At 45.4% G+C, this 72,089-nt stretch overlaps 1 protein-coding gene across 1 annotated transcript; it reads left to right on the top strand.

The window, feature by feature from the left end:
- Positions 1-40,128: 40,128 nt before the first annotated feature.
- Positions 40,129-68,264, top strand: LOC124019865 (semaphorin-3aa-like; the record flags this gene model as incomplete). Its single annotated transcript, XM_046335305.1, has 3 exons — positions 40,129-40,740; positions 64,013-64,173; positions 68,202-68,264. Coding segments are annotated over exons 1-3 (333 nt in total), but the record flags the coding sequence as incomplete, so codon positions are not given.
- Positions 68,265-72,089: the final 3,825 nt, after the last annotated feature.

The following is a 72,089-nucleotide window of genomic DNA, read 5'->3' as shown; positions in this document are numbered from 1 at the left end:
TCATTGTCCTCCAAGTCGGCACACAGCCTGAGGTAAACAGATTTCAGTAGATACTGAACTCGCACTGTACTATGATGTCCGTTAGTGCCCGTTTCCCTTGTCCTGTTCTTGTTATTGTGCCATTTATTTAGTTAGAATCCATCATTGACTGGATTTATTCGGCACATTTCCAGGAGCTCTAAGTTTAGCACATATTAAAGTGGTAAACTCACCTCAACCACCACCAATAAAACTTTGACCCCCCAAACCAAAAGCACAGGAAGCCCCGTCCCTTTGGTTATCCTACCTCCATCCATTTCAGATAATATTGTATTTAAAGGTGTGAAGCCAGCCAGGCAAGAGTGGATCTCTGACTGAGGTTTACACATAAGGCATAAGGCCCCACACAGGCGTCCGTAATTCACAGCTCCTGACTGATGCGTGATGTTTATTACAAAGACTGGGAGAGTGGAAAAGAGGCCCCGGGAGACAGATACCCATCTGTGTGATTGAAGGAGATATTAGTCATGACAGACCCCTTGGCTTTAAGGGGAGAACGGGAGACTAACTCACTTTCCTATTAAAAAAAGTTCCCAACTCGTCTCTCAAAGGTTACAGAGCGTAGCTGCTTGGCTTGCTGCTTGGACAGATAGCTAGTGGGAACAATTACAGCTAAGATAGGAGTTGGTCGGGAGGCGCCTTGATAAGATGGAGTACTGACCTCTTTCTATCGCAGAAGACAAGCTTCAGAGAGCCATATCCTCTCCACTGAGAGTTGATGTGTGGAGGAGAGGGGTGAGGAAGTTTGATAACTGTGAAAACGATTCGAGGGTGCTAAGTTGTCAACTGTTCATCAGCGCAGAGGAGGATTTGTAATGAGCTCAGGGTGTGTGTGTTGGGACTGATCTGCTATTATATCCTGTGTGTGTGTGTGTGTGTGTGTGTGTGTGTGTGTGTGTGTGTGTGTGTGTGTGTGTGTGTGTGTGTGTGTGTGTGTGTGTGTGTGTGTGTGTGTGTGTGTGTGTGTGTGTGTGTGTGTGTGTGTGTGTGTGTGTGTGTGTGTGTGTGTGCATGTGTCTGTGTATTTGTGTGTGTGTAGCCCCTGTCAACCATTAGAGTTGTATGTGTGTGTTTCGATTGGAGCTGCCATTCCGGTCCCCTTAGTTTTCCTTCACTGAGATCATGTCCCTGATGGCCTCTTTTAGCCCCTCAGCTGGTCCCTCCAACAGCCCCTCAGCAGGTCACTAAAACGGCCCCTCAGCTGGTCCCTCCAACAGCCCCTCAGCAGGTCACTAAAACGGCCCCTCAGCAGGTCCCTACAACAGCCACTCAGCAGGTCACTAAAACGGCCCCTCAGCCGGTCCCTACAACAGCCACTCAGCAGGTCACTAAAACGGCCCCTCAGCCGGTCCCTCCAACAGCCCCTCAGCAGGTCACTAAAATGGCCCCTCAGCAGGTCCCTACAACAGCCACTCAGCAGGCCCTCAGCAGGTCCCTACAACAGCCCCTCAGCAGGTCCCTCCGACAGCCCCTCAGCAGGTCCCTACAACAGCCCATCAGCAGCTCCCTACCACAGCCCCTCAGCAGGCCCCTACAACAGCCCCTCAGCAGGCCCCTACAACAGCCCCTCAGCAGGCCCCTACAACAGCCCCTCAGCAGGTCCCTACCACAGCCCGTCAGCAGGCCCCTACAACAGCCCCTCAGCAGGCCCCTACAAGTGCCCTCAGCAGGCCCCTACAACAGCCCCTCAGCAGGTCCCTACCACAGCCCGTCAGCAGGCCCCTACAACAGCCCCTCAGCAGGTCCCTACAACAGCCCATCAGCAGCTCCCTACCACAGCCCCTCAGCAGGCCCCTACAACAGCCCCTCAGCAGGCCCCTACAACAGCCCCTCAGCAGGTCCCTACCACAGCCCGTCAGCAGGCTCCTCCAACAGCCCATCAGCAGCTCCCTACAACAGCCCCTCAGCAGGTCCCTCCCTACAACAGCCCCTCAGCATATCCCTACAACAGCCCCTCAGCAGGTCCCTACAACAGCCCCTCAGCTGGTCCCTACAACAGCCTCTCAGCAGGTCCCTCCCTACAACAGCCCCTCAGCAGGTCCCTACAACAGCCCCTCAGCAGGTCCCCCCTACAACAGCCCCTCAGCAGGTCCCTCCCTACAACAGCCCCTCAGCAGGTCCCTCCCTACAACAGCCCCTCAGCTGGTCCCTACAACAGCCTCTCAGTAGGTCCCTCCCTACAACAGCCCCTCAGCAGGTCCCTCCCTACAACAGCCCCTCAGCAGGTCCCTACAACAGCCCCTCAGCAGGTCCCTCCCTACAACAGCCCCTCAGCAGGTCCCTCCCTACAACAGCCCCTCAGCAGGTCCCTACCACAGCCCGTCAGCAGGTTCCTTACAACAGCCCCTCAGCAGGTCCTTCCCTACAACAGCCCCTCAGCAGGTCCCTTCCTACAACAGCCCCTCAGCAGGTCCCTACAACAGCCCCTCAGCAGGTCCCTCCCTACAACAGCCCCTCAGCAGGTCCCTACAACAGCCTCTCAGCAGGTCCCTCCCTACAACAGCCCCTCAGCAGGTCCCTCCCTACAACAGCCCCTCAGCAGGTCCCTACAACAGCCCCTCAGCAGGTCCCCTACTACCCTACAACAGCCCCTCAGCAGGTCCCCCTACAACAGGCCCCAACAGCCCCTCAGCAGGTCCCTACAACGGCCCCTCAGCAGGTCCCTCCCTACAACAGCCCCTCAGTAGGTCCCTACAACGGCCCCTCAGCAGGTCCCTCCCTACAACAGCCCCTCAGCAGGTCCCTACAACGGCCCCTCAGCAGGTCCCTCCCTACAACAGCCCCTCAGCAGGTCCCTACAACGGCCCCCCAGCAGGTCCTTCAATCCCACAGCCCCTCAGCCGGTATAGAGGTCCTGGATGGCAGGAAGCTTGGCCCTGGTGATGTACTGGGCCGTACGCACTACCCTCTGTAGTACCTTGCAGTCGGAGTCCGAGCAGTTGCCATACCAGGCGGTGATGCAACCAGCGTCAATATAACTTTTTGGGGATCTGAGGACCCATCCCAAATCTTTTCAGTCGCCTGAGGGGGAATAGGCTTTGTTGGGCCCTCTTCACAACTGTCTTGTTGTATTTGGACCATGATCGTTTGTTGGTGATGTGGACACCAAGGAACTTGAAGCTCTCAACCTGCTCCACTACAGCCCCATCGATGAGAATGGGGGCGTGCTCGGTCCTCCTTTTCTTGTAGTCCACACTCATCTAATTTGTCTTGATCACGTTGAGGAATAGGTTGTTATCCTGGCACCACACTGCCAGGTCTTTGACCTCCTCGCTATAGGCTGTCTCATTGTTGTCGGTGATAAGGCCTGTTGTGTCAGCGGCAAACTTAATGATGGTGTTGGAGTCGTGCTTGGCCATGCAGTCGTGGGTAAACATAGAGTACAGGAGGGGACTGAGAACGCATTCCTGAGGGTCCCCTGTGTTGAGAATCAGCGTGGCAAATGTGTTGTTCCCTACCCTTACCACCTGGGGGTGGCCCGTCATTAAGTCCAGGATACAGTTGCAGAGGGAGGTGTTTAGTTCCAGGGCCCTTAGCTAGTGGGAAAGGGCAGTGTGGAGTGCAATAGAGATTGCATCACGTGTGGATCTGTTGGGGCGATATGCAAATTGGAGTGGGTCTAGGGTTTCTAGGATAATGTGTTGATTTGAGCCATGACCAGCCTTTCAAAGCACTTCATGGCTGCAGATGTGTGTGCTACAGGTCGGTAGTCATTTAGGCAGGTTACATTGGTGTTCTTGGTCACAGGGACTGTGGTGGCCTGCTTGAAGCATGTTGGTATTACAGACTCGGTCAGGGACAAGTTGAAAATGTCAGTGAAGACACTTCCCAGTTGGTCAGCGCATGCTGTGATCACACAGTCGTCCGGAACAGCTGATGCTCTCATGCATGCTTCAATGTTGCTTGCCTCGAAGCAAGCATAGAAGTCATTTAGCTTGTCTGGTAGGCTCGTGTCACTGGGCAGCTCGTGGCTGTGTTTCCCTTTGTAGACCATAATAGTTTGCAAGCCCTGCCACATCCGATGAGCTTCCCTCCCCCAATCCTAACTGCAACCATTAGTGAGGGAAATGCAAAACTGACCCAACGTCAACCTAAACCGATCAATACAGGCCATTAGAAGTCACCCAAACCTCACTTCCTGATTTATCAAATTTCCACTGTATCGGTCTATAAGAAAGACAGGGAGGAGATCTATGTAAAACAATAACTTTGCAGCGATAGTGTTTTAAGGGTCCTTGAGGGGAGGTCAGTGCCTTATTGTCTTTAGACTTTTTACCTATTGACCAACAGGAATGTTTGTAAAGATGCCTTAATGATTTCTAGATGTTTTGAAATGTGAAAAACGTCCAACATTGATGAATGGTGGTTTGGGTTGAACAACACGTCATATTGATGGATGGATTTGTTGTGTTCGGTAACATTGGTCGGTATTGACAGGAGAGATTGAGGGATTCTGTGTTAAATCATGTCTTCATTGATTGGTTTATGTAGATGAACCTATTGAGGGGGTCAGAACAAGCCTTCAGGGGATGGGATGTGTCTGTGTGAATGTCAGACAAGGTCAGCTCTGTCATTCTGCAACACGTTTGTGTGTGTGCGCGCGCGTGTGCATGTGTGTGTGTGCGCGTATATTTGTGCGTGTGTGTGTGTATGTGAATGTGTGTATGTGTTGGTGTACTCATGCTTGTGCTTTCCATCATTGACCATGTGTGTTCAGCAGGTATCAGAGGTTTTCACAACGTATGCATATCTTTGAATGAGTATCACTTGTAAATGAAATGGACTCATGGTCTTTATCCCCAACTCTCTGAGCTTCTATAGTTAGTGCCAGAGTCTCACAGTAATAAACTCAACATTGCTATTGCCCTCATTACCATGGCACCCATCCATGATAGGAAATATTTGTGGAGAGCATCATTCAAAGTTGCATACACTACAATTAAAATGTAAGTGAGCTCCAACCACTAAATCTCTCCACTAAAAACTGTGTTATTGTCTGTGTGTGCATATAAACTGTCAAAGATGTGGTAGACCTCACATATTCCAAATAAACATTTTCTGACATCTCTGCTGCAAAATTCTACCCAGTTGTGCTGGGATAATAAACTAGTCTGTGTGAGAGAGATAGATAGCGAAACAGAAAGAAAGAGAGAGGGAGAGGAGGGATGAGTGAGAAAGAAGGACAGAGAGAGGAATTTTCCATTAGCTGCTCTTTGGTGAAGACTTAAAGCAGTGAGGACGTTTCTCCTTGACTGTTGTTGACACCTTGAGATTACTCTCTGCACCGCCAGCACTCTGAACAGGAATGGACGCCTGAAATTCTGAAGAGAAATGGATGGACATGCCGTCTAACACTTCAAACCTGAATAACAACCTTTTCATATTTATAAAGCAGCCTTATCGACAAACTGCAACAAGTTTCACTGCAGTCGCTGTCCAACTCCAACATTGTATTATTTCACCCAAAATGTAAAGTTAAGTGCACATTTTAACCATATTTAGTTCGCTTCAACAGCCTCTGGCTAGTGTTAGCCTTATTGGACAATTCAACAGCCTCTGGCTAGCGTTAGCCTTATTAGACCATTCAACTGCCTCTGGCTAGCGTTAGCCTTATTAGCCCATTCAACTGCCTCTGGCTAGCGTTAGCCTTACTGGACCATTCAACAGCCTCTGGCTAGCGTTAGCCTTATTGGACCATTCAACAGCCTCTGGCTAGCGTTAGCCTTATTGGACCATTCAACAGCCTCTGGCTAGCGTTAGCCTTATTGGACAATTCAACAGCCTCTGGCTAGCGTTAGCCTTATTGGACCATTCAACTGCCTCTGGCTAGCGTTAGCCTTATTGGACCATTCAACAACCTCTGGCTAGCGTTAGCCTTATTGGACCATTCAACTGCCTCTGGCTAGCGTTAGCCTTATTGGACCATTCAACAGCCTCTGGCTAGCGTTAGCCTTATTGAACCATTCAACAGCCTCTGGCTAGCGTTAGCCTTATTGGACCATTCAACAGCCTCTGGCTAGCGTTAGCCTTATTGGACCATTCAACAGCCTCTGGCTAGCGTTATCCTTATTGGACCATTCAACTGCCTCTGGCTAACGTTAGCCTTACTGGACCATTTAACTGCCTCTGGCTAACGTTAGCCTTATTGGACCATTCAACAGCCTCTGGCTAACGTTAGCCTTATTGGACCATTCAACAGCCTCTGGTTAGCGTTAGCCTTATTGGACCATTCAACTGCCTCTGGCTAACGTTAGCCTTATTGGACCATTTAACAGCCTCTGGCTAGTGTTATCCTTATTGGACCATTCAACTGCCTCTGGCTAGCGTTATCCTTATTGGACCATTCAACTGCCTATGGCTAGTGTTAGCCATATTGGACCATTCAACTGCCTCTGGCTAGCATTAGCCTTATTGGACCATTCAAGGGCACTGCGTTCATCCACCTCTGGCCTGCTCGCCTCCCTACCACTGAGGAAGTACAGTTCCCGCTCAGCCCAGTCAAAACTGTTCGCTGCTCTGGCCCCCCAATGGTGGAACAAACTTCCTCACGATGCCAGGACAGCGGAGTCAATCACCACCTTCCGGAGACACCTGAAACCCCACCTCTTTAAGGAATACCTAGGATAGGATAAAGTAATCCTTCTCACCCCCCCCCCTTTAAAAGATTTAGTTGCACTATTGTAAAGTGGCTGTTCCACTGGATGTCATAAGGTGAATGCACCAATTTGTAAGTCGCTCTGGATAAGAGCGTCTGCTAAATGACTTAAATGTAAATGTAAATGTAAATTCAACTGCCTCTGGCTAGTGTTAGCCTTATTGGACCATTTAACTGCCTCTGGCTAGCGTTATCCTTATTGGACCATTCAACTGCCTATGGCTAGTGTTAGCAATATTGGACCATTCAACTGCCTCTGGCTAGCGTTAGCCTTATTGGACCATTCAACTGCCTCTGGCTAGCGTTATCCTTATTGAACCATTCAACTGCCTCTGGCTGGCGCTAGCCTAATTGGACCATTCAACTGCCTCTGGCTAGCGTTAGCCTTATTGGACCATTCAACTGCCTCTGGCTAGCGTTAGCCTTATTGGACCATTCAACTGCCTCTGGCTAGCGTTAGCCTTATTGGACCATTCAACTGCCTCTGGCTAGCGTTAGCCTTATTGGGCCATTCAACTGCCTCTGGCTAGCGTTATCCTTATTGGACCATTCAACTGCCTCTGGCTAGCGTTAGCCTTATTGGACCATTCAACTGCCTCTGGCTAGCGTTAGCCTTATTGGACCATTCAACTGCCTCTGGCTAGCGTTAGCCTTATTGGACCATTCAACTGCCTCTGGCTAGCGTTATCCTTATTGGACCATTCAACTGCCTCTGGCTAGCGTTAGCCTTATTGGACCATTCAACTGCCTCTGGCTAGCACTAGCATTATTGGACCATTAATGAATGGAAGGCATGCTCATTGCATGCTCTAAAACGTGTGACAATTGCACGTGTCAAAGTAACTCCAAAGCAAACCAATTGAGCCTCCTGGTGTCTCCTATCTCTTCCATTATCAGCGCTCTGAAATCAGAGAATAGTTTACATTTCCCCTCAAAATGGGGTCAGTAATTGTTCACAGATTAATCCCATTAAAGGGGCAATTAGCTTTTGAAACAATAACAAAGCATCCACCCGCCTTTATGTTGGTAAAGCGCTGAGGTATGGGCCTGGAGAAATGTAACCACTCTCAAATTCACGGACAGAGCTGTGGATGCAAGGACCGACCATCTAAGATATCAAAATGAAAGTTTAAAGTTTTGAGGCTACACAGTGTGTGTTTAGATTTACAATGCTTACCAACATTGGAGTAAAACAAGCTTATATTCTGGGTTCTGATGGGGTTATGACAGTTGAATGTGAATCAATGTGAATATATCATACATGTATAAGTCCAAAAATTGATATAGCAATTGCAGATTGGCCCTTTAAGTAACGTCTTATCGCTATAATGTGTCAGTGTTGTCACTGTGGGGCCATAATCTTATCTAGACATCACAGCTCAGTAGAACAGCGTCATTCGATACGGATGATGTCAACGCACACTCAGCATTCCGGCCCTGAAATCCGCCCGGCGATAGCCAGATAGCAGAGGTTAACTCGATCTCCGATGAATACACTTTGCTTTCCTGTTCACTAAAGCAGGGTCTCTGGCGGTTCCTAAAATATTGTGACAGTTGGTGTTTGTCAAATGACTGCAAGCCACCAGAGCAGCTTTCATCCCAATAGGGCTGCATTCACTAAAGATCCCATCTATTATATTCTGAGCTTCGTTTTGAGTTCGACTGGGTTTGACATTGTATAGGAGCCTCGAGATGGAGGTCAATCATGACCTGTCCTCCATGTGTGTGTAACCTTTTAATCTCTGAACATGTTACAGTACATTTTAGGACTGTGACGATACCACTACCGGAATATTTTTTCCATGACAAAAAGAAAACACAGAGCAGACCAAACCCTTTGGTCCGTTAATGATAATACAGTATTGTGTGATAGAGCTTTGTGGAGTTTAAAAGGTTCTCGCACTCAAAACCATGAAAAGGATTAACCCAAGGAGGCCGAGATGCAAAACGAATATACTTCATATAATCCGTGCTGAAAAGAATAAAACCATTTGAAGTGGCTTTAACACTAAAACGAAGAGCATGTTTCAGTCTTATGCCTTCAGGATATCGCTTGGAAAATAAATACATGTGACTGGATGACAACATAAGGATGTTTTTTCCAACATTAGGGATTTTTTCCTAAAGAGGTTAAATCCACTTCATGTTTTGTTTCCTTGCCACGATATTAACGAGTGTCGCAGTACTGGTATCGTCCTCACACCTGCGCTTGGCACTGCTGCTTTTAGGAGAAGAAACTAAAAGTGACGGCGGATCACATGTCTCTGTGGATGTCCAGCAGTACATTAAAACGAGGAGCAATTTCCTGAGGCCCAATTAGCAGAAAATTGGCCCTGTCTGTTTGAGCGACTCCCCTGAGGGAGGGAGAGAGAGACAGGAGGACAGGCAAAGAGAGAGGGAGATGCAGGAGGACAGGCAAAGAGAGAGGGAGATGCAGGAGGACAGGCAAAGAGAGAGGGAGAGGCAAGAGGACAGGCAAAGAGAGAGGGAGATGCAGGAGGACAGTCAAAGAGAGAGGAAGAGGCAGGACGACAGGCAAAGAGAGAGGGAGATGCAGGAGGACAGTCAAAGAGAGAGGGAGATGCAGGAGGACAGGCAAAGAGAGAGGAAGAGGCAGGAGGACAGGCAAAGAGAGAGGGAGATGCAGGAGGACAGGCAAAGAGAGAGGAAGAGGCAGGACGACAGGCAAAGAGAGAGGGAGATGCAGGAGGACAGTCAAAGAGAGAGGGAGATGCAGGAGGACAGTCAAAGAGAGAGGGAGAGGCAAGAGGACAGGCAAAGAGAGAGGGAGATGCAGGAGGACAGTCAAAGAGAGAGGGAGATGCAGGAGGACAGTCAAAGAGAGAGGAAGAGGCAGGATGACAGGCAAAGAGAGAGGGAGAGACAGTAGGACAGGCAAAGAGAGAGGGAGAGGCAGGAGGACAGGCAAAGAGAGAGGGAGAGACAGTAGGACAGGCAAAGAGAGAGGGAGAGACAGTAGGACATGCAAAGAGAGAGGGAGAGACAGTAGGACAGGCAAAGAGAGAGGAAGAGGCAGGACGACAGGCAAAGAGAGAGGGAGAGGCAGGAGGACAGGCAAAGAGAGAGGGAGAGACAGGAGGACAGGCAAAGAGAGAGGGAGAGGCAGGAGGACAGGCAAAGAGAGAGGGAGGGACAGGAGGACAGGCAAAGAGAGAGGGAGAGGCAGGAGGACAGGCAAAGAGAGAGGGAGAGGCAGGAGGACAGGCAACGAGAGAGGGAGATGCAGGAGGACAGGCAAAGAGAGAGGGAGAGGCAGGAGGACAGGCAGAAAGAACAGGAGAAGAAGGATGGAGAGATATAGGGAATTGTATGGTAGCCTATCCTTGGTTTAACACATTATGAATGGTCTGTGAGGGAGATGCAGCGTGCTAGCCTCAAGGAGAGCGTGAAGTAACTCTAGAAGCACACGACTGCCTTGTAACGTTACAATAACCATTCAATATGCTATTTGACATTAAATCCATATTGGTTTAACTTTTTCATTTCCTATACACCCATTCTTAAATCAAGTTCGATCAAGAGGACAGGCGATATACAGGTCATGCGATTGAGTGGGAACTCTGAGTCTTAATTCATATGTAATGGCAGACAGCTCTGGACAACCCAAAGATGTATGTCACTGTGTGTGGATGGGGGTCGATTCCTCATGGGACTTGATTATCACTCTACTTTTCCCCCCCGCTCCCCATCCCCTAACCCCACCCCAAATCAATCCCACCCAGTTACGCCTCAAGGGAGAGATTTGGCCATCGATGACATCGACGGGGTTGGAGCTGACACAGAACTCGGGAGTCTGGGTCAATGTCTGTAAAGGGCCTGGTTTGGATCGACCCGCCTCCCTGTCTGTCACTCAATGTTAACGGCGGGTCTGGATCAATGGCCAGCCGTGTCACAGAAAAATAACTCAACAACAGAGCCTGTTGACAGACAGACAGACAGACGGTAGCCATTGACAGAACCAGAGCTCTCTCTCGCTGTGTTAATTAAACAAACATTGGTCTGGTCTGACTACCTTCCTCTATGGGTCTATAGCTTACAGTGGGAGGTGGGGGCTCATTAATGAACCGCTAACTCAGACTTCCTCACATCCATTTCCTATAGCCCAACTTACAAAGAGGTAGCCCACAAAAACCCACTTTAGTCACCCCCTTTACCAAATACTGTTAAGGTACATGCATTGTACCCTTAACATGAACACTAACCCAACCCCTTTCCCTTGCCATGTGTTTTCCTTCAGCTTACCTGGGTTAAATAACTGATGTGTCCTGTAGAGAAGTCTTTTCAAGCCCGTGCGTAGTGGAGTGGGCACCCCGGTGGGTGATGGAGTAGTTTACTGACACAGTCAGAGACACACAGTTAGCTCCCCAGTCTGTCCAGCTTCACTGCTGTCTGTCTCACTGATAAGAGCCAGACCACTGTTATTCTTCCACTCGACTCTTTCATCCCATCCAAACATTCATCCATCTATCCACCGCTCTCTATTGTGACCGGCCCAAGGAAGGACAAACATGACTCACTGACCTCTGGCCATTTGACCGCTGTCCATTAGGACCCCTCTGAGCGTGATCCGCTGACCCCTCTTTCACCTGAAGTGGATGGGGTCAGCGGGCGGGAAATGTTTCAGCGTGGCTTCTGAGTTTCAACGCTTGCTCAGACTGTATGGCAGATTTCTTTGGCACACCCTCTTTCAGAGCCAAGTTTAATCAGTTCAAATTGAGCCGTTTGACAAAAGCAATTCTTTATGCCAAATGCCAAGCGAAACTGTGAATGAAAATAGAGTTTTTGTAGGACCTGGAACTGAGGTTGGCATTATATTGTCTGTTCATAACCACACAGTTGAGTCCGTATTCTCCCCAGGATTCAAACTGAGCTCTGTGTAAACCTCCATAACTCATTGGCTTCCATTTATTGTGAAGGATCACTTACTTACCCAACACCGTCCACACACTGTAACAATAGGTCTTATTCTCCTGGTGATTGAGGTGAAGGCTTTATATACTGCAGTCTGAGGCTACAGGGAAGGCAATTTCATGTCTCCTTCCTGCAGACCTGATTCAGACTCAGCGCTCCATTATCAAACCCTGGGTATTAGCCCTACAGGTAAGGTTTTTTTGGGGGGGGGTAGGAGAAGAGGGGGTCTGTAATATTATCCTCTGGGTGTATTGGGGGTAGTTGGAGGGGCTACTAGAGCTGATGTATGACTAGCTGTCTGACTGGCTGCAGCCCACAACATCAAAGGACAATGGAGTGTTTATGTGCGCTAGCTGCATGGGCCTGATTTGAAATTTAGTAATGCCTCCCTCTTCCCCCCTTTCCTCCCTCCCTCAACCCTTTGTCAGCGGGCCAACACTGAACTCCCAACGGGTTCTTCTGGAGACCACACTGATTTCCTCTCCTCTCGTCTCCATGCACTCGCACACGATGCGCAGAGGCTCTCTCTCTTTCTCAGTCTGTCTCGTGCTCTCTCTCTCTTTCTCTTTCTCGTATTCTCTGTCTGTCTGTCTGTCTGTCTGTCTGTCTGTCTGTCTGTCTGTCTGTCTGTCTGTCTGTCTGTCTGTCTGTCTGTCTGTCTGTCTGTCTGTCTGTCTGTCTGTCTGTCTGTCTGTCTGTCTGTCTGTCTGTCTGTCTGTCTGTCTGTCTGTCTGTCTGTCTGTCTGTCTGTCTGTCTGTCTGTCTGTCTGTCTGTCTGTCTGTCTGTGTCTGTCTGTCTGTCTGTGTCTGTCTGTGTCTGTGTCTGTGTCTGTGTCTGTGTCTGTGTCTGTGTCTGTGTCTGTGTCTGTGTCTGTCACTCACTCACTCACTCACTCACTCACTCACTCACTCACTCACTCACTCACTCACTCACTCACTCACTCACTCACTCACTCACTCACTCACTCACTCACTCACTCACTCACTCACTCACTCACTCACTCACTCACTCACTCACTCACTCACTCACTCTCTCCTTGTCAGGGCCTGTGGCCTCTCTGAAACGTGGTGTTTGTGTTTCCCGGTGGGCGATAGGCAGACATTCATCCCCCCAGCAGGGCCCTTACAGAGCCCCCATATCCCCCGAAGCCATTTACACAGTGAAAAGGTTAATTGCTTAAAACACCACCGCTGTTATTTCAACTGATTCTGTAAGCATTGCATTTGATATTAAGCGGACAGAGATTATTGGGCAATAACAAAGTATGTGCCAAGGGATTCTGAGCAGGTATTATGAGAGAAAGCAGGATGTGCAATAACCATGGTGGAACCCTGACTTTGCAGAGCATTAATGCCAGTATTGATGGATGTTTGAGGGACAACCACCAAGGCATTGCTGCTATAGTACCTCACAGCCACCGAATAGGAAAGTAGAACTACCACTGAAACAATTAAAGGGGTTAGAATAAGTATTTTTTTCTCTGTCTCAGGAAACTTGTTGAATGGCATTTTGAGTGCGTGCCTTGTCTTCACCTGTGAGTGATGACTCTGTGGGGACTAGGCTGGACAGCCCTGTTGTCACTTATCTCCCTGGTGGCTCCAGCCCTGTGGAGGTAGGATTGGCTAGCTCCTAGCAGATCCACGCCATTAGCATCACAGCTCTGAATGACTGCTCTGCAGCTGTGGGTCAGTCAGCGTGTCGTATTCTAGACTGAGAGGCCCAGACACATAGAGGCCAGGGGAAAGGAAGTCTGAGGGGAGACTGAGGGAAAAACAGGGGTTAGAAATTAGAGAGGGAGAAACAGCGGTTGGAAATGAGAGGTGGAGAAATAGGATGAAAGAGGCCAGGGGAAAGAAAGACCAATAGTCCCAAACAGAGTGGAGTAGGGGAATATGGCCTCTGTATGCGATGGAACCACTTCTAGCCCTGTAGATAGTATCTGAAGTATAGTGTCCCCCACATCCTGCAGGCTCTTAAAAACACATGCTGTTTATGGGGGTTGATATGGGGCATTGTCTATCACAATCCACTAAGACAAAAGTCTGTATGTTAAAAATGGAGGTGGTTGGGTTGGTGGTGTTTGTGTGAGTGTATGTGTGTGTGTTTGTGTGTGTGTGTGTGTGGGGGGGGGGGGGGGGGGGATACAGATTGTATATTCTCAAACACATTAGGTGTAAGTGACATAGATGGGCTGGGGGGGTCAGCATTGTCAAACACATTATGCAGAAGAGGTCCCTCACATACTCCAACACATTATGGTGATTGAGACCAAGGAGGGAGACATTTTTAAACACACTCTGTTTGGGGAGTAGTGGCATATTCAAACACGTTATGTTGAGGGGAGAGTCAAAAACATTACAATGTCAAGAGCGAGGGGGGATATAACATTTCTAAACACATTATGTTGAAAGAGAGGATGGGGGATGGGAGAGAGAGAGAGAGAGAGAGAGAGAGAGAGAGAGAGAGAGAGAGAGAGAGAGAGAGAGAGAGAGAGAGAGAGAGAGAGAGAGAGAGAGAGAGAGAGAGAGAGAGAGAGAGAGAATCCAAGAAAATTCACAACAATAACAAATGGTTTGATGAAGAATGCAAAAACCTAAGAAAGAAATTGAGAAACCTGTCCAACCAAAAGCATAGAGACCCAGAAAACCTGAGTCTATGCCTTCACTATGGTGAATCACTAAAACAAAGCAGAAATACACTACGGAAAAATAAGGAACAACACTTCAGAAATCATCCATAGACTTGGACCACTTTTGGGAAAACACTAAACAAACAACAACACGAAGAGTTATCTATCCAAAACTGAACTGTATGGGTAAACCACTTCTCCAATCCTTTTGGCCCTACAACAAAGAAGTAACTGTAAAAATATATACATGATCAAATACAAATCTTAGAATCAACTATTAACACCTTCCAGAACCCACTGGATTATTGAATTACATTGAATGAACTACAGGACAAAATACAAACCTTCCAACCCAAAAAGGCCTGTGGTGTTGATGGTATCCTCAATGAAAGTATCAAATATACAGACCACACATTCCAATTGGCTATACTTAAACTATTTAACAACCACCCTTGGCTCTGACATCTTCCCCAGTATTTGGGTCCAAGGACTGATCACCCCAATCCACAAAAGTGGAGACAAATTTGACCCCAGTAAATACCGTGGGATATGCGTCAACAGCAACCTTGGGAAAATCCTCTGCATTATCATTAATCACAGCAGACTCGTACATTTCCTCAGTGAAAATAATATTCTGAGCAAATGTCAAATTGTCTTTTTACCAAATTACCGTACGACAGATCACGTATTCACCCTGCACACCTGAATTGACAAACAAACCAAAACAAATGCAAAGTCTTCTCATGCTTTGTTGATTTCAAAAAAGCTTTAGACTCAATTTGGCATGAGGGTCTGCTATACAAATGGATGGAAAGTGGTGTTGGGGGAAAAACATACGACATTATAAAATCCATGTACAGCTTAAGCTCCCCCTCTTCAACATATATATATCAAAGAATTGGTGAGGGCACTAGAACAGTCTGCAGCATCTACTAGAATCTGAAGTCAAATGTATACTGTTTGCTGATGATCTGGTGCTTCTGTCCCCAAACAAGAAGGGCCTACAGCAGCACCTAGATCTTCTGCAAAGATTCTGTCAGACCTGGACCTCTAGCAACACAAATACAAATTCCACCTAGACACCGGTGCCCCAGAACACAAAAAAACTCTACATACCTCGGCCTAAATGTCAGCGCCACAGGTAACTTCCACAAAGCTGTGAACGGTCTGAGGGACAAGGCAAGAAGGGCATTCTATGCCATCAAAGGAACATACAATTCAACATACCAATTAGGATCGGGCTAAAAATACTTGAATCAGTTATATAACCCATTGCCCTTTATGGTTGTGAGGTCTGTGGTCCGCTCACCAACCAAGAATTCACAAAATGGGACAAACACCAAATTGAGACTTTGCATGCAGAATTCTGCAAAAATATCCCCCGTGTACAATGTAAAACGCCAAATAATGCATGCAGAGCAGAATTAGGCCATACCCATTAATTATCAAAATCCAGAAAAGAGCCGTTAAATTCTACAACCACCTAAAAGGAAGCAATTCCCAAACCTTCATAACTTAGCCATCACCTACAGAGAGATGAACCTGAAGAAGAGTCCCCTAAACAAGCTGGTCCTGGGGCTCTGTTCACAAACACAACCAGACCCCACAGAGCCCCAGGACAGCAACACAATTAGACCCAACCAAATCATGAGAAAACAAAAAAGATAATTACTTGACACATTGGAAAGAATGAACAAACAAACAGAGCAAACTAGAATGCTATTTGGCCCTAAACAGAGAGCACACAGTGGCAGAATACCTGACCCAAACTTAAGGAAAGCTTTGAATATGTACAGACTCACTGGGCATAGCCTTGCTATTGAGAAAGGCCGTCGTAGGCAGACCTACCTCTCAAGAGAAGACAGGCTATGTACTCACTGCCCACAAAACAAGGTGGAAACTGAGCTGCACCTCCTGACCTCCTGCCAAATATATGACCATATTAGTGACACATATTTCCTTCAGATTACACAGACCCACAAAGAATTTGAAAACAAACCCACATTTTATCAACTCCCATATCTTCTGGGTGAAATACCAGCAGCAGCAAGATCTGTGACCTGTTGCCACAAGAAAAGGGAAACCAGTGAAGAACAAACACCATTGTAAATACAACCTATATTTATGTTTATGCACTTTCCCTTTTGTACTTTAACTATTTGCACATAATATGATATTTGAAATGTCTTTATTATTTTAGAAACCTTTGTGAGTGTAATGTATACTGTTTATTTGTATTGTTTTTATGTACTTTAACATATCCTTTCCATGCTAATAAAGTCCTTAAATTGAATTGAGAGATGGAGATAGAGAGATATTCTGTTTTACATAACTGAGGTGTGTTCTCTGTCTACTAGCTGAGTGCTGACTGAGTTCTGACATCAACTCGCCTTGGATAAACAAACAAGATAATTAACTCTAGTGATATGTCTCAATGGTTCCAGATACTCCTTGGTGCACACTCAGACACTGCCTAATGTGTTTGTGTGAACTCTTCTAATACTCCTTTTGACCACAATAACATAATTAGACAAGAATCCCTCCATATCTGCTCTAATAAAATGTCCATACCCCATAGATGAATCCAGTCATGCCAGACTAGCTGTAGAAGTCCAAGATCCAGTATGTTGGCAAAGCCTTGGCTCTCCTCAGAATTCCTTTGGACTCGGCCCACATGTGAAGCAGCGGGGTACCTCATCCACATCTCTGGCATTTCTCGGCACAAAGCAACAAAACACCTTGGGACGAAGTAAACAAGAGCGCGCTCCTCTCTTGGGACGCCACTCGATGAGATTTTTTCAATTAGCCAGGTTGACTTTGCATGGCTAATTAAGTCCTCATCCTTGACGAGCTGTCTGACTTCTCCTCCAAGCCTCTTATGGGAGCTTAGTGCCTCAGTGTGGGCTCCGGCCAGACGGATTGTGTCCAGCTGGAATGGGATTAACGCACCGGGGGCCCGAGGGGCTCTGAGCTCAGGAGTTCCATCTTTTGTTTGGGTCTGGAGTGTCGGGGGCTGGATCAAGGTAATCCCCCTTCTTCAGAAGCGCTCCCCTGGGTCGAAATGGTTAGCTGACCAGTCCTGGTCACCGCCGACTCTGCTACCAGCCCCTGTGGTAGGGACAGGTAGGGAAGGGAGACCCCGATGATGAGATCTCACCTGACCCTGACAGTCATGAACTGATGTTTTGGCCGGTAAACCGCTGATCGTTTCTGTAAATATATACATATTATATATATTAATTCCTTCCCTTTGTGGCCAACCGGCTAATCTGATGCATTATGGGATCAATGGAGTTGGCAAGATACAGGGCTGTTTTCCATACTGTGGAAGAGAGTGTTACCTCAAAGCATTCAAACACATTGCCTCTAAGCATACACTTAAACAACTTATGCTAGTTAAACATGCCTCATGTTGGCAATTATGAATGTCATTAGTAGCTGCCGGAGATTAATGTTAATTACATGATGTTGATCACCCACATAATATACACACCTGTAGCATGCAGGTGTTTTATACAGGCAGGTCACCCCTGATACAAGTCAGTATTCAAAGTCCATCCATGTCTGAGGACGCCAGGAGATGACGTGGAAACCGGCCACTAGGGGCAACAGTGAGCGCTGTTACCTTCGAGTAAGTGTCTGCCTCTGATTTCAAAGGTTGCCCGTTTGAATCCACCAATACAAAGTTGTTTTTTACATTTTTGTTTTAAGCCTATCCCAAACATGAACCCTTACCTTAACCATTTGATGTTTATGCCTAAACTTAACCTTAAACTAGTTGAAATGTTACGTTTGGAAAACATGGGTGAACGTCTAATTCTGACGTGAGACTGAGAGCTTGTAGGTTTTATGAACCATGGCCGAGAGCCGCACCATGTTGTGTTGACATGTACAACATCATCCTTCCATTCAGTGTGAATAATGGCAGTGATTGTACAAGGTAAGAGATGTGGAGGCCAAGGGCGTGCCTTGTTTTGTGCTGTAGGTTTACACTGACATTTTTCCTGCTGACAATTGTTGTTTTAACATGATCCCCTCCTGTACCAGACAAATCAATCTGATGATGTTTCATCAATGTAGAAAACTGATTGGATTTGCAACAAGTCATCAACATGGGATACTTTTTTTCACCCAACTTTTAACCAAAATCCAATGGTGACATTTTTGGTTGAATTTACGTTAGTTGACAAGTCAACCAAATGTAAATGAAAACTAGACGTTGAACTGACGTATGTGCCCAGTGGGGAGATTATAGATAGAGAGAGATGGCATGTGTTGTGCTACTCTGTGTAAAGTGGAATCATTTCCCCATAGTGCACCTGTGCGAATGAGTCAGAGGGCGTTCTGAGGCAATACCAACAGGCTGTCTTTCACCACAGTGTGACAGAAGCACAGAGCTTAGGGGTGAAATCCACCAAAAACATTGCTGCGCTAACGGGCTAATCCCTCCCGAACATCTGAGGGAAACGAGAGGGCACTGCTTCACCCATCATCCAACAACAATCAACCCAGAACAAAAACACAGAGCGAGAGATGCGACTATTGTCAACCCCCAATCAGTAAAAAACAGGATGTTGGGATGGTTTTGGGGCCTGGGGTTATATCTCTGAACTAACATTGTCCCAGGCACTGCTCTAATGTTATCAGAGTGGTGGCCACATGTGTGTGAGCCTCACAAAAAGGTTTTCTTTCTCTCTTTTGTTTGTGTTTCCTTTTTGCTTTACAAACAGACAGCTAGTAAGTGAAAAGTTGGCCCGGATGCAGCATTGTCAGTGAGATGAGTCGATGAATAGAACGCATGCTTCAGAGGTTCAAAAAAAAGTTGGACGAAACCGAGGGGGACCTTTCACATCCCACAATGCTAATGCTGTGGTGGCGTGAGGCTTCATTCACCACGGCAGGTGACTAGTGTGGTTTTCCACACCGTTAGTATCACACATCTTCAAAGGTATGATTAATGTGCTTGCACGTATTATGAAGTATCTGCTTGATTCATTTTATCCATCGGTATCTATTCCATTACCAGCGCCTACTGTATCCATCTAATAGAAAACCTCCCAGAAAACCTTCCAGCAGCCTGCCACTCAAATCTCCACATCTGAAGAACTGGAATGTCAGTATTGTACAGTATCTTGTTGGTTCTTTCTGGCTGACACAATAAGGGCTGTTCTGAGTACAGCGCGAGCGGCACAGCGTGTGTGGAGCAGATGAACGGTCCGTCTCTTCAGCTGACAGGCCCAGTTCACACCAGCAGGACCAGAGGCTGTTTTCAAAGCTGCCGTGCGTCAGTTCCCTCAAACGTCTGGCTGACAGCGAGAGAGAGAAAAGGAGAAAAGGAACTCGGACTCGGAGAGGAATGGGATTGATCCTCTGCCATGAAGCTCAGCTGGGGACGACTATGCATTTGGCCGCAGTGTCGATTTTCTAACAAGCCCCCACCACCCCACCCCAACTCCCCATTCCACTATTACAGTTTCTGAAAGCCCTAATCATTTCTGGACTTGTGCTGATAACAAAATATCACTTTACGTTCTGGGCTTCGCAAACCGACATGGCTGAGGAAATGTTATGTTTCCAAAGTGGTAAATTATTGGGATGGAGGATTATCCTATTAGATGGGTATCAGTTACTGTCAGCTTGTCAGGACTTTGTCATAAAAGGCCTCTGTTTGTCATCTTAACTCGTAGAAAAACTGTTTGAATGTGACCACAGCCACCACAGATCTGGTTGCCCTGTAAATTGAATGTGTTGGTTTTTGTCTGGTGTCTCCTCCAGCTATAGGGCTGTTGAATCTGGGTCTTTGTGTTGCTAAAAAAACTGAGCCGCAGAAACACTCCCGACTACCAATTGGATATCACAAAATTGTGGAGAAAAAGGGGTAAAACCCTCCGAAAGAGGCCCCAGATGGACTGAATTATAGTCCAAAAACAGAAGACACAAACGACATACCATCTTATTTAATTGAACAAGGTCTCGGGATCAGTGAAACAGACACATGCCAGGGACATTTATTTTAAATTCAGAATGCTCTCTCTCCTTTCTATCTCTCTTTCCACCCCTCTCTCTCTCTCTGGTTAGCGTGCACATTTCCCAGAGTCAGCATCAATGTCATCCCCCTTGTGATCCCTGGGCCCACCTTTTTGTACACGAAGAACCTCTTTCAAGACATTTATTATAGGACAATAAAGACTAATGGGGTGTTTCATTTGGTATAATGAAACCTAATCACTCGGAGGATAGTGCTTTGAATCCATCTGTCCAATATATTTTATGGTCAGATACCAGTAGTGTGAGCGGTTCCCAGTTCCCGGTCAGTTGGAGTTGAGGGGGGGAAATCCCTGATGTCGTATAGGAATGAAGTCTGGGAAGCAGATAGCGAAGAGTTGTAGGAACCAGGAAGTTCTTCTGTATTGGTCACCTGGGAATGAGAAGACTTCTGACAGCTTATAGAAAGTTCTGTAATAGAGAATGGCGTACCCTCTGGGAGTTGTTGGGAAATCTCAAATCGGGAAAAAAATGATGAATTACTATGGATATTTGATTAAATTGTCAGTCTTGTTCTCTGATCCTTGAACAAAGTTTAACATGTGAAAAAGTATTATCATATTTTGTGAATTAACAAGAAAGCATATTGGGGCATCAATTTGACATTGATAAAATACAGCATCCATACAGTCAGCTTATGAACAAGTACAGAGTTTGTACCCAAAACATCTGTCAACAAACATTTGTTTGTTGAGCAGGTGTTTGGAGCGTAATTGGTCACCTAGGATGTCTTAATGGACCTGGCTCTGATGGAGTCGCTAAGTTGCACCGCCTTGCATTTCATCCCTCATGTCTGTCAATAACACTTGATTTACAAGGTGTCTGAGGGACATCAAATGTGAAACATCAATTTGCGGGAGTGTGATCGCTCCGGGGAGAGAGAGGCGATGGCAGGAGCCATCAGTCATTAGCATGCAGAGATGTCCTTCAGTCATCTCCTGCGGCAACTGATGCATGCAGAGTCATTTCCACCATTACTCTAATTGACAGTGACTCCGTCTGGACTATTGTGAAGTTGTTTATCTAACCTGGCTGGAGACTCATTTCTGTATGTATGTATGTGTGGTCTGTGGGTCTGTTGGTCTGTGTTTGTGTAGGTGTGTATGTGCATTGGTATGGCTGTGTATGAGTTAGTGTACTGTATTCATCTGCATGAGTGTACACATATTACAGTGCATATATGAGCACATGTAAGTGCACACCAACAGTTTAAACACCCCCAAGAGACCTTCCCAGAATTCCGTGCAGAATTCCGTGCAGGGCTTTAAAGCGTCAGTACAGGTGGGACCCATCGCTCACTGGCAGCCTGTCACAAGTCTCTATTTACACAGATGGTTCATATTCACACAGGTTCCTCTAGGACCGAGGACTGCAGTAAAACTGGGTGGATATGAGGCAAAATATGAGTGATGACTGGAGAATACATCTCTGTGGTCACAGTGTTGTTTTGAAGTAGCCAAGTGACCTGACCTGGATCGCATAACAAAGCATAAAACAGACTAGAGTAGACCTGAGCCACTTCAATAGCCAGACATACTGCAGACTTGAGTGACCCAAGGTCCTGTGAGCTGTTTGGGGTACTGGTAAAAGGTGAGACCTCTCCCAGACACTTGCACTGATAATATTGTGCTAATGGCTCTGGGAACGACCTAGAACAATAAATAAAATAAGTTGATTATGTTGTTGCAATGAATATCCCTGAAATTAGCCCCTTTTTATCTGAGGAAAAGGGGAGTTAACTAATGGAAGGTGACGGAAGATTCTGCCACCCCTGGGCTAGGTTACTCAGCCCTCTACTACCGGCACTGGCCTGACTGGTTATTCTTCTCTTGATAAAACACAGCAATGTTTTCTCTCTGGGAATGGAAGTGTGGGCCTGTATCCCACAGCTGGGCCAAATCACCACGACAAAGTGCGGTGCTGTTGAGTCACCCGAATGCCACCATGCATCTGTGACTCTGTGAGGAGACGTTCAACATCCACAGGAAACAAGCCACCATTTTACTCAGAGATTTCTCAGGATGGAAACAAGTATGTAATGATGGAGAGCGAGAGCAACCCTACAGATGTGAGATGATGCACGATGAGTCAGACCTGCAATATCTGAATGCATCTAGTGACATGCTTATTTTTCTCACAGGGACACATTCTCAAGGTCAAAGTTGACACACTAATGCATTGTGACAGCCAGCAGACAGACTTAAGCTCAGGTATGTTTTCCCCATGTGTTCTATTAAAATGGTGGGATAACTAGATAACAAGTACAGCTTCCTTCCACGCCTGGGATTTGAACCTTTTTGGACTTTTGTCTAAAAATCCCCATTCCTAAATCTCTGTCTGTCTGTCTGTCTGTCTGTCTGTCTGTCTGTCTGTCTGTCTGTCTGTCTGTCTGTCTGTCTGTCTGTCTGTCTGTCTGTCTGTCTGTCTGTCTGTCTGTCTGTCTGTCTGTCTGTCTGTCTGTCTGTCTGTCTGTCTGTCTGTCTGTCTGTCTGTCTGTCTGTCTGTCTGTCTGTCCGTCTGTCTCTCTCTCTCTCTCTCTCTCTCTCTCTCTCTACAGAGTTGTAATGATGTGCAAATAGTTAATGTATGAAAGGAAAAATAAATAAACATAAATATAGGTTGTATTTGCAATGGTGTTTGTTCTTCACTGGTCAAAAATCTTGCTGCTGTGATGTCACACTGTGGTATTTCACCCAGTAGATATGGGAGTTTATCAAAATTGGATTTGTTTTCGAACTCTGTGGGTCTGTGTAATCTGAGGGAAATATGTGTCTGATATGTTCATACATTTGTCAGGAGGTTAGGAAGTGCAGCTCAGTTTCCACCTCATTTTGTGGGCAGTGTGCACATAGCCTGTCTTCTCTTGAGAGTCATATTCTTGGAAAAATCTCTGAGCCATATTAAATATGACTCCTCTGCCGGAGTGGTAATGCGAGCGCCGGCGGTTAGTTTTATATGTTTCACAAGCATGTAAATATTTAATAGAATGGTAGGATGGAGTGCTGTGTCATTCTGTCTGCCCCGGTCTACCCAGAGACAAGCCCCAAGAGAGACACACAGACACTGTCACCATGACAAGTGGAATTTATGACGCGCAAGACCGATGATTGATAGACACCACTTATTCTTAACCGTATTTCCCAGAGTGCTCCAGGTCAAGTGGCTCGGATCGTATGACCACAAAGCATACAAGGCATGTTTACCTCAAATGCATGTCGCCTCATGTTGGTGTTCATTTAGATGTGTTAGTTGTCAGCCTGTTAACGTAATTCCAACATACAACATTCTTTGCGTTTCAATGATCTGTCTGTTTCATTGACTTGTCTGGTTCATTGGGGATGCCGTATTCCGTTTTGGGCACAGCGGCTGGACAGAGAAATAGGCTCAAACAGCTGTAGCAATAAGATAACGCTCACAACCCGATGAAGATGATGTTGGCTGATGTGTTATTTCTTGTTTGTTTCTCCAAATCTAAACTAAAGATCACTTGTGAGTGTTGCATCCCCAGTTAAAGGAAGCAGGGTTATTTTTAGTTATTGCAAAGAGAAACTCAACAGTATATAAACAGTATAAAGCATTAACATCACAAAGACGGTTTATTTCCAACATGACAGCAGATCAAACACAGCCGTTTCCAAGCTGAGTCCATCTGCACCCACTCTAAGGTAGCACACTTGAATACCCTGACCAACAACCAATGAGGGCCTGCCAATGTAGCCATGTGCATCCAATCAGATACATATTTCTAATATTATGCACTGAACATACCATTTTAACCAGGTGTGCATAATAACATGCTGCTTATCTCTCAAACCCTACAGTGAGTGTGGTAAACATTGTCCTACTCCTACCATTGAATTCCTTGGTTACAATTGAGTGTTTTGGCCCCCCAAAATAGTGATAGACTTTGAGAAAGTAGGCATTCCTTGTGCTAGCTTCTAACATGGCTGGTGCCAGCGGGTGGTTTCACCTCAAAACAAGGTCCCTGTAATGGTATCAGTGGCATCATTAACCCTGGTGCAAATACTCCCGCTTGATTTGATTAGGTTACATTTTAATTTCAGCAGCCAAGCAGAGAAGTTAATGCTCTTTGGAGAATCTCTGAGGTCCTATTCACCTTGACCAGCCAGGGAGGGAGGGGGATTTCTGCAAGCCTAAGCTGCCTGATTAGGTTACATAGGGGAATAATGAGCGTTCTTCTGTTGTCTCAGCTCATCCCCGAGTTAAACCGGCCGCCGCTGAGTTCACCGATGCTGCTTTGACATTTTACATATACATGAGATTTAAAGGGAACCTCCGGGTCATGGATTAGTTCCCCCCTTCGGAACCCCCCTCTTGGACCTTTCCGCATCGATAAAGCTTTTCTGGGCAAAACAATAGCAGGGGTCTTGTTGTCTTTCATCCTGGAGTTGAGCTCGCTCAGTCCTTCAAGTGTCCCCGGTTCCACTAAACTAAATCTGTATACTTTTGAACGGTGCTTTTGAAAGTTCAGGGTAGAAGAAGCTAGTTTGATGTATTTAGCAATATTAAAGTGTATTAGTATGATGTAGCTTATGATTAGGAATTCATATGCTTATGCTCAGCGTCCCTTTTTCAGGAAAATCTCCATGGCCTTGCTTATCTTTTATGTGAAACTAGTAATGGAGCAATAATCACAAAGTTTAAACTGACTCTGTTTAACTGCTTCACTCAAGGGAGAAAACCAATCCGTATGGAACACTCATACTCAAAATCCACAGCTTCCCCCTCCTCAGAATACGTAAACCTATTACAATGCTCAATATATAGTTCAATTTTATGAATGACTGAATTTTATGTCTCTTTTTTCACTCAAACATCCTCCTTTCTTGTAAATCATTTTCCTGAACCTCCCATATCCCATCAACGGGAGGATGGAGCAACGTACACATCAGTGGGAGTCTTCTGTCAAGGAGATGGATGGAAACATCTCACTGATAAATAAATACTCATTCTCTCTCTCTCTTGCTCGCAACGAGGCACCACTTCCCACAACAACCCACTGTGGTTCCTCTCCCATGGTGCAATGTGGCTACACTTTTTGATTGTTTATTTTCACAGTCATTTGTATGTACTTTCTCCGAGTGGATGTGGAAAATGTTTGCGTGCGCGAGTGCGTGCGGCCATCCATCAATGTGTGTGTAGGTGGAAGAGCCGCTGAAAGACATTACCCAACCTCTGTCACTCACGCGATGGGGGGTGCGACCCAATTGTAAAACGAAGGTCGACCTTTGACCTGTTGAGCACTGATGAAATGAGAGGGAAACTCCCATTTCCCTCCGCAGAGGTTGGGCGGCCATTCCGGTTCAGAAGGAGCATTAGTAATGAGCTCTGGAGTGGCTTTTTAATGAAACCAAGTGAAACCACCGCCCTGTCTGAAGGGGAAGATTAAGGAAGGGAGGAAAAAGAGCATGGTGCTGCTGAAACAGGTGGCAACACTTGACCTGGACGGTATAAGTGGATGGACATGGCTTTCTTTCAAGGTTGGAATCTGCTGTGTCCTTCATGTATTAGTTTGAGTGGACCTGTCTGTCCGGCCACCTAACAGTTGGTATGTCCTTCAGTGCTTCCATCCGTCCTGACAAATGTGGTTTCCTTTCTATGTTGGAATCAACTGTGTCCTTCATGTCAGAGAGGACCTGGCTTTCTGGCCCCCGGTATTCTGTATGTGTCCTTCATGTCAGAGAGGACCTGGCTTTCTGGCCCCCGGTATTCTGTATGTGTCCTTCATGTCAGAGAGGACCTGTCTTTCTGGCCCCCGGTATTCTGTATGTGTCCTTCATGTCAGAGAGGACCTGTCTGGCCTGTATGTGTCCTTCATGTCAGAGAGGACCTGGCTTTCTGGCCCCCGGTATTCTGTATGTGTCCTTCATGTCAGAGAGGACCTGGCTTTCTGTATGTGTCCTTCATGTCAGAGAGGACCTGGCTTTCTGGCCCCCGGTATTCTGTATGTGTCCTTCATGTCAGAGAGGACCTGTATTCTGTATGTGTCTCTGGAGAGGACCCCCCCGGTATTCTGTATGTGTCCTTCATGTCAGAGAGGACCTGGCTCTCTCTGGCCCCCGGTATTCTGTATGTGTCCTTCATGTCAGAGAGGACCTGGCTGTATGTGTCCTTCATGTCAGAGAGGACTGTCTTTCTGCTATTCTGGCCTTCATGTCAGAGAGGACCTGGTATTCTGTATGTGTCCTTCATGTCAGAGAGGACCTGTCTTTCTGGCCCCCGGTATTCTGTATGTGTCCTTCATGTCAGAGAGGACCTGTCCTCTCTGGCCTTCATGTCAGAGAGGACCTGGGCCCCGGTATTCTGTATGTGTCCTTCATGTCAGAGAGGACCTGTCTCTCTGGCCCCCGGTATTCTGTATGTGTCCTTCATGTCAGAGAGGACCTGTCTCTCTGGCCCCCGGTATTCTGTATGTGTCCTTCATGTCAGAGAGGACCTGTCTCTCTGGCCCCCGGTATTCTGTATGTGTCCTTCATGTCAGAGAGGACCTGTCTCTCTGGCCCCCGGTATTCTGTATGTGTCCTTCATGTCAGAGAGGACCTGTCTCTCTGGCCCCAGAGAGGACCTGGTATTCTGTATGTGTCCTTCATGTCAGAGAGGACCTGTCTCTGGCCCCGGTATTCTGGTGTCCTTCATGTCAGAGAGGACCTGGTATTCTGTATGTGTCCTTCATGTCAGAGAGGACCTGTCTCTCTGGCCCCAGAGAGGACCTGGTATTCTGTATGTGTCCTTCATGTCAGAGAGGACCTGTCTCTCTGGCCCCCGGTATTCTGTATGTGTCCTTCATGTCAGAGAGGACCTGTCTCTCTGGCCCCAGTATTCTGTATGTGTCCTTCATGTCAGAGAGGACCTGTCTCTCTGGCCCCGGTATTCTGTATGTGTCCTTCATGTCAGAGAGGACCTGTCTCTCTGGCCCCCGGTATTCTTCATGTATGTGTCCTTCCTTCATGTCAGAGAGGACCTGTCTCTCTGGCCCCCGGTATTCTGTATGTGTCCTTCATGTCAGAGAGGACCTGTCTCTCTGGCCCCCCCCGGTATTCTGTATGTATGTCAGAGAGGACCTGTATTTCTGTATGTCCTTCATTCCATTCCATCTGTCCATCCTCCATACAGATGTTGTAGTCAGTACTCTGTTAAAGTTATCACAACACTGCTCCGTGTCTGGAGTTTGATAACGTTATGAGCCCCAGGTTGACAGTTTCACGCAGTAGCTGGGGACGTTGTTTCAGGGACCATTTCCTGTGATATATTCCTGTGTTTAGACTGACTCCGAAAGACGCCAGTTCACTATACACGGTATTGCTTACGTTTATAATGAGCTGAGCAGATATTGTCCTTGTAGACTAAAACATTGACTAATGTTTGATTGTGAATTATGTTTTGACATCCGGGACCTTTTGGGACATCTGCCTTGCAGTGCATCGTGGTTCTTCGGTAAGCCCTAAGTGTCCTTTCCCGGTGTCTCTCTGGCTCCCGGTATTCTAAAGTACTCGACCGTGTGGTCTCGACCATGTGGTCTCGACCGTGTGGATTATCATCTAACTCTATAGGTTGGACTTACCAACCGTTTTATTAAGCATGCATTAAGCAGTCATTGTCTCACCAATTGTCCTCTCATATTGTATGTCTTTCATTGTGTCATATTGTATAGCAGGAACTCTAATCCTGTGGGTATCATCATGTCTGCCTGAACATGCCAAATAAAAGGGAGCTGCATGGCCTTGGTTTCCACTCTACCATCACACAGAGGGAAGTGAGCAAGGTTGATCTGTCATAACACCAGCCAACCACCCCAGCTACTGTTACCAACCACCCTTTCCCCTACGCACGCACACACACATGCACACACCATCACACACACACACACACACACACACACACACACACACACACACACACACACACACACACACACACACACACACACACACACACACACACACACACACACACACACACACACACACACACACACACACACACACACACACACACACACACACACTGTGATACTGACAGTTATCAGCTGACTCGTGTCATTTGAGAGGGGGGTGTAGTGAGACCTCCAGTGACCTGAGTGGGAGTCGGACGGAAACAGGAAGTGCAACCCCTGGAACAGGAAGGGAGCGATGGTCACACCATGTGGAACCTTGAACCACAGACGTCACTTATCGGCATGGTTATTAGTAATACTGTATAGGGAGAGACCATAGAGAATGATAGAGGCCTCTAGTGGCCAAAATGCTGTATTAGTATGGGCGGCGCCATTGAAGGCTTCAAACATTTTAATGTAGTCAACTTGATGGGACTTCTAACTTAATTGGCTGATCCCTCAGAGTGACCTTGTTGGAGTCATTTCCAACTTGGTCATCAGGAGGGATCAGCCAATAGTGAAGAAGAAAACGACTTCAAAATGGCCTCAACGGCGCCGCCCATGCTGTCACAGAAGCTATAATGGCACAGATACAAAGATGAATCTTCTATCCATCTCTATGGGAGAGCCATTGCGTCATCAGGAAGTTGGGGTCACAAACTCCCAGTTAGGATGTGAGTGGTGCAGTTAGTACTCTGCTAGGGTGTAGGAGGTAGGGTGTAGGGTGTGACTGGTGGGTCATATCCTAGGTCTTGCTCTGTGGAAGGGCTGGTGGAGGGTCATACACACACTCACAAGCTCATGGTCATCCATGGGCTCATGTCACATGCATACACACCCACAGCAACAAATGCACACACACACACACACACACACTAGGGCTAAATATTTTCCTGGTATTTTACAAACGTTCCATCCTGAGAATAAGCCCCTTTTCTCCCGGGTAACCTGGTATATAAGTAGGTGTATGTCTAGATTTGTTTAGAGCTCTGATCTAAAATTCAAGCCTGATGCTACCTGAGCCTGATGAGCCCTACATTAAATACATGTTATGAGCCCTACATTAAATACATGTTATGAGCCCTACATTAAATACATGTTATGAACCCTACATTAAATACATGTTATGAGCCCATTAAATACATGTTACATTAAATACATGTTATGAGCCCTACATTAAATACATGTTATGAGCCCTACATTAAATACATGTTATGAGCCCTACATTAAATACATGTTACCCTACATTAAATACATTTATGAGCCCTACATTAAATACATGTTATGAGCCCTACATTAAATACATGTTATGAGCCCTACATTAAAGACGTTTAATGAGCCCTACATTAAATACATGTTATGAGCCCTACATTAAATACATGTTATGAGCCCTACATTAAATACATGTTATGAGCCCTACATTAAATACATGTTATGAGCCCTACATTAAATACATGTTATGAGCCCTACATTAAATACATGTTATGAGCCCTACATTAAATACATTTTATGAACCCTACATTAAATACATGTTATGAGCCCTAAATACATGTTATGAGCCCTACATTAAATACATGTTATGAGCCCTACATTAAATACATGTTATGAGCCCTACATTAAATACATTTTATGAGCCCTACATTAAATACATGTTATGAGCCCTACATTAAATACATGTTATGAGCCCTACATTAAATACATGTTATGAGCCCTACAAATAAAGACGTTTAATGAGCCCTACATTAAATACATGTTAATGAGCCCTACATTAAATACATGTTATGAGCCCTACATTAAAGACATGTTATGAGCCCTACATTAAAGAAGTTTAATGAGCCCTTCATTAAATACATGTTATGAGCCCTGAGCCATGTTATGAGCCCTACATTAAAGACGTTTAATGAGCCCTTTAAAGAAGTTTAATGAGCCCAATCCCAAAAAAGCCCAAATGATTTTATCGTTATTAAATACATACTGTATATGGTATAGGCTACCGCACATTACTCATGACAGAAAACATAAAAGCCCATAGATATAGCTAAGTATATGCTCTCTTGGGTAAATGAATGAAACTAGCTCCAGTAGGTGAATCTTTTTCAGTGTGACCTGTATTACTGTACTGTATTATACTGTATTATAGTGTATTATACTGTATTATACTGTATTATACTGTATTATAGTGTATTATATGGCCTGGAATTACACACGTCGTTCAAACCATGATAAAGCAAGGAGAGAACATGTCATTCTGGTGCTGCACATGCGGCTTAAAAAGTTACAAGTATAGACTAGCGAATTTCATTTTAATTTGGAAATATAATAGGGCCTATTTGTATTATTAGTAGGCTGACGCATACAGTGTGTGCATACAGTGTGTGCATACAGTGTGTGCATACAGGGCATTCGGAAAGTATTCAGACCCATTGAATTTGTCCACATTTTGTTACATTACTGTCTTGTTCTAAAATGAATTAAATAAATAGAAAATCATCATAAATCTACACACAGTACCCCATAATGACAAAGCGAAAACAGGTTTTTAGAAATGTTTGCAAATTTATAACAAATAAAAAACAAAAATACCTTATTTACATAAGTATTCAGACCCTTTGCTACGAGAGTCGAAATTGAGCTCAGGTGCATCCTGTTTCCATTGATCACCATTGAGATGTTTCTACAACTTGATTGGAGTCCACCTGTGGTAAATTCAGTTGATTGGACATGACTTGGAAAGGCACACACATGTCTATATAAGGTCAGAAAGTTGACAGTGCATGTCAGAGCAAAAACCATGTCATGAGGTCGAAGGAATTGTCCATAGAGCTCCAAGACAGAATTGTGTCGAGGCACGGGTCTGGGGAAGGGTACCAAAACAATGGATGAGGGGAAATAAGAACGTGGTCCATTTTAGCACTTTATATATCTTTCATAATATTTCCCCTAATGTTATTAGCCTACCTCCACTTTCTCACTAGAGTTGCTCCAGTCCTTCCTCACTTTCAACAGTTAAATGAAATACGTTTTGTTGTCCTTATCTTCATCATTCTAATGACATCGTTGAATAATATAGGACTAGAATTAGATGCAGAAGGCTTTCACTTCTCCTCACAAAGACTGAATGGTTATGGTTCTGATTAAATACCTGCTATAGCCGACCACCACCGCTCATTCTCTCTTCTTTCAAACTACCGGGGAGTTCTATTGGCTGCTGTATTTAACATTCAGCTAACAAGAGCTTGCGTTATGTCCAGCAAGCTATTATTTTCTAGCTTTTCCTGCACGAGACTCCAAGAGCCTAGGGGCCTTTTTTCAGGAGAGAGACCAGCTGAGCACAGGTGTGTGTGTATTGTGCAAGAGACAGAGGCTATAAGTTAGACGCTTATTATGCATTATCAATTATCAAGCTACAATAAATATATATATATAAAAAGTAAGGTGACCCCCAAAAGCCAGATGTAGATGTCATTCAGTCTTTATATTACTGTACCATACATAGACTATGCTGCAGGAAATGTAGGCCTACCTGTACCAAGAACAAAAGTTACCATGATGAGATGATAGGTCTTCATGCATTTTGAACTGGGCTCCATATTGTGATGGGCTGTCCCCATAGGATCCATCCCTGTATTACTGTACCTCCACACCGGGGTATAGGATCCATCCCTGTATTACTGTACCTCCACACCGGGGTATAGGATCCATCCCTGTATTACTGTACCTCCACACCGGGGTATAGGATCCATCCCTGTATTACTGTACCTCCACACCGGGGTATAGGATCCATCCCTGTATTACTGTACCTCCACACCGGGGTATAGGATCCATCCCTGTATTACTGTACCTCCACACCGGGGTATAGGATCCATCCCTGTATTACTGTACCTCCACACCGGGGTCCATCCCTGTATTACTGGATCCATCCCTGTATTACTGTACCTCCACACCGGGTATAGGATCCATCCCTGTATTACTGTACCTCCACACCGGGGTATAGGATCCATCCCTGTATTACTGTACCTCCACACCGGGTATAGGATCCATCCCTGTATTACTGTACCTCCACACCGGGTATAGGATCCATCCCTGTATTACTGTACCTCCACACCGGGTATAGGATCCATCCCTGTATTACTGTACCTCCACACCGGGGTATAGGATCCATCCCTGTATTACTGTACCTCCACACCGGGGTATAGGATCCATCCCTGTATTACTGTACCTCCACACCGGGGTATAGGATCCATCCCTGTATTACTGTACCTCCACACCGGGGTATAGGATCCATCCCTGTATTACTGTACCTCCACACCGGGGTATAGGATCCATCCCTGTATTACTGTACCTCCACACCGGGGTATAGGATCCATCCCTGTATTACTGTACCTCCACACCGGGGTATAGGGTCCATCCCTGTATTACTGTACCTCCACACCGGGGTATAGGGTCCATCCCTGTATTACCCTGTACCTCCACACCGGGGTATAGGGTCCATCCCTGTATTACTGTACCTCCACACCGGGGTATAGGGTCCATCCCTGTATTACTGTACCTCCACACCGGGGTATAGGATCCATCCCTGTATTACTGTACCTCCACACCGGGGTATAGGGTCCATCCCTGTATTACTGTACCTCCACACCGGGGTATAGGGTCCATCCCTGTATTACTGTACCTCCACACCGGGGTATAGGATCCATCCCTGTATTACTGTACCTCCACACCGGGGTATAGGATCCATCCCTGTATTACTGTACCTCCACACCGGGGTATAGGGTCCATCCCTGTATTACTGTACCTCCATCCCTGTATTACTGTACCTCCACACCGGGGTATAGGATCCATCCCTGTATTACTGTACCTCCACACCGGGGTATAGGGTCCATCCCTGTATTACTGTACCTCCACACCGGGGTATAGGGTCCATCCCTGTATTACTGTACCTCCACACCGGGGTATAGGATCCATCCCTGTATTACTGTACCTCCACACCGGGGTACCATCCCTGTACCTCCACACCGGGGTATAGGATCCATCCCTGTATTACTGTACCTCCACACCGGGGTATAGGATCCATCCCTGTATTACTGTACCTCCACACCGGGGTATAGGATCCATCCCTGTATTACTGTACCTCCACACCGGGGTATAGGATCCATCCCTGTATTACTGTACCTCCACACCGGGGTATAGGGTCCATCCCTGTATTACTGTACCTCCACACCTCCACACCGGGGTATAGGATCCATCCCTGTATTACTGTACCTCCACACCGGGGTCCATCCCTGTAGGATCCATCCCTGTATTACTGTACCTCCACACCGGGGTATAGGGTCCATCCCTGTATTACTGTACCTCCACACCGGGGTATAGGATCCATCCCTGTATTACTGTACCTCCACACCGGGGTATAGGATCCATCCCTGTATTACTGTACCTCCACACCGGGGTATAGGGTCCATCCCTGTATTACTGTACCTCCACACCGGGGTATAGGATCCATCCCTGTATTACTGTACCTCCACACCGGGGTATAGGATCCATCCCTGTATTACTGTACCTCCACACCGGGGTATAGGGTCCATCCCTGTATTACTGTACCTCCACACCGGGGTATAGGATCCATACTGTACCTCCACACCGGGGTATAGGGTCCATCCCTGTATTACTGTACCTCCACACCGGGGTATAGGATCCATCCCTGTATTACTGTACCTCCACACCGGGGTATAGGGTCCATCCCTGTATTACTGTACCTCCACACCGGGGTATAGGGTCCATCCCTGTATTACTGTACCTCCACACCGGGGTATAGGATCCATCCCTGTATTACTGTACCTCCACACCGGGGTATAGGGTCCATCCCTGTATTACTGTACCTCCACACCGGGGTATAGGATCCATCCCTGTATTACTGTACCTCCACACCGGGTCCATCCCTGTAGGATCCATCCCTGTATTACTGTACCTCCACACCGGGGTATAGGGTCCATCCCTGTATTACTGTACCTCCACACCGGGGTATAGGGTCCATCCCTGTATTACTGTACCTCCACACCGGGTATAGGATCCATCCCTGTATTACTGTACCTCCACACCGGGGTATAGGGTCCATCCCTGTATTACTGTACCTCCACACCGGGGTATAGGGTCCATCCCTGTATTACTGTACCTCCACACCGGGGTATAGGATCCATCCCTGTATTACTGTACCTCCACACCGGGGTATAGGATCCATCCCTGTATTACTGTACCTCCACACCGGGGTATAGGATCCATCCCTGTATTACTGTACCTCCACACCGGGGTATAGGGTCCATCCCTGTATTACTGTACCTCCACACCGGGGTATAGGATCCATCCCTGTATTACTCCCTACCTCCATCCCTGTATTACTGTACCTCCACACCGGGGTATAGGATCCATCCCTGTATTACTGTACCTCCACACCGGGGTATAGGGTCCATCCCTGTATTACTGTACCTCCACACCGGGGTATAGGATCCATCCCTGTATTACTGTACCTCCACACCGGGGTATAGGATCCATCCCTGTATTACTGTACCTCCACACCGGGGTATAGGGTCCATCCCTGTATTACTGTACCTCCACACCGGGGTATAGGGTCCATCCCTGTATTACTGTACCTCCACACCGGGGTATAGGATCCATCCCTGTATTACTGTACCTCCATCCATCCCTGTATTACTGTACCTCCACACCGGGGTATAGGGTCCATCCCTGTATTACTGTACCTCCACACCGGGGTATAGGATCCATCCCTGTATTACTGTACCTCCACACCGGGGTATAGGATCCATCCCTGTATTACTGTACCTCCACACCGGGGTATAGGATCCATCCCTGTATTACTGTACCACACCGGGGTATAGGGTCCATCCACACCACACCGGGTATAGGGTCCATCCCTGTATTACTGTACCTCCACACCGGGGTATAGGATCCATCCCTGTATTACTGTACCTCCACACCGGGGTATAGGATCCATCCCTGTATTACTGTACCTCCACACCGGGGTATAGGGTCCATCCCTGTATTACTGTACACACACCGGGGTATAGGATCCATCCCTGTATTACTGTACCTCCACACCGGGGTATAGGATCCATCCCTGTATTACTGTACCTCCACACCGGGGTATAGGATCCATCCCTGTATTACTGTACCTCCACACCGGGGTATAGGATCCATCCCTGTATTACTGTACCTCCACACCGGGGTATAGGGTCCATCCATCCTGTATTACTGTACCTCCACACCGGTATAGGATCCATCCCTGTATAGGGTCCATCCCTGTATTACTGTACCATCCACACCGGGGTATAGGATCCATCCCTGTATTACTGTACCTCCACACCGGGGTATAGGATCCATCCCTGTATTACTGTACCTCCACACCGGGGTATAGGGTCCATCCCTGTATTACTGTACCTCCACACCGGGGTATAGGATCCATCCCTGTATTACTGTACCTCCACACCGGGGTATAGGGTCCATCCCTGTATTACTGTACCTCCACACTGTATTACTGTACCTCCACACCGGGGTATAGGGTCCATCCCTGTATTACTGTACCTCCACACCGGGTATAGGATCCATCCCTGTATTACTGTACCTCCACACCGGGGTATAGGGTCCATCCCTGTATTACTGTACCTCCACACCGGGGTATAGGGTCCATCCCTGTATTACTGTACCTCCACACCGGGGTATAGGATCCATCCCTGTATTACTGTACCTCCACACCGGGGTATAGGGTCCATCCCTGTATTACTGTACCTCCACACCGGGGGGTTAGGGTCCATCCCTGTATTACTGTACCTCCACACCGGGGTATAGGATCCATCCCTGTATTACTGTACCTCCACACCGGGGTATAGGGTCCATCCCTGTATTACTGTACCTCCACACCGGGGTATAGGATCCATCCCTGTATTACTGTACCTCCACACCGGGGTATAGGATCCATCCCTGTATTACTGTACCTCCACACCGGGGTATAGGGTCCATCCCTGTATTACTGTACCTCCACACCGGGGTATCCCTGTATTAGGGTCCATCCCTGTATTACTGTACCTCCACACCGGGGTATAGGATCCATCCCTGTATTACTGTACCTCCACACCGGGGTATAGGGTCCATCCCTGTATTACTGTACCTCCACACCGGGGTATAGGGTCCATCCCTGTATTACTGTACCTCCACACCGGGGTCCATCCCTGGATCCATCCATCCCTGTATTACTGTACCTCCACACCGGGGTATAGGGTCCATCCCTGTATTACTGTACCTCCACACCGGGGTATAGGATCCATCCCTGTATTACTGTACCTCCACACCGGGGTATAGGGTCCATCCCTGTATTACTGTACCTCCACACCGGGGTATAGGATCCATCCCTGTATTACTGTACCTCCACACCGGGGTATAGGATCCATCCCTGTATTACTGTACCTCCACACTGGGGTATAGGATCCATCCCTGTATTACTGTACCTCCACACGGGGTATAGGATCCATCCCTGTATTTCTGTACCTCCACACCGGGGTATAGGATCCATCCCTGTATTACTGTACCTCCACACCGGGGTATAGGGTCCATCCCTGTATTACTGTACCTCCACACCGGGGTATAGGATCCATCCCTGTATTACTGTACCTCCACACCGGGGTATAGGATCCATCCCTGTATTACTGTACCTCCACACCGGGGTATAGGATCCATCCCTGTATTACTGTACCTCCACACCGGGGTATAGGGTCCATCCCTGTATTACTGTACCTCCACACCGGGGTATAGGGTCCATCCCTGTATTACTGTACCTCCACACCGGGGTATCCCTGTAGGGTCCATCCCTGTATTACTGTACCTCCACACCGGGGTATAGGATCCATCCCTGTATTACTGTACCTCCACACTGGGGTATAGGGTCCATCCCTGTATTACTGTACCTCCACACCGGGGTATAGGATCCATCCCTGTATTACTGTACCTCCACACCGGGGTATAGGGTCCATCCCTGTATTACTGTACCTCCACACCGGGGTATAGGATCCATCCCTGTATTACTGTACCTCCACACTGGGGTATAGGATCCATCCCTGTATTACTGTACCTCCACACCGGGGTATAGGATCCATCCCTGTATTACTGTACCTCCACACCGGGGTATAGGATCCATCCCTGTATTTCTGTACCTCCACACCGGGGTATAGGATCCATCCCTGTATTACTGTACCTCCACACCGGGGTATAGGGTCCATCCCTGTATTACTGTACCTCCACACCGGGGTATAGGATCCATCCCTGTATTACTGTACCTCCACACCGGGGTATAGGATCCATCCCTGTATTACTGTACCTCCACACCGGGGTATAGGGTCCATCCCTGTATTTCTGTACCTCCACACCGGGGTATAGGATCCATCCCTGTATTACTGTACCTCCACACCGGGGTATAGGATCCATCCCTGTATTACTGTACCTCCACACCGGGGTATAGGGTCCATCCCTGTATTTCTGTACCTCCACACCGGGGTATAGGATCCATCCCTGTATTACAGTACCTCCACACCGGGGTATAGGGTCCATCCCTGTATTACTGTACCTCCACACCGGGGTATAGGATCCATCCCTGTATTTCTGTACCTCCACACAGGGGTATAGGATCCATCCCTGTATTACTGTACCTCCACACCGGGGTATAGGATCCATCCCTGTATTTCTGTACCTCCACACCGGGGTATAGGATCCATCCCTGTATTACTGTACCTCCACACCGGGGTATAGGATCCATCCCTGTATTACTGTACCTCCACACCGGGGTATAGGATCCATCCCTGTATTACTGTACCTCCACACCGGGGTATAGGATCCATCCCTGTATTACTGTACCTCCACACCGGGGTATAGGATCCATCCCTGTATTTCTGTACCTCCACTCCGGGGTATAGGGTGTCTCTCTTCTATTCTTACCTGGCAGGTTCTGAAAGCTTCTGGAAGCTCCTTGTCAATGACTGCTCATTATGCGGTCAACAACATGTCACGATTTATTAAGACGTCCTTACTCAGCAGCACAGCGCTCCCTTCCTGCCCAAGGCATCACAAATAGATTGGTGGCGATGGGCCCTGTTGCTGCTGCCGGCAGCATCTCCTAAAGGGTGGGCTGTCTAGGCGTGTTGCGGCATATCTCGCCTCCCTGCTCCCAGTGGGGATTAATACAGGTATTTAATACAGGTATTAATCCCCACAATAGATCAGATACACAGAGAGAGAGAGAGAGAGAGAGAGAGAGAGAGAGAGAGAGAGAGAGAGAGAGAGAGAGAGAGAGAGAGAGAGAGAGAGAGAGATCCTTTCATGTCTATCTGCACATTCTTTGTTGTGGGTAAACATCTAAAAAGCCTGTTTAGACTAAAGGGGTGATGATGTATGAGGGAGTGGGAGTGCACATATACACATACACACTCGGGTACAAGTACGTACGTACACACGCACGCACGCACGCACACACACACACACACACACACACACACACACACACACACACACACACACACACACACACACACACACACACACACACACACACACACACACACACACACACACACACACACACACACACACACACACACACACAGACAGACAGACAGACAGACAGACAGACAGACAGACAGACAGACAGACAGACAGACAGACAGACAGACAGACAGACAGACAGACAGACAGACAGACAGACAGACAGACAGACAGACAGACAGACAGACAGACAGACAGACAGACAGACAGACAGACAGACAGACAGACAGACAGACACTTGGGAACACATACGTGCACACACATTCTGTGGAGTTGTTAAGAGGGAAAAAGCATTGTTGGGAGTGTTGAGAATATGATGGTGCACAGGCACGGACAGAAACACCAGTACACACACACACACACACACACACACACCCTCCCCCCACACACTATAGTCATGCAGTATCTACTGCCAGGTTGTGTTTTTGTTCTGTGACTGTTGCAGTGGTGTTGAGGTGTGTGAGCTGACACATAAATGCTTGTGTTTATCACAGCTTTTATCACCGTCACCTCAGTGCTGTTAGCTGCCTGCCGTCACAAACCATGAGAAGAAACAGAGGGGGTCACACCTGCAGGGGCAGAGGGGTGGAGAGTTGGGGAAGGGGAATGCCACAGACCCAGACCAGGTTTACTATAGAATGACTTTAGCAGTGACAGGATCTCTCACATACCTGCTTTACTAGAAAGCCATGTTTTCACATTTCCTTATGGGCCAGGTTTCTCGTCTGAGACATTCAATCAAACCCGTTTTTCCTGGTTTGTTGGAAAAGTCAAAAAACAAACGTCATTCTTTATTTGCTGTGAAATTGATGTGTTTTGGACTCCTGCTCGCCATAGAAGGGCAGCACAACAAACATGTATTCACTGAAGCATGCCTTTCCAGGAACAATATACATGTTTAACTAATCCTGAATGCCAGCTCACTGCTTTTCATTGGATAGGGCGTTAGATAAATGCATATTATATGGTGTTCATTTTGAAACCAGGTTTGACCAGAGATTACCTGCTGAGTTGCATGCTATGCAGTTTGTCTGTAACTGCATGGGGTAGAGAAGAGGGTAAGCATGTGTGAGTCTGTTAATGTGTCACACCTCTAGAGTAAGGGTGCTGGGGCTGACCAGGGACTGCAGAAGGAAAGAAAAACAGAAGAGAGAGAATAGAGGAAGACGGAACCATGTGCACAGGATTCTCTTCTATTTCACAGTACTTCAACGTTGCTCAGTTCACTCCCTCCCCCCTCTCTCTCATACACACTCCCCCTCTCTCTCGCTCAGCTGCTCTCCCTCCCCTCCTGTGGATGGTGTAGCTCTCTCTCTCTCTCCTCTCTGTCTGGCGGAGCCGTGGACAGGATTGGAGGCTAGTAGTGAGTGACTGCGGAGAGAGAGAGAGACTGAAGAGAAGAGAGGAGAGCAGAGCAGAAGAGAGATCTATATTAGCAGTATCTCTGCTGGATACCTCTTCAATATTTCAATCAGAATTCTTCCTCAACCAGCTCGAGCCTCACACTTCCCACCGGACCCCCATCACCCTACCCTTACCAGGGGGACATATGAACAGCACAGAGGGTTTACCACCCCGGACCTCCACACAGGGAGCCATGTAATACCCCCTTGCGCTGCTGAATTTCCCCAAATCGGTGCTCTGAATCGGGATTGAAACCAAGGATTGTATCCCCCCTGCCAGAAACCCCCTCCTGGGTTTGTGGATCTTCTCTAGCTGCAAGAGGAGGAAGGGAAGGGAGGGACTGCTAGGTCTCTGCATACCTGGCTGGGAGACACTCTTCTCTGGGGAAGTGTGGGGTGTGTGCCCCCCTTGGGCTGGAGGCCAGCGCTCCAGCACCATGGATTACCTACCTGGGATTGTACTGTTGCTGCTGTTCTGCGGGGCGGTGGTGCCGGGGCAGGGGGAGCCCAAGCACAGCGTCCCCAGGTTAAAGCTCTCCTACAGGGGTAAGTGTGAATGTTCTCTCTGCCCCCTGCCTCCCTGGTTCTTTCTCTGGTTCTGCTACAGCCGCCAGCATGGCTCCAGGAGAAATTATGTGTGCTGTCTGAGTTACTCATCCTCTTTGTGTGCACTCTCTCCTTTCTTTATTTCTTTCTTTCTTTCTTTGCCTCTCACTCTTCGGTGTATCTTCCCCTCTGTCTGCTCCTCTATCTACGTATCTCAACAATTTATCTTTAATTGTTCAATTCTCTCAATCTTTTCTCTCTCTCTCTCTCTCTCTCTCTCTCTCTCTCTCTCTCTCTCTCTCTCTCTCTCTCTCTCTCTCTCTCTCTCTCTCTCTCTCTCTCTCTCTCTCTCTCTCTCTCTCTCTCTCTCTCTCTCTCTCTCTCTCTCCCTCTCTATCTCTCTTTCTCTCTCTCTCTCTTTCTCTCTCGCTCTCTCGCTCTCTCTCTCTCTCTCCTGCTTCCCCTCTCTTTATTTCTCTCTCTCCCACTTAGAATAATGATTTCTCCTTAGCCTTAGATTGTATTCTCCTTACGGTCAGATTGTTTCCATATGCGGACAGGGGACTTGGTTAAATGTATGTATTGGCCCTCGCATTCATTTTCCCCGTCCACTGTCCCCTTCAGAACTACCGCTGCACTGCCGTGAAACACATAAATACACACACACACACACACACACACACACACACACACACACACACACACACACACACACACACACACACACACACACACACACACACACACACACACACACACACACACACACACACACACACACACACACACACACACACACACACACACACACACACACACACACACACACACACACACACACACACACACACACACACACACACACACACACACACACACACACACACACACACACACAATACACAATGTACGCATAGACACGAACGGACATGCAAATTCTGTACACACACACTTTACGGGGTTAATCCGGTCTCCCTAGTTCTCAGTAACCCCAAAATCGATTTACCAGCTATTCTCCAAAGTCAACAAGTACTTCTGCTTCTGCTTAGGAGAAGGTCTGCATGCACACACACACATCGTACTGTTTTACCAGATATACTGCATATGGAAAAGATATGCCCTGGATTCAGAGGGTTGTTCAGGGCACAGCGCTACAGAATATTCATGACCGGCATGATGTCTCTATGATATAGAATAAGGTCCGCTATGGACTCCACCCAGGTGAGTGTATCACTCATCACTCACACATCTGGCTGGGTACCGTTCATACGGTGCTCCTGTGAGCTTTTGTCGGGCGAGTCAACATGTTATTCTGCCTTCCCTCTGTGTTATTTTGAGGTAGAAGACTGTGGAGAGACCTCAGAGCCGGCTCTCTCCTTTCTCTCTCACACCTAGACTAAATCAAGCTCTTTGTAATGGCAGACCTTTCATCTCGGGGCTAAAATAAACCACAGACATTTTTGGCATATTTTGGGACGTTTCGTTTAATGTCGGTCGTCTGAGAGGCGAGCTGTTGCGGTTCCTTGTCCAAAACATGACCAAAAGTACATGGCTAGAGAGCTGTGTGGTATCTCCATTTTCTCTCTCTCTCTCTCTCTCTCTCTCTCAGTTTCTCTCTCAGTTTCTCTCTCTCTCTCTCTCTCTCTCTCTCTCTCTCTCTCTCTCTCTCTCTCTCTCTCTCTCTCTCTCTCTCTCTCTCTCTCTCTCTCTTCATCTCCTTTAAAAAAATATACATTCCTAAAATTTACAAATATGGGCAATTTGTCCTTTTTTCAGGCTGGGAATAAGGTTAGGTTGTTGAGGAAAAGAGTGCTTCTGGTTTAGAGGGGTGTTACTGCTTTGAAATGAGTGTCACGTTAATTTTATTCCAATGAGAGAAGTTTAGATTTAACTTGTGCACAGCAAGGCCTGTATGAACTTGACATAACATTATTTTTAATCAGAGAATAAATCACATTTATCAGCAGTTTTCTTAATCAAAGTATACATTTAGCAGACGCTCTTATACAAAGCGACATACCGGCACACTTAGGGTTAAGTGCCTTGCACAAGGGCACATCAATATATGGTTCACTTAGTTGGCTCTGGGATTCAAACCAGTGACTTTTCAGTTACTGGCCCAACACTCAACCACTGGGCTACCGTTATATGGCTCTACCGGATGTATACATGCTCTTATTAGTGGAGTGTCCTGTAACACCCTGCTCTGTCTCTAGGGGGCACTATGTTGAAGATGTTTCTCTGTGCAGTCAAGGGTCAAGTAGTGTGCTGTAAAAACCGCCGTAAAACTCAGCTCCACCTGCACCGCCACCGCGTCACATCCTTCCGAGGTAACAATCTACACCAGGAATAGCCCAGAGGCATCATGGGAAAATGTGTTTCTCTTCATTAAAACGGTTCCCAAGATTAAGCCATCTGTCAGTTGACTAGAACAGCAATACTGGTCTTCTGTGATCTGCCTCACTTGTTTTTCTGACAGGACGCCATGTTGCTGTCTGACAAGGGGGGAAAGATGTGTCATTGATGAAAGGTGTCATTAGGTGATACGAAGCTGAACTGCATTGTATACAGTGGGTGATTGAAATGTGTAGTCAGACCAACCAAAGCACATCAAAGCTGTCGCTCTGTCTGTCTTTAACGTTCTTGCTGCAGCTTGGTGTGTGTGACGACTCAACACCATCCCTCCAGTGATTTCCTCTTCAGACTGAAAGTGGCATGTGTGTATTCAGCCGGGGTGGGATGTGTCAGATCTGACACAGACACAGATAATTAGACACCTGGCTGAATGTGATGACGAGTGTGTGTGCGTGTCTGTGTGTGTGCGTGAGTGTGTTTGTGCGCAGTGTGTTTGTGAGCAGTGTGTGCGTGTGCTCTTGTGTATGCTCATACTCATGAGTGAGTGTGTGTGTGTGTGTGTGTGTGTGTGTGTGTGTGTGTGTGTGTGTGTGTGTGTGTGTGTGTGTGTGTGTGTGTGTGTGTGTGTGTGTGTGTGTGTGTGTGTGTGTGTGTGTGTGTGTGTGTGTGTGTGTACATGTGTTTGTCTCAGAGGTAGAGGGGCCCACAGGTGTTGGATGGCTCTCTTGATGCCTGTCGACTGAAACCTTTCTGTTCACACCCACACGTTGGCTAATGGAGAGAGGGAGAGAGGGAAGAGGGAGAGAGGGAAGAGGGGGAGAGGGAAGAGGGGGAGAGGGAGAGAGGGAAGAGGGAGAGAGGGAAGAGGGGGAGAGGGAGAGAGGGAGAGAGGGAAGAGGGGGAGAGCGAAGAGGGGAAGGAGGAGATGAGAGAGGGAGGGAAGCGTTGCTTTAATGAAGGGTGCTGGCAGACTTACAGTAGACTAGGCGGGAGAGAGACTGGTTGTTAAGTGTTGTACCATTCATTCTCTCTCCCTCTGTGAATCTGGCATAGCAATTAAGTCAAATAAACGACGAGGAGGAATTCTCCAGTGAAGGACAGTCAAACGAGCACAGAGTAAACATTTTCCCAGGAGAAGGATCATCCAGCGAGAGGAGAGCTCTTTCCCCAAGGAGGGACATTCAGACAAGTGCAGGACAGCAGTTTGTGTCCCCGGGAAGGACAGTCAAACAAATGCGGAATGAGCAGTTTGTGCAGGAAAATAAGAACAGAAAAACTAAAGCACATTGAGTGACCTTTCTCCTGTGAAGGCTGGCGAAGCGAGTCCAGAGTGAATGATTTCCCTGTGGGGTCAGTCAGGGAGACATTCCCAGTGAAGGATCTGTCCTCAGAAGACCAGAGTAATGATCAGAGTTAATTATTTTCTTCTTTCCCGCAAGTAACTGGAGTTAAGTCTATGTTAAGGTAATCGTTTATAGTTTATTAAATAACGTCGCTTAGATTGTCGATAGACCGCAACTAGTCCCAAGCATTGAATGGATCATGAGACAAAGCAAGTCAAAGTTAGCCAAATATGAATTCTAATGCTCAATGTCATTGAATGGATTATGCTCTAACGCAGATCAAGGTATAGGTTATTACAGCATTGTCTTTCACACAGCAGTGCAACCTGGACATACTGTACTGTATTACGGTCATCCCAGTAGTATTCAACCTGGGAAACACTGACCCCTGCAGGTTACAACAAGCACACACAAGTTTCATGTTTTATTAGTCATAGACTACATGACCAAAAGTAAGTGGACATGCTCGTCAAACATCTCATTCCAAAATCATGGGCATTAATATGGAATTGGTCCTCTCCCCTCCACTCTCCTGGGAAGGCTTTCTACTAGCTGTTGGAACAATGCTGTGGGGACGATTTGTCCTTGCTCGCAATTTGCTTTCCAATTCATCCCAAAGTTGTTTGATGGGGTTGAGGTCAGGGCTCTGAGCAGGGTAGTCAAGTTCTTCCACACCGATCTCGACAAACCATTTCTGTATGGACCTTTTGCACAGGGGCATTGCAATGCTGAAACCGGAAAGGGCCTTCCCCAAACTGCCACAAAGTCAGAAGCACATAATTGTCTAGAATGTCATTGCATGCTGTAGGGTTGAGATTTCCCTTCACTCGAAGTAAGGGGCCTAGCCCAAACCATGAAAAATAGCCCCAGACCCATTCCGCCTGGTATTGCACATTTTAGGCTTGTGCGCGGCTGCTCAGCCATGGAAACCCATTTCATGAAGCTCCCGACGAACAGTTATTGTGCTGGCGATGCTTCTAGAGGCAGTTTGGAACTCAGTACTGAGTGTTACAACCTAGGACAGACGATTTTTACGTGCTTCAGCACTCGGCGGTCCCGTTCTGTGAGCTTATGTGGCCTACCACTTTGCGGCTGAGCCGTTGTTGCTCCTAGGTGTTTCCACTTCACAGCACTAACAGTTGACTGGGGCAGCTCGAACAGGGCAGAAATTTGACGAACTGACTTGTTGCAAAGGTGGCATCCTATAACAATGCCACGTTGAAAGTCACTGAGCTCTTGAGCTCTTGAATAAGGCCATTCTACTGCCAATGTTTGTCTATGGAGTGTGCATGGCTGTGTGCTCAATTTTATACACCTGTCAGCAACAGGTGTGGATGAAATAGCCGGATTCAACAATTTTAAGGTGTGTCCACATACTTTTGTATATATAGTGTATATACAGGATACACATCATATACACTGTCTAACAAAAAGCTTACTTGCAGGTTTCTCTTCGACAACGCAACACCAATAAGAAACAATAAATATAAGAATAAACATTTTAGCGTAAGCATAATACAGGAAGGCACAATTTATAGTCCAATATTTACACATGTATCAGATAAAGGGGGATGTGGGAGCAAGTCTTTAAATTGTGCAGTATTAGAAATAGTGAATAAGAGTCTGGTAGCAGCAATTGTGATGGGTGTAGATGTGTGAGTGAGTGAGTGAGTGAGTGAGTGAGTGAGTGAGTGAGTGAGTGATAAGGTGCAAGAGAGTCAGTACAGGTGGACAGTCCAGTTCAAGTGTTCAGCAGTCTGATGGCTTGTAGATAGAAACTGTCTCTGAGCCTGTTGGTAATAGAGTGAACAACTCAAAGCTGGGGTGTGTGTGGGGTCCTTGATGATGCTGCTGCATGCCTTGCTCAGACACCGTTTCATTAGATGTCCTGGATGAGTGGGAACACGGCCCCAGTGGAGGGCCTTACAATCATGGACGGAGAAATCCTCTACCAGGCTGGGATGCAACCGGTCAGGATGCTCTCGATGATGCAGTGGTAGTATTTGGAGAGGTGTCAAATTTAGCCTTAGGAAGTAGAGACGCTGTTGCTCCCTCTTGACAGGAGTGGTGGTGTTACTGGTCCTTGTCAAGTCCGCGGTGATGTAGATGCCAAGGAACTTAAAACTGCTGACTCTCTACTGAAGTCCCATTGATGTGGATCGGGCGTGTTCCTTCCTGTGCTTCCTGAAGTCAACAATCAACTCCTTTGTTTTGCTGATGTTGAGGGAGAGGTTGTTGTCCTGGCATCACAATGCCACTTCACTTACCTTCTCCCCATAGGCTGACTCGTCGTTGTTGGTTATCAGGCCTACAACCGTGGTGTCGTCAGCAAACTAGATGATGGAGTTGGTGTCGTGCAAAGCCACATGGCCGTGGGTGAAAAGAGAGAGAGAGAGAGAGAGGGAGAGAGAGAGAGAGAGAGAGAGAGAGAGAAATAGAGAGAGAAAGAGAGATAGAAATAGAGAGAGAGAGAGAGAGAGAGAGAGAGAGAGAGAGAGAGAGAGAGAGAGAGAGAGAGAGAATGTGTGAGAGAGAGAAAAGAGATAGAAATAGAGAGAAAATAGAGAGAAAGAGAGAGAGAGAGAGAGAGAGAGAGAGAGAGAGAGAGAGAGAGAGAGAGAGAGAGAGAGAGAGAATGTGTGAGAGAGAGAGAGAAATAGAGAGAGAGAAATAGAGAGAGAAATAGAGAGAGAGAGAGAGAGAGAGAGAGAAATAGAGAGAGAGAGAGAGAGAGAGAGAGAGAGAGAGAGAGAGAGAGAGAGAGAATGCAAGACAGACCAAGACAGTGAACGTGAGATGAACCATTGCAACATGAGAGATGGGACTCATAAAACTATTGTGATTGTAAAAAAGACACACATCTCTCGCGGAGCTTGGGGGAATATTAAAAGGCTTGTTAAACAACCTGATAGTTACTCTCCTCTGGGGGTAATTACTGGGCCCTTTAACCTCTTAATGAAGACCCCGGTCATCCCGCAGTGACCTGTTTCGGATGGGTGGAACTGTAATAGAGGGAAGAGACTAGCCCGCCCTCGGAATTCACTCGGAACCATTCAAAATAGACACTCTCTCTCGGCATGGAACCGCACTCCAACTCAACGCAGTCTGGAGTAGAGCTAACCCATAATAACCCCGTCGAGTTCCACAGAGACCTCTCTCTTGCTCTCCCTCTCTCTCTGGTGGATCTGTCCATTCTATGGGCCTCCTCTGACAGAGCGGATGTGGATAATTATAAGGTGTGCTCCCAACGCGCCGACCGACCCCTGAGATGTCTGCCTTCTCCTCCGTCTCTCCTTCCTCTCCTCCTCCTTCAGTTCAGTCGCTCTCAGGCAGCTCACAATACCGCAGCCCCTAAGTACAGTTTTCAGTCAGGCTCCTCCAGTTGACTTTCTCTCCCAGTCTGCCTAGTTAGCAGGAAAGGGCAGCATGCATACCCCCCCCCATCTCAAACCATTCCATCCCAGGCAGAATAATGTCAGTACTCTGAGCAGACCACAACACTGGGCAACTCCCATTACTGTGGGCCAGTTTGTATACTGCAGAATGAGTCAACTTGTGTATAACACACAGGGTTGCACAATGACATGATGGCTTTGGAGAACAAACAGTCATTAATCAAAGCATTTAACGATCTGTGTAATACCCAAGCTTGTTTTATAGTGTTGCTTGAACATTTGTGACGGGGCTACAGATGTTGTATCTTAATCCTGCAGCAACAGGAAATGTGTAGATTATAATTAAATGGACATTTTTGTAGGGGGTTGATAAGAAGTCTTTTTAAACCTTGAATACACTACAGATGCTACAGACCATTTTGTGAGAAGACGGATTTTCGGGATGTACCATGGTCTGACAAACACTGCTCTAGCTGTGTCACCTTTCACTGCAGATGTGGAAGTGTATCTCTAGCTTAAAGTGACGGATGTTACGGGTATTTGTCCACGGGGTGTCCGTGGCGGCGCGGACATCAACGTTAGGGTTAAAGCAAGTGGTGAAAACTGACTGGGAGAGATTGAATATGTCAATAAACACTCCAGCCTGCTGGTCTGCACACGTCTGTGCCGGTAGCCTTGCAAGGGTTAACATGCTTGTATGTTACAGACACAATGTGTGGCTTGTGTTTTAGGCACTTTTGCACTTCAGTTCTGTTCCTTATTTGGAATGGAACGTTTTCATATTAGTGTTGAGAAATGTGTGCTCTTTAGAGTTACGTTGACATTCACAAGCTGTGGTTTGGTGTTGATGAGTTTTGGTCAAGTTCAGTGCATCTCCCAATATGTTTATTTAGCCGAGGCAGAGCATGCAATCCCCAAAGCAGATTCCATGTACAACTTTCATTGTCAACTACGCAGAAGATGACTGAGTTTGGAGCGTTTTTATGTCATCTTTCTTTTTACAGGAAGTCAATGCTGAGACCAAGGTCTCTTCTGATGACATACCGGTCTAGCACAACAAATCACATCAAAATACAATATACACATGAAAATACACATTATTATACACAGCAAATCACATCAAAATACAATATACACATTAAAATAAACATTATTATACACAACAAATCACACCAAAATACAATATACACGTTAAAATACACATCATTATACACAACCATACACATCAGAATACAATATACACATTAAAATAGACATTATTATACACAACAATAGACATCAGAATACAATATACACATTAAAATATACATTATTATACACAACAAATCACATCAGAATACAATATACACATTAAAATACACAACCATACACATCAGAATACAATATACACATTAAAATACACATTATTATACACAACCATACACATCAGAATACAATATACACATTAAAATACACATTATTATACACAGCAATACACATCAAAATAAAATTTAACTATTAAAATACACATTATCTTACACAACAATACATGAAAAGCAAAACACAGTCATAAAAGACACATTCTTCAGTAAAAAGGTCCCTTAACTGCCGTCTGAAATGTCCTAAACAGAGGCACCTATTCGTCCAATATGAAAGTGCATTGGAGATCATTCCACACGTAAGGCAGATATACCCAACTCAGTGGAGATCGAAGGAGTTAGCCATCCCTAAGACCGGGTATCTCATAGGTATATAAGTTAACAGTTAAGTATGGTACGGCGGAAGTTCATCCTTATAGAATGGATGTATACTTGTCATTTTGACTATGGTTACGGTGAGGACATTGGGTCCAGTGTGTGACAGGGATGACTCCTGTGTTTTATGTATAGAGGGTTTGGTTACTGAGTAGACATTGCATTGCAGCAGTGTGTGTGGATCAGACCCAGCTGCTAAGGCTTGTCAGTCAGCCTCAAGGAGCGCCACTCCAGGGTCATGTTTCACCCAGGCTAACGTCTCTATGGTGTGCATGTGTAAAAGTCTCTGTTTGTCTGTCTGTGTGTGTGCATGGATGTGTGTGTATCCGCCTGTCTCTCTGTCAGTCCGTCTCTCTGTCAGGCTGTCTCTCTGTCAGTCTGTCAGTCTGTCTCTCTGTCAGTCTGTCTCTCTGTCAGTCTGTCAGTCTGTCTCTCTGTCAGTCCGTCTCTCTGTCAGTCTGTCTCTCTGTCAGTCTGTCAGTCTGTCTCTCTGTCAGTCTGTCTCTCTGTCAGTCTGTCAGTCTGTCTCTCTGTCAGTCCGTCTCTCTGTCAGTCTGTCTCTCTGTCAGTCTGTCAGTCTGTCTCTCTGTCTCTCTGTCAGTCCGTCTCTCTGTCAGTCTGTCGGTTTGTCTCTCTGTCAGTCTGTCTCTCTGTCACTCTGTCAGTCTTTCTGTCTCTCTGTCCCTTTGTCAGTATGTCAGTCTGTCTCTCTGTCTCTCTGTCCCTCTGTCAGTCTGTCAGTCTGTCAGTCTGTCCGTCTCTCTGTTCCTCTGTCAGTATGTCAGTCTGTCTCTCTGTCAGTCTGTCTCTCTGTCTCACTGTCTCTCTGTCAGTCTGTCTCTCTGTCAGTCTGTCTCTCTGTCAGTCTGTCCCTCTGTCAGTCTGTCCCTCTGTCTCAGTCAGTTCATCTATGTGTTTGTGTCAGCCTTTTGTGTATATGTTCATTGTTGGAGCGTGAGACTCTTGGTCTAATCTCTAACTCTTTGGTAAGCCTTAGTAATGTTGAACATTATGCTTGACTAAAGACATACCATACTAACAGTGGAGGGCAACAGACACGACCTCACCAACCACCGCTGTCTTTCAAAACCCAATCCATCAGTGGGTCTAATGATCCACCAATCTTTCCCTTTCAGCAAAGCTTAGTGGCTGTGTTGGTGTGTGGTTTTGCAACTTCCTGCCTGTGTGTGTGTGTGTGTGTGTGTGTGTGTGTGTGTGTGTGTGTGTGTGTGTGTGTGTGTGTGTGTGTGTGTGTGTGTGTGTGTGTGTGTGTGTGTGTGTGTGTGTGTGTGTGTGTGTGTGTGTGTGTGTGTGCGTGCATGCGTGCATGATTTCATCATAATTGAGAAAAGGGACAACAATGTCTTGCATGAGTGGGCATTCTGCAGTCACGGGGATTTGGGGTTGAACCGTTTCTGCAGTCACGGGGTTTTGGGGTTGAACCGTTTCTGCAATCACGGGGTTTTGGGGTTGAACCGTTTCTGCAATCACGGTCAAGGGGGGGTTTAAGGGTTGAACTGTTTCTGCAGTCACGGGGGTTTAAGGGTTGAACTGTTTCTGCAGTCACGGTGGGTTTAAGGGTTGAACCGTTTCTGTGGTCAAGGGAGGTTTAAGGGTTGAACCGTTTCTGCAGTCACGGGGGTTTAAGGGTTGAACTGTTTCTGCTGTCACGGGGGGTTTAAGGGTTGAACCGTTTCTGGAGTCACGGGGGGTTTAAGGGTTGAACCGTTTCTGCAGTCACGGGGGGTTTAAGGGTTGAACCGTTTCTGCAGTCACAGGGGGTTTAAGGGTTGAACCATTTCTGTTGTCATGGGCTGGTTAAACTACTCTCTGTGGTCTACTCCCAGTGTCAGGAAGAGAATACAACTAAGTAAATGGTTCCACATATGATCCTTCTCCCCCTCTCACTTTCTCTCACTTTCTCCCCCTCTCAGTTTCTCTCAGTTTCTCTCCCTCTCACTTTCTCTCACTTTCTCCCCCTCTCAGTTTCTCTCAGTTTCTCTCCCTCTCACTTTCTCTCAGTTTCTCCCCCTCTCACTTTCTCTCAGTTTCTCTCTCTCTCAGTTTCTCCCCCTCTCAGTTTCTCTCAGTTTCTCCCACTCTCAGTTTCTCTCACTTTCTCTCAGTTTCTCCCTCTCTCTCTCTCTCTCTCTCTCTCTCTCTCTCTCTCTCTCTCTCTCTCTCTCTCTCTCTCTCTCTCTCTCAGTTTCTCTCTCTCTCTCTCTTTCTCTCTCTCAGTTTCTCTCTCTTTCTCTCTCTCTCTCTCTCTCTCTCTCTCTCTCTCTCTCTCTCTCTCTCTCTCTCTCTCTCTCTCTCTCTCTCTCTCTCTCTCTCTCTCTCTCTCAGTTTCTCTCTCTCTCTCTCTCCCTCTTTCTCTCCCACTGCAGCTCAAAGAAAAACAGAAATGTCATGCGGTTACTCAGAAATATATTATTTCGCCCAAGAAAGATGAGTATCCATTCTTAGCCCACTCATATAAAGAGTTTGTGGTTGGGGATGTCTTGTTAGGGTGGCTGATTCATATCCTATAGTGGGTTGAGTTGACCTACGCACATCGTGTTAGAAAGTAAAGCATGAGTTGTAGATACAGATGAAGTCGGAAGTTTACATACACCTTTGCCAAAAACATTTAAACTCAGTTTTTCACAATTCCTGACACTTCATCCTCGTAAAAGTCCCTGTCTTAGTTCAGTTGGGATCACCACTTTATTGTAAGAATGTGAAATGTCAGAATAATATCAGAGAGAATGATTTATTTCAGCTTTTATTTCTTTCATCACATTCCCTGTGGGTCAGAAGTTTACATACACTCAATTAGTATTTGGTAGCATTGCCTTTAAATTGTTTAACTTGGGTCAAACTTTTCAGGTAGCCTTCCACAAGCTTCCCACAATAAGTTTGGTTATTTTTGGCCCATTCCTCCTGACAGAGCTGGTGTAACTGAGTCAGGTTTGTAGGCCTTCTTGCTTGCACAAACTTTTTCATTTCTGCCCACAGATTTTCTATAGGATGAGGTCAGTGTAACGTCGTTCTTCGTTTGTCGAAAGAGAGTCGGACTGAAATGCAGCGTGGTGGTTACTCATGACTTTAATAGAAAAAGTGACACATGAAATAACTATACAAAATACAAAAACAACAAACGGAACGTGAAACCTAATTACAGCCTATCTGGTGAAACTACACAGAGACAGGAACAATCACCCACGAAATACAAAGCGAAACCCAGGCTACCTAAATACGGTTCCCAATCAGAGACAACGAGAATCACCTGACTCTGATTGAGAACCGCCTCAGGCAGCCAAGCCTATGCAACACCCCTACTCAGCCGTAATCCCAATAATACAAAAACCGCAATACGAACCACAACATATAAACCCATGTCACACCCTGGCCTGACCAAACATATAACTAAAACACAAAATACAATGATCAAGGCGTGACAGTCAGGGCTTTGTCAGGGCCACTCCAATACCTTGCCTTTGTTGTCCATTTTACCACAACTTTGGAAGTGTGCTTGGGGTCATTGTCCATTTGGAAGACCCATTTGTGACCAAGCTTTAACTTCCTGACTGGTGTCTTGAGATGTTGCTTCAATATATCCACATAATTTTCCCACCTCATGATGCCATCTATTTTGTGACGTGCACCAGTCCCTCCTGCAGCAAAGCACCTTCACTACATGATGCTGCCACCCACGTGCTTCACGGTTGGGATGGTGTTCATTAGCTTGCAAGCCTCCCCCTTTTCCTCCAAAGATAACGATGGTCATTGTGGCCAAACAGTTCTATTTTTGTTTCATCAGACCAGAGGACATTGTTCCCATGTGTAGTTGCATATGGATATAGATAATTGTGTACCTGTTTCCTCCAGCATCTTCACAAGGTCCTTTGCTGCTGTTCTGGGATTGATTTGCACTTTTCGCACCAAAGTACATTCATCCCTAGGAGACAGAACGCGTCTCCTTCCTGAGTGGTATGATGGCTGTGTACGTACTATTGTTTATACAGATGAACGTGATACCTTCAGGCATTTGGAAATTGCACCCAAGGATGAACCAGACTTGTGGAGGTCTACATTTTTTCTGAGGTCTTGACTGAATTCTTTTGATTTTCCCATGATGTCAAGCAAAGAGACACTGAGTTTGAAGGTAGGCCTTGAAATACATCCGCAGGTAAACCTCGAATTGACTCAAATTATGTCAATTAGCCTATCAGAGGCTTCGAAAGCCATGACATAATTTACATACACAACTTAGTGTATGTAAACGTCTAACCCACTAGAATTGTGATACAGTGAGTTATAAGTGAAATAATCTGTCTCTAAACAATTGTTGGAAAAATGACTTGTGTCATGCACAAAGTAGATGTCCTAACCAACTTGCCAAAACTATAGTTTGTTAACAAGAAATTTGTGGAGCAGTTGAAAACCAAGTTTTAATGACTCCAACCTAAGTGTATGTAAACTTCAGACTTCAACTGCAGATACCGATGAACTTACTGTTTGTAGCTACTGTAGGAGAGGGGCAACGAACATGGAGTGAACATTCACTTTATTTGCATCACAAAGGATGGTTACTCTCTAAGGGATAGCTACCACTATGGAGAAATCATAAAGGATGGTTACTCTCTAAGGGATAGCTACCACTATGGTGAAATCATGAAGGATGGTTACTCTCTAACTATGGGATAGGATACTCAAGGAATAGCTACCACTATGGAGAAATCATAAAGGATGGTTACTCTCTAAGGAATAGCTACCACTATGGAGAAATCATAAAGGATGGTTACTCTCTAAGGAATAGCTACCACTATGGAGAAATCATAAAGGATGGTTACTCTCTAAGGAATAGCTACCACTATGGAGAAATCATAAAGGATGGTTACTCTCTAAGGAATAGCTACCACTATGGAGAAATCATAAAGGATGGTTACTCTCTAAGGAATAGCTACCACTATGGAGAAATCATAAAGGATGGTTACTCTCTAAGGAATAGCTACCACTATGGAGAAATCAAGGCTATAATGATTGGTTCAGTTTTAAAGAAAAAGTGTGTCACAACAGGCATAAGTACAATAGAGTGACCTCAGAATCCAACCAGGTCCATGAAATGGAGAACCAACTGAATGTGCATGAAACATTCATCCACGTGTTCTGTTCAATGGAACACTTTGAAGTGTCTAAACCCTCAACAGAGTCCTTGGGTTTAGACATGAATAGTTCCTGTGTTTAAATGGTGTGTCAGTGTCACTAAGGGCGAGACACCTGTATTTCAAGTTCCTGTTTACACTCGCAGCCGTTTTCAATGCCTGTCAATCGTCGTCGGATTAATCCATCGGTTTTGGACGTTTCTGTTATAGTAACCGTTACTGCGGCAACCTGCCACACACACCGGCAGCTGCGAAAGAGGGAGAAGAAGTGCAGAAAAAGGAGGAAGGAGAGGAGAAGCCAAGCATCAAGGCTTGTGGCGATCCCAGGGCTTAATTAAGATAACATGAAAAAAATGTGTTGCTCAAAGCCTCCCCCACCTTTCCATCGAAATACATCCACCACCTGTGCTTGCTCTGCAGCGGAGGTTGCCGTGAGAGCGCCGAAAAAAACACACCGAGCCACACACCGAGAATGGAGTGAGAGAAAGAGAGAGACAGAGAGAAGGATGCCAAACCAGACTGCTGGTGTAGGGTGGGAGAAGGGCGTTTTTCTTTTCCAAAGTCTGCTATTGTTCTTTGAAAGATAAACATGTAGCTCCCAAATCATCTGCAAGATCTGTTCAGATTTATCTTCAATCTCTTCCTCTCTCTCCACACACTCTCCGCACGCAACACACACACACAGACATGCACACACACACACACACACACACACACACACACACACACACACACACACACACACACACACTATTTTTTCTATCCTCGCGGGGACCAAAAATTGATGCACATTCAAAATCCTATTTTCCCTAACCCCTAACTTTAAACTTAACCAGAACTAAAACCCCTAAACCTAACCCTAACGCTTAAGTCTAACCCCTAACCCTAATTGTAACCAAAACCCTAATTGTAACCTTAAACCTGACCCCTAAGCTTAAAATAGACATTTTCCTCATGGGGAAAATGGTTCTCCACAAGGGAGGCTTTTCCTTGTTTTACCAGCCTTGTGGGGAATTCTGGGGATTTCAGGTCCCCACGAGGATAGAAGAACAAGACCACACACACACATCGACATACACCCCTCCCGTCAACCCCATCCAGGAAACAGCCCACTTACTCAACTAATCAGAAGAGGGAGTGTGATGACATGTATGCCGTCTCTAAAGGCCCACCTACCTGACTAATCAGAAGAGGGAGTGTGATGACATGTATGCCGTCTCTAAAGGCCCACCTACCTGACTAATCAGAAGAGGGAGTGTGATGACATGTATGCCGTCTCTAAAGGCCCACGTACCTGACTAATCAGAAGAGGGAGTGTGATGACATGTATGCCGTCTCTAAAGGCCCACCTACCTGACTAATCAGAAGAGGGAGTGTGATGACATGTATGCCGTCTCTAAAGGCCCACCTACCTGACTAATCAGAAGAGGGAGTGTGATGACATGTATGCCATCTCTAAAGGCCCACCTACCTGACTAATCAGAAGAGGGAGTGTGATGACATTAATGCCGTCTCTAAAGGCCCACCTACCTGACTAATCAGAAGAGGGAGTGTAATGACATTAATGCCGTCTCTAAAGGCCCACCTACCTGACCAATCAGAAGAGGGAGTGTGATGACATGTATGCCGTCTCTAAAGGCCCACCTACCTGACTAATCAGAAGAGGGAGTGTGATGACATTAATGCCGTCTCTAAAGGCCCACCTACCTGACCAATCAGAAGAGGGAGTGTGATGACATGTATGCTGTCTCTAAAGGCCCACCTACCTGACCAATCAGAAGAGGGAGTGTGATGACATGTATGCCGTCTCTAAAGGCCCACCTACCTGACTAATCAGAAGAGGGAGTGTGATGACATGTATGCCGTCTCTAAAGGCCCACCTACCTGACTAATCAGAAGAGGGAGTGTGATGACATGTATGCCGTCTCTAAAGGCCCACCTACCTGACTAATCAGAAGAGGGAGTGTGATGACATTAATGCCGTCTCTAAAGGCCCACCTACCTGACTAATCAGAAGAGGGAGTGTAATGACATGTATGCCGTCTCTAAAGGCCCACCTACCTGACCAATCAGAAGAGGGAGTGTGATGACATGTATGCCGTCTCTAAAGGCCCACCTACCTGACTAATCAGAAGAGGGAGTGTGATGACATTAATGCCGTCTCTAAAGGCCCACCTACCTGACCAATCAGAAGAGGGAGTGTGATGACATGTATGCTGTCTCTAAAGGCCCACCTACCTGACCAATCAGAAGAGGGAGTGTGATGACATGTATGCCGTCTCTAAAGGCCCACCTACCTGACTAATCAGAAGAGGGAGTGTGATGACATGTATGCCGTCTCTAAAGGCCCACCTACCTGACTAATCAGAAGAGGGAGTGTGATGACATGTATGCCGTCTCTAAAGGCCCACCTACCTGACTAATCAGAAGAGGGAGTGTGATGACATGTATGCCGTCTCTAAAGGCCCACCTACCGGACTAATCAGAAGAGGGAGTGTGATGACATGTATGCCGTCTCTAAAGGCCCACCTACCTGACCAATCAGAAGAGGGAGTGTAATGACATGTATGCCGTCTCTAAAGGCCCACCTACCTGACCAATCAGATGAGGGTGTGTGCATTCAGTTTCGTGGGAAACACCTCATTTTCAAAATGCCGTATCGAGTTCAAGTTTGAGGATCAAATAACTAAATACATTCGGGATCAGGAATTGGCAACGTCACTAAAATCACTAACGTCACTAAAACTGTTGCTACTCATCTAAAATGAGCTAGCTAGCTAACATTAGGGATTCCATTCCAAGCACAAAGTTATTGTGATTGATAGTGCTGCCTTTCATTCTAGTAGTAATACATCATGTTCTTGACCTTCAACAGATGCTCAGCCTTTGGCAGGAAAAAAAATAGCAACTGATTTGGGAGAGTAAAAGTGTCCCATTCAATGGTTTTCCATTTCAGGTTGTGGCCACAAAGACGTATGGATGCCACCAGTGGAAAGACAGACAAACAAAAGCCCAGGAGAAACATGCTTCTGAAATGAACAACACGTCCACAGATCACTGTCATTTACTCTATACATTTTTACAACATTCATTTCATTTGAATCATTTTGAAGTACTAACTAACAATGTAATGTTCCTCAATAAAATGGAGGAAGACTTGGGGACTTGTGGTCGCTAAAGATCCCATGGTACTCATTACAAGGTGTCCTGACTCTGTGTCAAACTGTCGCTAAAGATCCCATGGTACTCATTACAAGAGTCTGTCATACCATTTGGCCTGCTCGCCTCCCTACCACTGTGTACTGTGTATGTCAAACTGTATTGCCTATCATTTAATACTGTCTATAAAAATGCACCATTTGTATGTACATTGTAAATGAATAATGTGCATTGTATGAATAATGTCACAACATATCTGATAAAAAACTAAAATGTTAAACAAAGTTACTTTGTCTTTTGAAGAGAGGAGTGGATGGGCCAACAAAATAAATACAAATACACTATGTAAGTGGGGTGAGGGGGAGAGTTTCCCCTATATTATAAAGAGCTTTGGGTGTCTAGAAAAGTGCCATGTGCTGTAAATCCAATCAATTCTTATTATGACCTGTTTTGCTGTCTTCCACAGCCTGAAGCCCATGTCTTTGTACAGAGATGGAAACTGGTAGGAAATGGTGAAATGGTGGACTGCAAGGCTATGTTAAGTTAAAGTTGCATTATGTAAGGTTTTGGGCATCCTGTCCAAATTCACATAGAAATGTGAGTCATAGATCTGCCATTCTCTTGAAAGCAAGTCCCTATTTCTATGCTTCCCGTTCTTAAGTTTCATTTCTGCATCTTATACTTTTGATTTGGTACACCAGCTTCAAACACCGGAAAATACACATTGTTTGGTTATTGAAAATATATTCCACAGCGGTTTAGATGGTAAAATTATTCTCTACACTATACTTGCTTGTTTAGTCACAAGCTGAAATTAGGCAAACTATTAGACATTTTGCAACAAGGAAATGGAGTGATTTCGGCATATTGCAACTTTGAATTAATAAATGTAACAGGGCTGAAGTTTTCCAGCTTAAATCATCCAATTTAAAAATAAATTGTGTGTGTGTGTGTGTGAACCTTTCTGTGAAACTGCACTTTATACTTGCGGATTACTTGAAATAGAAAATAGAAAGTCAAGATGTGTCAATGTGTTTGTCTACATGCCATTTAGAAAACAATGCAGCTATTGGAGTAAACCTATTTTGTGGTTAAGACAAGTAACTGTGAGTAAGTGCAAACATAAGGATAACTGTGAGTAAGTGCAAACATAAGGATAGTAAGTGAGACATAAGGATAGTAACTGTGAGTAAGTGCAAACATAAGGATAGTAACTGTGAGTAAGTGCAAACATAAGGATAGTAACTGTGAGTAAGTGCAAACATAAGGATAGTAACTGTGAGTAAGTGCAAACATAAGTGCAAACATAAGGATAGTAACTGTGAGTAAGTGCAAACATAAGGATAGTAACTGTGAGTAAGTGCAAACATAAGGATAGTAACTGTGAGTAAGTGCAAACATAAGGATAGTAACTGTGAGTAAGTGCAAACATAAGGATAGTAACTGTGAGTAAGTGCAGACATAAGGATAGTAACTGTGAGTAAGTGCAAACATAAGGATAAGCTTGCAAGCTGAGTTGAAATAGGACATCTGATTTCCACTTTGCATTTAGAACGGGTGCTTTTATTATTGTAGCTAATAAAAACCAAATCATTGATGGATCACAAGATAAAAGCATGTATCTTGTCTGTCCCTGCCCCTGCATATCCATCATCACAATTCCTCATCTGATCGATCATTTCCCCTGAACCGCCGGTATACAGGTCAACACACTCCCTCATCTGATTGGTCAAGTAGGCGGGCCTCCTGACTTTGTGGCTGTGGTAACTAGTGCCAACGACAGATCTGGCAGAGAGACGCGAAATGAAATGTTGAAAGAGGAAATTAGTCGATTTCAAACACAGGTAGTCTCTACTTCTGTTCCCCAGAATACCTCTCTCCCACAACCAACACTCCCCAATAAACGCTGCTATTATTCCTATAACCTAGTGTTGCATAAGTTTTTTGTGAAGTGCTTTTTTCCTGTTGGGCCTTACTTTTATGCTCGAGTCATTCAGATAAACATATATAGACATAATTTAATGTCTCGCCGCTTTTCATGTTTCCTTATTCTGCCATTGTGCTGTGTAGAGTGTAGAGGGTGTAGGCGGCTGAAAGGCCTCTCTGTTTAGAGAATGGAAAGATGAAGTGCACTCTGACAATCACACTTGTGAATTCAATTTGGCTAGTTTTTTCCCCCAAAGGCTTTTAAAATAAAACAAGAGCCTGGTTATTTTCCATAATGACGTACGATAGGGAGCGAATCATTTATTTGAATGAATCAGGAGTGTTTATCGGTTTCGAGGACGTACTTAATGCGAACGCGTAGAAAGAGTGCTTGAACACATGGGGAGATGTGTGCCTGAGCAGGCACAGGTATATACACACACACACACACACACACACACACACACACACACACACACACACACACACACACACACACACACACACACACACACACACACACACACACACACACAATATGTTTTCATCATATTTTCTTACAGCACACACACCGTGTCCTGGCAGTATTTATTAATCAGAGCCGCCCAGACAGAGATGGATGTGTTCCATTTTGATATCGGTGCAGTTTTCTTAAGAGCAGAGCGACTGAGAAAAATAAGCACACACACACAGGCAGACAGACAGACAGGTCTGTGGTCCAGATTCAGCCACACCTACCTGTCTTCTGTGTGGGAGGGAGAGCAGGGGAACAAAGGATGTGTATGGAGAGAAGGAGGTTTGTATAAGTGAGTGTGTGAGATGGGCAGCAGAGAAAGGATATGTTTACGCACGTGTCTGAGTGAAAGACGTTATAAGGAGTGTATGTGTGTGTGGTGTGCGGCGTGTGTGTGTTTATTCAAATGAGAGTGTGGTGGTGCAGGCGCAGAGTGTATGTGTGTTTGAGAGATGTGGGAGTGTGGTGGTGTGGGGCAGAGTGTGTGTGTGTGTTTGAGAGAGGTGGGAGTGTGGCGGTGTTGGGCAGAGTGTGTGTGCGGTAGAAACTGCTGAGTGGGCTCGGTGTTCTACTGGTTAATGCTGCCATTGCAGAAACACTGATTGGATTACAACTTAGTCTGGGAAGAGGAGTGTGTGTGTGTGTGTGTGTGTGCGTGTGTGTATATATATATATATCTGTGTGTGTGTGATCGGTACATCTGCTCCCTTGCATTTGCTTGAGAGAAAGGCCGTTGTGCTCTGTGTGTGCTGTGTGTGAACACGTCCCCAAACGAGCGTGTCCGTCTTTACCTGGGTTAGGTGTCTCGCCCCAGTCACGTCGGCCTCGCAGCCTTGGCGATCTACAGCTACGATAAAGCCTTGCTCAGCCTACCATCCCAACCTGTCTTACTCTGAGAACACGACGTGTTGAAATATGTAGCATGTGTTTAATCTCCGGCCCATCTGGGGGAAACCTTTCGCGATGGATCTCCACGGCTGCCATTATGGAGAGAGCGTGCAAATTCCTGGCTCCAGAGATCAACAGTCGCTCACTTTTAGAGGGCTTTTAAAGGGGCGGGAAGTGTCAGATCCAGGGCCAAAATGGCAGAGAACATAGCTGCATACCTTTCTGTTCTGTTTTGAGATGAGCAGATCTCGTCTGCTCTTCCTATTTTTGTCTCTGTCCATTGTCTTGGTACATCCGTCTCGCTCTCTTTATCTGTTCTCTGTCTCTCACAGTGGAGGCTGTTGAGGGGAGAATGGCTCATAATAATGGAACAGATGGAATGGCATCAAACACCTGGGAACTGTGTGTTTGATGTATTTGATATCATTCCACAAATTCCGCTCCAGTCAGTACCACAAGCCTGTCCTCCCCAATTAAGGTGCCTGTGGTCTCTTATAAGTCTCCCTCGTCCATTCTCCTCTCTTCCTCTCTTCCTCACCTTTTGTTTTTGTAGCAGAAGTTGTATTCAGGTTATCAGTGACAAACCATCTCCATTTAAAAACCATCACAGTTCAATATGTGACTTAATTTCTTCCATCTCTTCCCTTCCTCTCTGACCAAACTCTCTCCATTTCCCCTTTACTTACTGTAGGTAATAGAAGTCCACCTCTTCAAGCATTACCTTCACTGTAAAGCACTTTTCCTTGTGCTCACTATAACTTGTTTCCTGTCCCTGGGCTGTCATAGCTGATTGGTTGATTAGGAGTAAAGGGTTATCTGATAGGCTGTTGGCCCCGTGATGAAATGGGCCAGGCACTGACGATGCCTCCAGACTCTGGATCAGTCAGCCAGTCTCTGTTTGTCTACTTAACATTTCTTCTCTGGTTACATCTGCTCTAACTGTTGGAGAAGCTGTTAGAGGACTGATGGACATGCATACATAGGCAGCAGCGTGCACACAGAATTGCACACTGTACAGTGACGTACCTATGAACAACACACACACACATAGACAGACAGGTTGCCATAAAGGTGATACAGGCAGCACAATATCAGTACTGTAACACCAACCACTACACACACCTTCAAAAGCCTCACATTCAGCCTTGAAGCAGCCCTAGTCGACCTAGATGAGCTGTGAGCTGCTTTATTGGGTGATCCACAGTCCCCCCTCATCCCGCTCTCTTCCCCTCCTCATCCCATTGGGAATACCATGGAACACTTGATACAGAGAGATGTTGACACAGACGAGAGGATCACTGACACCCCCCACCCCCTCTCTTCTTCCTCTTCTCTCTATACACACAGATGTCCACGATCTTACCCACAATACCCCGGGAGAGTGGGCGCAGATGGCTTCTCTGGGGTTAAGGTTCCAAGTGGCATCCTATTCCCGACATAGTACACTACTGATGACTAGGACCCATAGAGCCCTTGTCAACAGTAGCGCACTATGTAGGGTTAATAGTGTGCGATTTAGGGTGATATTCTAGCCGCCCGTCAATCAGGGCTCAGAGGAGATCACAGTCCAGACTGCCGGTGGGGACGGTGATGGAAGAGCTATAGCGTGATACATGGTGCTGAGACATGGGTTTTTAATGTACCTGTAATTTCTGTACGTATGTCTACAGTATGTCCAGGTGTGTCTGGTACAAGGAGTGGAGTCTAAATGGAAGCAGATATGTTGAAGGGCAGAATCCGACCCACGAAAAACTGTTAGAGACTCATCAATTATTTTATTATCATGCTCACTTATCTTAATCATTCTTTTAGATTGTCGAGGAATGTTTTTCGACCAGGTTGTTTGGTTGAGTAGCAATTCTGATTTGTATTGAGGAACCAGAGGCAAAAACATAGCAACACTGTTGTCTTCTGAGTTGGTTATTTTTGTTGGTGTAATGAAGGCTGGCTTGGCTTTATCTCAGCAGTCTCAACATGCTGTTACTGCTGCATGTGTCATCAAAAGTTGCCTGTGGTGATAAAGGTTTCAGAGGTTTTGTCTCAGGTTGGGGGATGTTTAGTTGACCTGACAGGTTTATAGGAACTTACTCTCCTGCCTCCACCTGCTATTTATCGCCATGCCTCTGCACACACTGTACTACACATCTTAACTGACCACACACAGCCCTGTCCCGAATGCCTATAAAAGATTCAGCCAATCACATGCTTGGGCAGCTTTTGCGCCATGCTGAGACTGGGTCACGCAGTGTCCACCTTAGAGGCCTTACGTCATGCCTGACCAGATCTGTGTGACATCCCAAAGGGCAGTTTTTGGTGAACCTTTTTAGAAGTGTCTAGCTTGAGAAATCTGAACTCCCAGAACTGAAATTCTTCATCTGTCTATGTCACTTTACCAGAAACACAGTCATACAACACTCTGTTGTGCCACAATTAATTTGCTCTTGGTTATAACCGTAACATTGACTATCGACATGCAGCGTATCTAAATTGAAGCTCTTTAGATATTTTTGGCTGTCTATTCTAGGGTTGTTTAATTCTTGTACCTTTCCCAAAACACTCTGTATTTCCCAGAAATCCTGGTTGGTAGGTTCCTGGAATTACAAGAGAATCAGCTGGAAATCCAAGAATCCTTCAACCACGATTTCTGGAAAAGCAGGGAATTTGGGGAAAATGACTGGAACTGTTTAGCTCTAGTCTGTCTGTCTACCCACCCATCCATTCATCCATCTGTCCACCTTTCTTCCTCTTCCATCCATCTGTTTGTCTACCTGCTTTAGACTCACCCATGTTCTGTCCTCTGTGTGTGTTTCAGAGATGGTAGAATCCAGTAACCTCATCACTTTCAACGGCCTCACCAACAGCTCCGGCTACGACACCTTCCTATTGGACGAGGAGAGAGGAAGACTGTTGGTGGGTGCCGAGGACCACGTCTTCTCCTTCGACTTGGTCAATCTCAACAGAGAGCACAAACAGGTAAGAGTCCTACTCTTTGACCGCACACAAGGTCAACATTATGAAGACAACACAATGACCACACGACCACACAAAACCAACATTTTCTCTATGGGTCTTGCATCAATAGAGACATACAATAGACCGCTTATTCTCAATCCTTCCAGTAAAAGGCACATATGCATGAAATAAAATAAACCCGCTTTTAAAGAGTGGATATTGATTCAGACAGGAGGTCCAGAGTATAGGCAAGCCGTCCATTTAGTAACTGCCAATGAAAACACATAATAGCAAATCTATGGAGCTATGTAAGGGACCTCACTGCCAAATCAAACTCTGAGAGATGAAGACTTGGACCGCATTTCCCATAAATACTGAAAAGCTGAAAGCTGTCTGAACTTCCCTATGATGATCCGTATGAATAATTAGCAACAGGAAGTGAGGATGCTTGAGGAATTAGAATGCACTTCTCAGCTGTTTATGGCAGAGCTATGTATTTACATGTTTTTCATTGGAATCATTTTCCTCTGTGCAGATGGTTGGGGGACAGGAATATAATTGAATAAATGTAATTAAACCAGTTGGCGGGCGGGTTTCCATTTGACTAGATCTGCTATACTGCATGATCAGGATTTAGGTTCACGTTATATCCAAACCTATCCTAATTGGAAGTCTGGATCTCTGAGTGCAGAGGTCATGCTCATTGACTAGTGAGCACAGAGTATGATGCTGATTGGCTAGTGAACATAGTGTTTTCAAATGAAAAGCCATCTTTGATTGAGCAGCAACCCTTTGTTATTCGAGACCCACTCCTGCTCCTCTCTCCATCTGTCTGGAGTCCATTACTGTGATTTCCTCCCTCCATCCCTTTCTCTCCATCTCTCTGTCTCTTTTTCTAGACAGGCCTGTTTATAATTCCATCAGTCCACCTGGAACAGGTTACAGGAGAGTTAAGAGTCTTTTTATCTGATTCTGACAGCTATCACAGACGTGGAGATTGATGTGAACAAGAAGCACTGAGGCACTGGAGAAACTGCAAAGGCCCTTAAAGTGCTGAATACACACACACACACACACACACACACACACACACACACACACACACACACACACACACACACACACACACACACACACACACACACACACACACACACACACACACACACACACACACACACACACACACACACACACACACACACACACACACACACACACACACACACACACACACACACACACACACACACACACACACTGTATGCATTGCAGAGGCTATTTAAATATAAAGAAAGAGAATTACATAATTTTTGGGGGCCCTTGGCGCGGATGTGTTTTCCCTATTCAGATCTTTGATAATGCAGAGAAAGATAAGTGGAAAAGCGGTGATTTAGCAAATCTAATGCAATTACCCAGATGTGCACTGCAAGTCCCTTGGTCTGACAGAACAGCTCAGCTGATCCTGAAGAGAGATACGCTATGAATAGAAGGATGTGTGTGTGCCCGCGTGGTGTGTGTGTGTGCCCGCGTGGTGTGTGTGTGTGCCCACGTGGTGTGTGTGTGTGTGTGTGTGTGTGTGTGTGTGTGTGTGTGTGTGTGTGTGTGTGTGTGTGTGTGTGTGTGTGTGTGTGTGTGTGTGTGTGTGTGTGTGTGTGTGTGTGTGTGTGTGTGTGTGTGTGTGTGTGTGTGTGTGCCTGCATGGTGAGTCTGTGTGTGTTAGTTAACCTGCTATTTGTGGTGTTTTTTCTAGTGCCATGAGCATACCATGTGTGGGTGGGTACCCATGTTCTAGCACCTACCTGCATTCTGGTACCTGCACTTCTATGACTTGTTGTACTCCTCAGCTTTCATGCCTGTGGATGATTATTCCAGCTCTTATTATGAGTCCGGCCCCAGCACACAATCTGTTTTTATAATTCAGGGGACACTGGCGGGACACACACACAATCTGTTTTTATAATTCAGGGGACACCGGCGGGACACACACACACAATCTTTTTTTATAATTCAGGGGACACTGGAAGGACACACACACACAATCTGTTTTTATAATTCAGGGGACACTGGAAGGACACACACACACAATCTGTTTTTATAATTCAGGGGACACTGTAAGGACACACACACACAATCTGTTTTTATAATTCAGGGGACACTGGAAGGACACACACACACAATCTGTTTTTATAATTCAGGGGACACTGTAAGGACACACACACACAATCTGTTTTTATAATTCAGGGGACACTGGAAGGACACACACACACAATCTGTTTTTATAATTCAGGGGACACTGGAAGGACACACACACACAATCTGTTTTTATAATTCAGGGGACACTGTAAGGACACACACACACAATCTGTTTTTATAATTCAGGGGACACTGTAAGGACACACACACAATCTGTTTTTATAATTCTGGGGACACTGTAAGGACACACACACACAATCTGTTTTTATAATTCAGGGGACACTGGAAGGACACACACACACAATCTGTTTTTATAATTCAGGGGACACTGGCGGGACACACACACAATCTGTTTTTATAATTCAGGGGACACTGGAAGGACACACACACAATCTGTTTTTATAATTCAGGGGACACTGGAAGGACACACACACAATCTGTTTTTATAATTCAGGGGACACTGGAAGGACACACACACACAATCTGTTTTTATAATTCAGGGGACACTGGAAGGACACACACACAATCTGTTTTTATAATTCAGGGGACACTGGAAGGACACACACACACAATCTGTTTTTATAATTCAGGGGACACTGGCGGGACACACACACAATCTGTTTTTATAATTCAGGGGACACTGGAAGGACACACACTCAATCTGTTTTTATAATTCAGGGGACACTGGCGGGACACACACACAATCTGTTTTTATAATTCAGGGGACACTGGAAGGACACACACACACGAATGTGACAGATGGTAAGACCATAAGGACAACCATCTTTAATTGAAAGCCTTAAATGATTCTCCAAAGGGCCTCAGGAGTGCTCTGGTTATTTAACTTTCAGTACTGTAAAGCTAAGCTCATACAGGGGGTTCCCAAATGTTTTTGAACCTGGGTCCACCTTAAGATTTGGGGGGGAATTCATTTTGACCCAGCAAGTGAATAAGACTAGGCCCAATGTTGCGAGCTCGGAGACATTGTAAATTGGTAGTGACTTACACTGTATTCCCTTTAAAGCTATCTGTCTCTCTTACTTCATGGTTCAAAATTCACATCCCTCCAGCTAAACAAGTTAGCAAGCTACGTGCAACACTTAGCATACTCATCCAGATGTTCTGACCCATTGGTGCAATGGCAAATGTGTTGGACCATCATTTGCATAAACCTGGGTTCAATTCCTGGTTAGACTACCGCCTGAATGGACCCCATAATATTATTGTGCACTCCTTCTCTCTTGTTTTACATGATGACTCACTTTCTCTGTTCATATGACACATTCTCTCCTCTGTTCCTTAGTATACCACTCCCTCACTTTTAAATGATTTTATTTTAATTTCATCTTTATTTAACTAGGCAAGTCAGTTAAGAACAAATTCTTATTTACAATGGCGGCCTACCGAAAGGAAAAAGGCCTGCGGGGACGGGGCCTGGGATTAAACCGAATAAATACATAGAAATATATATAAATATAGGACACATCACTACAAGAGAGACAACACTACATAAAGAGAGACCTAAGACAACAACATAACAAGGCAGCAACACATGACAACACAGCATGGTAGCAACACAACATGACAACAACATGGTAGCAACACAACATGGTAGCAGCACAAAACGTGGTACAAACATTATTGGGCACAGACAACAGCACAAAGGGTAAAAAGGTAGAGACAACAATACATCACACAAAGCAGCCACAACTGTCAGTATGAGTGTTCATGATTGAGTCTTCGAATGAAGAGATTGAGATGAAACTCAATGATGTTGTTGTTTATAATCTCTCTCAATGACACATTCTCTCCTGTTCCGTATGATAGCACTCCCTCTCTCCTCCTCTCCATAGATCGCATGGCCAGCCACGCCCTCAAAGCGTGACGAGTGCAAGTGGGCGGGGAAAGACCTCGGGGTAAGTTCTGCGAGTCACCTTATAACCACTTATGTCACTCTTATGTAGCCTGACACAATAGGTGGATACATGTGGTGTACGTTACCTGCAGGCTATACTTTAACTTGTCAGCACACAGCTTATGCAGGGGAATGTAACTAGCATGTCTGACATGCTGTTAGCGTGTTATCATTAGTAACCTACGTAACTAGCATGTCTGACATGCTGTTAGCGTGTTACCATTAGCAATCTACGTAACTAGCATGTCTGACATACTGTTAGCATGTTACCATTAGCAACCTACGTAACTAGCATGTCTGACATGCTGTTAGTGTGTTACCATTAGGAACCCATGTAACTAGCTTGTCTGACATGCTGTTAGTGTGTTACCATTAGGAACCCATGTAACTATCTCGTCTGACATGTTGTTAGTGTGTTACCTGCAACATTAATAACCTATAATAACCTAACATTAATAAATAATAACCATTAATAACCTGCAACATTAATAATAATATTTTTCCACGTCGTGTCGTCAGAAACATTTAGAAGATGTTTGTTGTGGAAATGATGTGGAAGCGACATTATAACAACATTGATCCAAACTAGCATAGCTGTCGTTGCTAGTAGTTTCCATGACCTTGTGGTCCCCTGGAAGCGTTCCTTCCCCGCTGTGTGTGTTTGTTGGTTCTGTTGGCACGGCAAGAACGCAGTACATCACATCACTCTGTTCATTTATCTACCAATGTTCTGCATGCACAGCTGAACTCAGTGTGTGTGTCTGTGTGTGTGTTTGGGAGAGAGATGAAGTGAGTGTGTGTGGGTGTGCCATCTGATTGTGTGCGTTATCGCAGAGAGAGAGAGAGAGTGTGTGTTGTATGTATCAGATTGTGTGTTATCTCATGTGGGGTTTACACACAACCCTGGTGTTGTATCTGCTTCTAATTTCATGGCTGAGTGCACGTGCAGTGGGGGGAGGGGGCTCTAGGATTATGTGGGATTACGTAGTTCAGTCCATAAATATATATGCCATTTAGCATAAATCACAGAGGTTCCACTTGGGTCATAGTCTGTGGCAGGTTTTTGGGTTATAAACATAGCACTGCCCTAACACAGATACATACAGACATTCCTGCTGTACACATGACCAGATACACACACGTGTACTCTATAACACACACACAGAGATGCATGTGCGCATTCACACACACACACATTGATGAGGCATTTGCATGCTGTAAAAATGTTTACTCTAGAAAATGAGGCAATGAAAGCTGCGTTTTTGTGGGCACGAATGCTTGATTAGGACATTACAAAAGCATTCCTAGCTCCTAAGTGGTGAATTTCTCCACTCAATTTAGAGCCCTGGAACAAATGCAACAGTACAGCACTCTCTGCCCAAATGTCTTACTCGTGATTCACTGGGCTTTGTACAAGATGACTCAGTAGGTTGGGTATGATTCAGTCAGGAACGTGACTCATTTGATTCAGTTATGGATTATTGCCCAATCCCATAGCCCACGTGGACTCGTGGAGATCTGAGAAAGTTGATTATAGCGGTGGGGGATCGATACAGTTACATATCCTTATATTGTTGTTGGACAATATTATATTGATATTTGAACTCAGTTGCCAGAGAGGAGGACTTTGCTCAGAGATTTCATCATGAGGCCAAGGGTGACTATAAAACAGTTTGAGTTTAACAGGAGAAAACTGAGGATGGATCAATAACATTGTAGTTACTCCACATACTAAGCTAATTGACAGAGTGAAAACAAGGAAGCCTGTACAGAATAAAAATATTCCAAAACATGCATCCTGTTTGCAACAAGGCACTAAAGTAAAGCAATTCACTTTTTTGTAAGCGGAATGCAGCTAAGCACAGGTAAAATCCTAGAAGAAAACTTGGTTCTGTCTGGGAGATGAATTCACCTTTCAGCAGGACAATAACCTAACACACAAGGCCAAATGTTCCTGAGTGGTCGAGATACAGTTTTGACTTAAATCACCTTGAAAATCTATGGAAAGACCTGAACATGGTTGTCTAGCAATGATCAACAACCAATTTGACAGAGCTTAAAGAATTTTGAAAAGTTAATGGGCAAATGCTGCACAATCCAGGAGTAGACAGCTCTTAGAGACTTACCAAGATAGTTTCACAGCTGTAATCAATGCTAAAGGTGCTTCTACAAAGTATTGACTCAGGGGTGTGAATACTTATGTAAATTAAATATTTCTTAATTGTTTTTTTCAATACATTTGCAAAAAAAAAATGTTTTTTTTTTACTTGGGGTTCATTATGTGCTATTGTGTCAATTTAATCCATTTGGAATTCAGACATTAAAATGTGGAATAAGTCAAGGGGTATAAATAATTTCTGAAGGCAAAATGTTCAAATCAAAGTTTCGAATCACAATACATCTCGAATCACAACACATAAATAATCACACTACATATAGAATCACTATACATATAGAATCACTATACATATAGAATCACAATACATATAGAATCACACTACATATAGATTCACTATACATATAGAATCACTATACATATAGAATCACAATACATATAGAATCACAATAAATATAGAATGACACTACATATAGAATGACACCACATTTAGAATGACACTACATATAGAATCACACTACATATAGAATCACTATACATATAGAATCACACTACATATAGAATCACTATACATATAGAATCACACTACATATATAATCACACTACATATAGAATCACACTACATATAGAATCACACTACATATAGAATGACACCACATTTAGAATGACACTACATATAGAATAACACTACATATAGAATCACATACATATAGAATCACACTAGATATAGAATCACTATACATATAGAATCACACTACATATATAATCACACTACATATAGAATCACACTAGATATAGAATGACACTACATATAGAATGACACCACATTTAGAATGACACTACATATAGAATAACACTACATATAGAATCATTATACATATAGAATCACACTACATATAGAATCACTATACATATAGAATCACACTACATATAGAATCACTATACATATAGAATCACAATACATATAGAATCACACTACATATAGAATCACACTACATATAGAATCACACTACATATAGAATCACACTACATTTAGAATCACACTACATATAGAATCACACTACATATAGAATCATCACAATACATATATAATCACACTACATATAATCACACATATAGAATCACACTACATATAGAATCACTATACATATAGAATCACTATACATATAGAATCACAATACATATAGAATCACAATACATTTAGAATCACACTACATATAGAATCATCACATATAGAATGACACACTACATATAGAATGACACCACATAAATCACACTACATATAGAATCACACTACATTTAGAATCACTATACATATAGAATCACACTACATATAGAATCACTATACATATAGAATCACACTACATATAGAATCACTATACATATAGAATCACTATACATATAGAATCACAATACATATAGAATCACAATAAATATAGAATCACACTAGATATAGAATCACTATACATATAGAATCACAATACATTTATAATGACACTACATATAGAATCACACTACATATAGAATCATTATACATATAGAATCACACTACATATAGAATCACTATACATATAGAATCACACTACATATAGAATTCACTATACATATAGAATCACTATACATATAGAATCACAATACATATAGAATCACACTAAATATAGAATCACACTACATATAGAATCACAATACATATAGAATCACACTACATAT

The sequence above is a fragment of the Oncorhynchus gorbuscha genome, unplaced genomic scaffold (genome assembly GCF_021184085.1).
Source record: "Oncorhynchus gorbuscha isolate QuinsamMale2020 ecotype Even-year unplaced genomic scaffold, OgorEven_v1.0 Un_scaffold_700, whole genome shotgun sequence".
Lineage (NCBI taxonomy): Eukaryota > Metazoa > Chordata > Actinopteri > Salmoniformes > Salmonidae > Oncorhynchus > Oncorhynchus gorbuscha.
This window is presented reverse-complemented; position numbering and strand designations above follow the sequence as displayed.